Source organism: Phyllopteryx taeniolatus, chromosome 12, assembly GCF_024500385.1.
Source record: "Phyllopteryx taeniolatus isolate TA_2022b chromosome 12, UOR_Ptae_1.2, whole genome shotgun sequence".
Classification (NCBI taxonomy): domain Eukaryota; kingdom Metazoa; phylum Chordata; class Actinopteri; order Syngnathiformes; family Syngnathidae; genus Phyllopteryx; species Phyllopteryx taeniolatus.
Genome location: NC_084513.1, coordinates 13,434,603 through 13,506,691, shown reverse-complemented (window position 1 = coordinate 13,506,691; position 72,089 = coordinate 13,434,603). Strand labels below are relative to the sequence as shown.

At 40.5% G+C, this 72,089-nt stretch overlaps 2 protein-coding genes across 5 annotated transcripts; both read left to right on the top strand.

The window, feature by feature from the left end:
* Nucleotides 1-34,623: 34,623 nt before the first annotated feature.
* atp5mc3a (ATP synthase membrane subunit c locus 3a) lies at nt 34,624-37,448 on the top strand. The gene is made up of 5 exons (XM_061792001.1): nt 34,624-34,688; nt 34,885-34,969; nt 35,577-35,651; nt 36,638-36,828; nt 36,930-37,448. Exons 2-5 carry the CDS (start codon nt 34,931-34,933, stop codon nt 37,042-37,044), a joined length of 420 nt encoding a protein of 139 aa, XP_061647985.1. The 5' UTR covers nt 34,624-34,688; nt 34,885-34,930; the 3' UTR covers nt 37,045-37,448.
* A 112-nt stretch (nt 37,449-37,560) lies between these two features.
* On the top strand, nt 37,561-68,067 carry atf2 (activating transcription factor 2). 4 transcript variants are annotated; one of them, XM_061791997.1, is made up of 13 exons: nt 37,561-37,879; nt 38,460-38,532; nt 39,669-39,765; nt 39,842-39,960; nt 40,048-40,173; nt 42,557-42,735; nt 44,277-44,391; nt 47,535-47,627; nt 50,399-50,620; nt 53,196-53,402; nt 62,822-62,927; nt 65,028-65,054; nt 65,666-68,067. In XM_061791997.1, the coding sequence occupies exons 1-13, from the start codon at nt 37,773-37,775 to the stop codon at nt 65,854-65,856; spliced, it is 1,662 nt and encodes a 553-aa protein (XP_061647981.1). In that variant the 5' UTR covers nt 37,561-37,772; the 3' UTR covers nt 65,857-68,067. The 4 variants fall into 4 exon arrangements, with proteins under 4 accessions (XP_061647981.1, XP_061647983.1, XP_061647982.1 ...); XM_061791999.1 differs by lacking the exon at nt 50,399-50,620; XM_061791998.1 differs by lacking the exon at nt 65,028-65,054.
* Nucleotides 68,068-72,089: the final 4,022 nt, after the last annotated feature.

Here is a 72,089-nt window from a genome sequence, read left to right as displayed (position 1 = left end):
TGTGTCAAGAATGCATCCATCACTGGCGCGCTCCTCGGAGTCAGCAGAATCTTCTTTTTTTTCCTCGCTGTCAGCATATTTGCCAATTTGCAATCTCCATACGGGGGGGGGGGGGTTGACATATTTTTATCACTAGAGATGATGTTCAAATGCAGAGATCATGAGCATGGTGGCTTGTTAGTCTTCTAATGGCTGTAATTAACAGGACCGCATTAGAGCGGCACTTCAGGAGGCGTCTGATTCTTCATTTGCATATGACGTTAATGTGAGAGGATGGCGTGGCGTGGAGCCTCGCTCGGTGTGCAGCAGTGCAGTGCCGGAGCCTTTTCTCCCATTCATTATGTGCCTAAAGCTTGAGTTATCCTCTCCTTGGTGCGGGGATGAATGTTATTAAAGGAATAGCTGTCTGACACAACTCTAATGAAAAATAGGATGTTTCTGAAGGTTATGTTGCCAGCCAGCTCAGAAATGCCTGCTTCATTTTCCCCACCCCAACGCAGGCCAATGTAATTCCCACCTCTTGATAGGTCTTTTTTCTTAAGTTTTTTTTATTTTATTTTTTTCTGTGTGTGGCTTTGTGTGCAGGAGCCTCATAATAAAGGGACCTTTATTATCCGTGTTTCTAGATGCTCAACAAAGGGCGAGAATGGACTTTTTGGCAGATCATACACTTATGAAAAACTGCATCCATGCGTTTTGAAGTGCCGGCTGCTGCCACGTGGGTTTAATTGGTGTGTTTGCGATACCGACATGAGTTCTGCAATATTAGGCTGCGTTTTAAGGTAGATTTTTCTCCCACATCGGTTCGGGTATGACGATTACACCAAAGCATCGTTGCCCACAATGTAGACGGCATGATGGTGACAGCGAGAGACGATTGCTCAGACTGCGGGTCATATTGCACTTTTCAGATCTCTGTCAGAGGTGGCAGGTCACGCTACCCACCCCCCCCCATCCCCAACCCCGCCCTCCCTCCCGCAACGCTGACGGTTTCCAGCTCTGGTCAGCCCAGTGCAAGCATTCCCTCCACCCTCCCTCCCTGCCCGTTTGGCCCCTTCAGTCCCTAACAGCCTGATCAGAGCCACAAGGGAGGTCTATGACAGGCAAGTGAGACAGCAGCTCAACTTTTACACTTGTATTCAAACAGGCACTTCTCTGCAAAGTCACCATGTCAACATCTTTTTATAGGTTCATGACTGTTTCCATCAGCACGGAGGGTGTGGGGGTGGGAACACACACTCTTGATGCTGCAAAATGTAAACTTCACCAAAACACATGCATCATCCCAGTCTTGAGAATTTATCACTACTCGTCTTGGTCCTCTTATATTCATGCAGCCAACACCAACGTAACGCACAACAAAAGAGTGATCATTTCAAATCCTGGCCCCGCCTGTGTGGAGTTTGCATGTTCTCCCCGTGCCTGCGTGGGTTTTCTCCGGGCACTCCTGTTTCCTCCCACATCCCAAAAGCATGCATGGTAGGTTGATTAAAGACTCTAAATTGCCCGTTGGTGTCAATGTATGCGCGAATGGTTGTTTGTTTATATGTGCCCTGCGATTGGCTGGCGACCAGTTCAGGGTGTACCCCGCCTCTCGCCCGGAGATAGCTGGGATAGGCTCCAGCAGGCCGGGACCTTAGTAGGGATAAGCACTATGGAAAATGGATGGCTGGTTTATTTATTTTATTATATACAGGTATATTAGTCTATAATATATGATACGAAATGATTTATATCATCAGTAAATAACAGTATCAATACACAGTAAATAATATATAAATGCACATATCTACCTATGAGGTAGGTGGGATAAGATTGTTTAATCAGAAATTTTAAAACATTGCTGCAACTACATTTTAGAGCCCTTCACTCTCCAGAATTATCTTATGTATATTTTGGTTTCCTATTTGTTTTTCATTAAATGTTTAAACAGCATTTGTCATTAGCCAGCACTGTTGACTGTTTGTTGAAATGATTCCATATCATAAAAGGTGTTAATAATAATAATATAATGAAAGGTAAATCATAATTTATCCTGAATTATTAGATGTCCACAATCCTAATGTGATGCTCAACTGTTTTCATTGTATAATTTTGCAGATGTTTCACTAGATAATGACACGACTTGTCATATTGAATATGCTCCAGAGTTATAGCGTCCTCTCGGCAGCCTGGCCCTCTGTGTGTAATAAGCAGCAGAGCCTAAACACAGATGTTTCCGGGTCAGCCAGCAAGACCTCAGACAATTGGTCACCACCTCTTAATGCGTGTAAATCACAGCCAACATCAGTGCCCCCAGAATCCACGGCAGAGGGTGTTTGGCCCCCCCCCCCCAAATAAAATAACAAAAAGAGTTACAAGCTGACGGTGGGGCCATGACGCTCCAGTGCTTTGGAACCTGAAATTTCAAGGTTATGACTCGTGTCAGCGTCTGACCTCTGGCATGTAACACCGAAGGGGCTGCGTTCATGTAATATACAGTTCTGGTCATAACAGTTCTTTTGATAAACTTATGCTGTCTAATACAAATTTGATAGGTCGATCACTTGCGGTGTGTTGCAAAAAAAAAAAAAAAAAAAATAGAATGCAAAAAAACATAACTATTGTCTCTGTGGCATGGTGGTTTGTTAGGGATGTTTTTGAAGCAGCGAATCTCCGTGTCAGATTATGCCACACCATCTATTTGACTTTCATAAGGTGTTTACGCTTCAGAAATTGTGGCAGTGGCTTCTCTCTTGTGCAAAGGCATTTACATGTGTTGTGTGTTTCAGAATTGCTGCCCCAGTTATAGCTATCATTCTTAAAGGAAAAAAAAAAAAACCAACTCTCCAAGGTAGGACATGGGGCTTGTCATTTAAAGTTTTGTTCTAGTTGTATCTTCTTTGGTCTTTCAATACAGCATAATGAGATACTTTTAATTTTTTTTTTTTTTGCAAAAAGATGAAACAGTGAATATACAGAAACCTATGGCATGCAATTTAAAAGTCTTAGGCCATCACTAGTTTTGTTGTTTTAATCAACGTTGTCCTTGCTTTTTATCACAGGGGAACTAAATAGTAGGAAAAACACACTTTGCAGAAATATGTTTGATAAAAAAAAATACAGAACCAATCTAAACAAACTTTTGAACAGTGGTGTTGCATTGGCAAGGAGGAAGGCAACAAATCGGGGTGAGATTCTCGATAAGGGTGCAGTTGGAGGAGTTTACTTTCACCATTTGAGTCAATGGATCAGTTTACTCCCCACAACCATAGTCCATGAACTATAAGAAGCAGTGTGGCTAATAACAAATAGATGAACAAATATTAAAAATAAATTGGTTAAAAGCTTAGCTTTGTCAGAGAGCTGTACTCTTTTGATTTTTATGGTCTACTTATATATTGGTTAGTTAGGCAAGGTTGAGTAATTGTACCCTGAGGAAATTGTGGCATCCAATGCCAGCAACAGAAACAGAAATCACATCAAATAATGCTGCAAGTGTTATATCAAATATAAGGTAATGATACCTGAAAAATGTAATTTCAATATTGATATACGGTATACATTTTGTGCCTTGGTTGAAGGACATCAAATTGCAGTAACTAGATCAGTGCAGAGAAAATGAAAATGCAATGCAACAGTAACAAATTAAAGTTGTTTACAAATGTTTTTCTCATTATGTGCAATACATTGCTTGAACAACATAAATATGGTGACTTAAGTACTATTCTGGGTGAAAACATTTATAATGAGGCGTTTGGGGTCCATTTTGAACATCCACTTAATGAAACAAATGTAGTACCTTGATGAAGATTTTTCTCCATTTTTCCTAAAGAGCTACTATCTCAGGCAGCACGTTTATGGCTGATGATTTACACAAAGCCCGCTACTGATGTGTTTGATGTGGACAATATTACTTAACACCTGGGCTCTTGTTAGCGAGTAGAAGTCTGCTGTCGGGATCACGGGCAGTATCCTTAAGGGATGGGAAGGATGAAACAAGTGCTTGTGGGAAAGAAAAACACAGTGTGAGTCCTGTTCAAAGGCACAGACAACCCCTGACTGGATTAACACTTATTGACAATTGTTCAAGCTTTCCTTTCTCTGGTTCCCTTTTTTTTTTTTTTGCTCCAGGACAAAGATTCAAACGTAATTGGAATGGCTGTGTTCCACCAAATGATCACCGACATGGCAACAAAAGCCTCCCTAATACGGGGTTCATTAAGAATTAGAAAGTCTCTATTACAAAACAAATTAAGTGTGCTCTGATCTTAACATATAGGTCGAACGGCATTACTGCAAAGTTTAAGCTGTTAGATGGCTGAAAAACTTAGCGCTGAGGTAGCACTTTGCTATTGATTTTACGATAGCTAGGTATGATGATTTATGGAGTGCTTGTGTCAGTATAACAAGCTGAAGGACACACAATATCATCTCCAACATCATTAAAATTCAGAGGTCTCCAGAGCTAGCTCATCAAGTACTGTTCACCACCTTGGAATTTCAAACACACATGCACACACACATACACTACCAGAGTCAGAAATAACCAGATAAGGCGTGTACCGTGAACGCCCCGCTTTATCTAGTCATCATTTGTGGCCCCGCTATATTGAGGATTTTTAAGCGATCCTTTTTATGGGTTTTTACAGCGAGTGACCCGACTTGCGAGGTTTTTGAGACACTAGCTGTCACTTGGCTGATAATTTTTTTATCTTTAGTTGCAAGCAAATATTTTAGTTACAAGTGCTAAATGGTGGTCGCAAACTTTACAACAAGCAACAGATAACAGGCCATGTGTTTACTTTGTTTATTGCCATTCCCAGTTGAAGTTTAAACCTAAAAAAAAGAGAATTACACTTTGTGTATTTAACCAAACCACAACCGACAAACGTCCACTAGCTTGCTCATACACTTTGCAAAACACTGTGACGGCCTAACAAAACTAGCACTGATGTTCCAGTGATTACAACCCTTTAAGGAACCAATATTTGAATACAAACAGTGCAGCAACACATGTAGAGAGACAATATAACACTCACTGGCATATATTTTTTTATCCTCTGCAAAAAACTACGGAGACACACACCTGAATGAGCCAAACAATGAATGCATGAAATCATCATGCACAACTTTTTATTTCTTTACATTCTATTTAATTGTTATTACTGTATGTTTTTTTTTTAAATAAAGTACAATACTGTATAGTGTAATAACTTGTTAAAAACACATTACAAAGTTTTTGGTTGCTTTTTGTGGGACTGGAACAGATTAGTGGCATCTCCATTGATTTCACTGGAGAAATCTGGTTTCAAATATGAGTGTTTTAATTTATGAGAGTGGTCACAGAACAAATGAAACTCGTCAGGCCCCGCTCAGACAAATCTGTATTTAGAGTTGTGTGCTTTTAGTGTAATACCACGTTGTGCCACAATATGCCGAGCAGCACTGAGGTCGCCTGCAAGAGATGCAGCGTTATTAAGAGCAAGAAGAAGATGCCTCTCAGGTGTAATCCAGTGCTACGTTGTGCCGTTTTAATATTCCCAATATGAGTATTGTTGTATGCTCTTTTTGTATGTTGTGTGTTAAAACAGCAGTCGTTAGTTTATAACTAACATAATATCTATGGTAATCCTCGTAAAGCAGTCCACGGCGTTTCTCATTATACAGTCGCATTTAGCTAACAGACTTTCATTAGACAAAATGAAATGGTTTGGTTGAACATTTTGTTGTTGAAATATGCACCGTTTAATTCTCTTTTCTGTTACGTATCAGTTTTACAGTACACTTGAACTGGGAGTGCAAAGTAAACGGCTCGAAGCAAGCACACTTGGGGAGACTAGTCCGAGGGAGCGAGTGAGAACAGGTGCTGTAAGGAATACTTTGAAAATATGTTTTAATACGTGTAAGTGTTTGAAGTGTAAACGCGAAGGGTGTGGGAGGCGTAAAGCGATATTAAAAACGTTTTAATGTGTTCTCTGTATCACTGATTTTCACCTATGACTAGTGGCTATGGAACGGGGATGTATCCCCCGCCATGAACGGGGGTTTACTGTACAGTATACACTGTGCCATCAAGTTTCTTTTTCAGCACTCTGATGCAGCGCTGCAGCATATTGTGATTACCTTTCGCATCCGATTGAACTATTTCCCCCGTGTTTTGCATTTCACTTGTGCTCCTACAGCATGCATATGTTGTGATTTGCGTGGAAGCCTGGTTAATGTGTATCAATGGCACAGCAGCGTAGTTCAAAAGGTCTCCCTTTAACACGACCATTGCCTCACTCCGTGGAGCAGCAACCAACACTCTTCGTAGCAAAAATCTGTGGTACACTAGAGCCCCCTGTGGGCAGGCGTCGGTACTGCTGGCTGCTCGTTAACAAGCCCTAGTTGGATAATTTGGCCAAATGCTTGTCATTATTTGACTGCTCTTGCTATTGTTTTTTAGCAGTGTCAAAATTATGCTAAGATAAGCTTCATTTCATGTGTAACATTTAACTAATAGAGAAGACAGATGGCTGGTTTTCTTTTAGTTTAAATGTTTTGTTGGTTTATAGAAATTGCATGAACTTCGCCCCAGAAATTAATAAGTCTCTAAAGTCTCTGTCTATTTTCGGTACCGCTTATTCTCATTAGGATCACAGGTGAGCCGGAGCCTATGCCAGCTGACCTTGGGCAGGAGGTGGGCCAAACCCTGGACTGGCCACCAGCCATTTGCAGGACACTTACAAACACACACATTAAAACTCAAGGAGAGTTTAGAGTCTTCAATAAACCTAAAATGCATTTTTTTAGAATGTGGGAGGAACCTGGATAATTCTAAAGAGGTGACAATAATAGGTTGAAATTAGATTGTGGACATAAACATGAAGTTAAGACAGTTATGTGCATTTTCCTTCCTCTTAAGAAACTCAACAAGGATGAGCTTACCAAGTTTTGTCCTGTAGGACGCATGTAAATTTCAGGACCTTGTTTTGCAGATTCCTCTGGATCCACCCCTCCTCTTCCTTCTCCTCCTCTTCCTCAAGGATGCCAGATTCTCTCCATCATCTCCGCCAGCCGTGAGGTCTAACTGGCAGGGCAGGGGCGTGTGCGCGGACATGCTGGGCACTGGCACCGTGCTCCGTCTGCTTGTGAGTAATGCAAGTACAGACAATCCCCACCGACCCGGCACACATGCGCGCACACACAGTGGTAGAAAAAGATGGGCTGTAGATGGTGAGACGGGGGCACTCCTGCTGTGACTTGGCGCACCCCACTGGACAGCTGGAGACTTAGGGAGAGGAGTTGCTGCCAAACCGGACTGACAGAGAAGGGGGGTGCTGCAGGTGCAAGGCTGGGCGAGGCCCGAGGTGGCTCCCATACCTGCAGCTGATCACCGGCCCATCATCTGTAATTATCTCTAGCAGCAAGATAGAGGGGTAGCGGCTGGACACGCACTTTTAAAAGCACATTATTATCCTTTGACTCATCACCCTTTGTTTGGGTTGTGGCATACGGTGTGTTATAACTGAGTAGCAGTCATTGAGACATTGTTTACGTAATTCAAATTGCATTGTGAAATTAATCAAATTCAGATATGTGTCAGGTTTCCGGGATCTATCTGCGGAATAGAGCAAACCCCTGTTTATCGTGTCCGAAAGGTTCAAGACCCACCAGCAATAGATTAAAATCTGCAACATAGAGGCATTTTTCAAAACATATTTTTACCCCTCCCACACGATTTAAACACATTTATTAAAACACAAACTTTATAGAACACTGTTTTTACTCTCTCTCGCACAGTTCTCCAAATAAGAGTCACAGTGTGCTTGCGTCACTCTCAGTAGAAGTAAAAATTGCACATTAAAGAAAAGAATGGCTAGAACATTGTATTTTTAAACACTAAAATGTTCGCCATAATTTAATCAAACAAAAGGTCGCTATTTTAATGCTAACATATAATGCGAAACACCATGGATGGGCTAACAGAAATTAGTCAAGATGTTACAGTAGTTGTATACCTTCAATCAACTGCTACTTTAACACACAAGGAGCAGCAACACATACCTGTACAACAATACTCAAAAGCATATATTCTCTCTGCTCTGTAGGAATAACACATAATGTGGTACTAAACTGAAGGCATGCAACTCTAAATTCGAACTTGCCTGTTTACTGTAAAAACTGATAAGAAAGAAAATGCTTAAAAGTCTGATCTTGGATTCATAGTCATACCACTGCGTACCTGCCAGATTTTTTTTTTTTTTATGTGTGTGTGCGCACAGAAAATTTATTTTCTTTGGAACATTCTACAATTGTGTGAAAGTATTTCAGCTCTTAGCACTGGCAAAACATGGTGAAATTGTTTTGTTTTGACATTTTGTACTCAATGAAATGTCTCATGTTTCTTTTGAGCTGACATGACATGAACTTGATTCTTTTGTTGAACAACTCTTACAGCACATACATATACAGTATCATTAACAATTGCAGGATACATCGTAGTAATCTAGAACCATGCATTTATAGCTACTATTACCTCTGCGCAAAAAAATGGGTGTTTTGATTTATTTATTTGTAACTTAGCCAGATAAGACAAAACTACCTATGCGATATCTACAGCAGTAAGCTCAGGAAGATCCCAATAAGGTTCAGTTTTAATTTCATTGTGAGATGTTCTTTTTTCTTCTTCTTCTTTTTAAAGCTGGGATAGCATTCATGTATGCGCAATAAGAATTTCTTTGAAAGTGTGTAATTTGTTGGTGATTCAAATAGCTTTGTCTGACTGGGCTCTACTAAGTCCCATTCTCGTCTTGATGAAAGGTGCAAAGGGGATGGGAAATCTTTTTTTTTTTCTGAATTATTGGTACTTTTAAAATTATGCAAAATGTGATTGTGATTTATTTTATTTATTTATTTATTACAAAAGCATGAATATTGAAAGCAATAAACATATCTCCTATGTACCCCCCACATACCTAGCATGTCAAACAAAAATATACCCCATCACTTTTTTTCCTCATTGAAATTATCAAGTCATCTTCATCATCATCATCTATTGGTTAATTGAGATATCCACAATTAGGCCCCCCCCCCCATAAATGACTGTTCATTCCACCCAAAAAAAAGAAATTCAGAATTTTTCACCTCGAGTCTTGATAAGTTAATTGATAAGATAGTTGATTTAAGAAACACTCAAGCACAAACATTTGAAAGGCAGAATGATCACACAACAGAATGAAATAATACTTAAAATAAAACCTATGAGTACATATCATCTGCTTTAAAAATGTTGATAATGAACATCAAAAACGTTCCAGCGAGCCAACAAATGCTGAACATACCATGAACAGCTTGCAGCTATATATGCAGATTAGAGCAAAGTGTAGCAATTTACCACGAGATTCTTCATCACAACGCTGTCGACCCGAAGCTGTTTTACAACCGCAGCTTTGAGTGCTGGATGCGGCCGTCCCGGTAAGAAATAACACCGCTTTAATGTTATGAATACCAAGCTAGGCCCCCCTCCTGCAATGTTGCCAGCACTCGTCTCCCTCTCCCTCGCTCGCCATCTATTTGCTTAATCTTGATTCATCAGTTACGGAGGCTTATTATGGAGCCCTGACAGCGTGCTCGAGCTCTTGATAAATGACACTGCTCAAGCCAGATTCAAAACGTGAGGCTCAAGTGCCAATTATCTCAGCAGACCTGGTTAATAAGGGGATCTCTTGTTAACTATCTGATCTCAGCACAGGCATCATTTGTCATTGACGGCCTGTGTTTACCTCCGAGACGACTGGTCCCCACACCTCCCCTGCCTAACATATGTAAAACCTGGATCTTTGTTCCTTTAATAACCTTTTATTAACAGCCTGACATCATGATTAAGTTCGGTCCAAACACGCACACAATGAAGTACACAATTACCCTCACACCCACGCGAGACACCGCGGCAAGCCGATCACAGTCAGAAGGGAGAATAATGAATATTGAGCCGGCGTTTGATCCATTCTGCATGGAGAGCCCAATTTGCTCGAGCACCTGGAGCTGCGTCACCGCGTTCAGTTTTTTGAGCCGATGATGGATACTCATGGGAGCTTATTTCCATGAGCGCATCTTCTACTGATTTGTAAAGATGATAAGTGCTTTGACCCTAACTCATCATTACAGCTCATTAGCACTTTTGTTTCCTCCACCTTGGAAGGAGATGAGCTCGTTGCAAACAAAGCTGTTTACCGCCAAGTCAAAAACTATGTGCAGTCGAGGTTGCAGGTTTTTTCTTCTGTAGGTCTCGAGGTCTCAGATTAATCAAGACTTGCTGTGGTCAGAAGTGCGCTGCAGCCGAGGAAGTGCTCTCCCATCGTGGATGTTAGCACTTCTTGAGGGCTGGCTCGCAGGCGGGCTGCTTGGCCTTAATATGTATTTTCTTTCCTGGGAAAGTAGCAAATAAAATATTTTGTAGGTCTGTGTAGCCAAGGGACTTTGTCTTCCATCATGAAACACCTCAAGCTCGTAAGCGCAGAAGTTGCAAAGTACTTCCAGACTGCGGTTGGAACATTCCTTTTAACCTTAGTTGTCCAAAGTGAAATACAGTGGTGCCTTGAGATACGAGTGACCCAACTTAGATGCGAGCCCTCCATTTTTTTTTTGCTTTGACTTGCAAGCAGAAACTTGTGAGTGCTGTATGGCACTTCACAATAAGCGGCAGTTTGGCAAATAGTCAACAATTGTTCGAAAAAGAAGCTTCAAGCTGTTTAATGGCACTCCCAATTGAAGTTTACTGTCAAACTAAACATAAGACAAAAAGAATTACACCTATTTAAAAACAACCATATAGCTTTTGCCTTAGGGCTTTGACATGCTTATAGTAAGCATCGTTAGTCACTGTTTTAAAAGCAAGGGATATGTGAACATCAACGGTGGACTAACACACATAGACGAGTAATGCAACTAGGCATAGGCATATGTTCATTATCCTCTACGAACCTGAAAATGACGTATATTACAGCATCTTACTGAATCACTTACAGAAGTAGTAAAAGGAGAAGTGGTATTGTTTTTTTGTCTGCATGACTGCAGTATACAATCCCCCGGTGGCCAAGCCAGGCACAACAGAAGGTGCAGCACAGCAAATTGGATTGCAGCTTTACCTCATGATGCACAAATTGTTTCTTCAAATTCTATTTCATTATGTTATTACGCCATAGTTTTATAAAGTGCCATATTACAGAGTGCTTGAGTACACAAACACGTTTTTTAGGGTGGTGAAACATTTCAATGGGGAAAGCTGATTTGAGATACAAGTGTTTTGAGCTACAAATGTGTGTCGTATCTCAAGGCACCACTGTACAAAAAAAGAAAGTGATATTTGGAAATAATCAGCTGGTTTTTATTATTGCCTGGATAAGGAGGCCGTAGGGAGCCAGGTGGAGTGATCGGATCTTCACAGCATCCCCACTTCCTGGTGGACCCCCACCCCCACAGAATGCCCGACTGTCGAGGCAGCATCTGCTAAGGAAAATAAAGCCCCTTTTCCCTCACATGTAGTGAGGATGATTTGCATAATATCCCCCTCTGTAAGGTGAAAACAGAATAATAATTGGCTTGCCCTTTTCTCTCTGTGTGTTGTAAAACAGTTAGGAATTAATTTGAGGATAACTGTGCAATTAATTCTAAATGCTAAAGATGGTGTGAGGGCTTTGATATGGAGGGGAAAGGGTACACAGACGGAGGTCACGAAACAAAAGACGAGGTGAACTCTGCTGTATTTAAATCTTTTTTGTTTTATTATGTTTGTTCCTTTGGATTTGGTTGACAAAAAGGGCAACTTGGAAGCTCATTGACTCACCCACACCTATTTCTACTTTATCAATTTAGTACCGACTTAGTGTTTTACTTGTTTGGCTTCTTTTCTCTAAATGAGGAAAAAATAGAGGACTTTATTTTTTTAACCTTGTCACACAACATTTTTTATTCCACCCGGGTTCCTTTTTCTCATTTTATTCCCCTGCTGATGTGATGGAACCTGTGTCGCCTCTCCAGACAGATGCCAATAAGAAAGCCAGCGTGCATGCTCATGAAGGTCAGCATCAGAGAGGCTAGTTTAACATGATAATAGTCTATATGACAAGATTGTGATTTGACACAATGGTGTACATGTTGCGCTCCCGTGTAGGCCGGCAGTGTGACATTAGAATGTTGTGTGAGTAGTGTAGCGGTGGCCTGTAGGCTGTCCTACCTGGAATAGCAGCTTCATTCCACAGAGGAAAGAGGAGCATGCCTCTCGCCTTGAGTCCCAATTACACCTAATGATGGTGAGGGGATGGAGCACATGCTGATTGTGCTGCACTTCCTAAGCCACATCAGGCACAAGGCACCATCATTTATCACTCCAGTCATATCCTGTGCCCCTCTCTGAGAATCGACGATGGCTCCCAGCGCATCATCCGTGCTGTTATTTGTGTTTAACTTCCAGGAAAAGGAGAATAAAAGCCAGAATTGCACGGACATACCTGCATCCTGTAAGCAAACGTAAGATTACTCACCTTCAGGGAGGAAATGTTGCCGTCCTGAAGCTCTCAGAATAGTGTACACAACCGATCCACCGCCTTTGACCTCACTCTTTGATCATTCCGGTTGTGATCAATTTTGGCTTTGATATCCAAATGAACCAAGTGTAAGGGATCTGTGTTACATGTGTCGAGGCGGGGTGGGGAGCTTAGCGTGAGATTTGGGAGCTACCACGCGAGTGTGCGCGCTCCGCGGCCGCCGAGAGGCAGCTCGCTACTCGTCAGTGGATTTCTCCTAATCCTGGCCTTATCTTTGCGTTTGATCCGCTGCATGGTACTGAGACAGCATGAGCAGCCGCTATTGCTGTAATTTAAAGTCAATATTGCACTCATGATCCCTCTCTGTGGGCCAGGCAAACAACCTCTGAACACGATGGAGGAAACCATCACTCCTGCTTGGAGAGGGAACCTTCCCATTTAGTCATTTTCTCTGATTGGCACATAAAACGGGGCTGGACTGGGGTGTTTTGCGGAGGCGTTTTCATAGCATAACAATTTGAGGTGCAATAACAACTAAAATAGTCTAAATCAAGCTTCTCAACTCCATTCAACATAGTTGTTTGCCGCCAAGATTGCAGCAAAGCACTACTTTTGTTTAAATTAAGCTACTCAACTCACTTCAATGTCGTTCTTTGGCACAAAAATGCGAGCAGATGGTGCTTTTGTCTACATGTAGCTCCTCAATTCAATTCAACACAGTTCCTTGGCTCCGAGATGCCACAATATGGCAGCAAAGCACTACTTTAGTCTAAATGAAGCTCCTCAACTCACTTCAACACTATTCCTTGGCACCAAGATACCACCAGATGGTGGCAGAAATTACTTTTGTCTACATGAAGCTCCTCAACTCACTTCAACACAGTTCCTTGGCTCCAAGATGCTGCAGTATGGCAGCAAAGTACTACTTTGGTCTGAATGAAGCTCCTCAACTCACTTCAACACAGTTACTTGGAACCAAGATGGCATCAAAGCACTATTATTGTCTAAATGAAGCTCCTCAACTCAGTACATTTTCTTGGCACCACGATGCCGCAAGATGGCAGCAAAGCACTACTTTTGTCAAATTGAAACTCCTCAACTCACTTCAACATAGTTCCTTGCACCATGTAACACAAGATGGCGGCAAAGCACGACTTTGGTCTAAATGAAGTTCCTCAACTCACTTCAGCATAATACCTTGACACAAAAATGTCACAAGATGGCGCCAAAGTAGTCCTCTGCTAGGCACAATGCTTGGTACATAAACTGTATTTTATACCATACCTTTGTATGTTTGTATTGTACTTTGTACAGTGCTTTACAAATCAATACTAATAGTTTTAGCACTTGTGCTAAAACACTTAAAGCCGTACATCTGGTTTGTCCAATGTTTTTGTGATGTCCATATTAAATAAACATAAGTAAATACTTCTATTACTATATTAAAATCTTAAATCTTAAAATATATTAATTTGTGAATGCCTAATCGCGACTGTGCAGGTTGCTTGTTGTACTACAAGGTACTATTTCTAGTACCTCATCAGACAGGGTTACAAGGATGCAATATAGGTGACATAAACCACTGCTCACTCTTTGAGTGGTCATTTTTGGATACAGTGCTAGAAATGGAAAAAAAAAACAAAAAACCCGAAGTTAGCTTAGACTGTTGCCGCTGCCCGGTGGCCCACAGCCAAGAGGTTCTGAGTTTGAATCTCGACTCGGGTGTTCCTGTGTGGAGTTTGCCACTTCTACCCATGTTTGCATGGTGGGAATTATGAACAGTTCTAAATACTAGTTAGCACATAATCTTCAGGCTTGTGCTAAAAAGATAAAAGTAAGGAAAAGCCTACTACGACAGCTGAACTTTATTTGGGGTTAATCAGACACACTTTAAAAGATGGTGGGTGTGTGCCACTGCTGACTCCCATTCATCTTATAGTTGTATAGGTTATAGACCACATTAATAGTGGTAAGTAGTGGAAAAGGTTTTGAAATAATTTATCTTGGTCACATTTTATTTTACGAAAACCTGGCATCTGAACAGGGGTGTGTAGACTTTTTATATCTACTGTTCATAGCCGACACAGCTATTGCCAGCCCGCTCAGTTGCTGGAAATGCACCGTGATTAGGAGTTACACATGGACAGCACCGCTAGGTAGGGAGAGAGCTAAATTGTCCCTGTGTGTTTGTCTCCAAAAAGCCAGCAAACACAGGGTTGCTGGGGACATTACCTGCCTTTTCCTGGTTTCTTCCTTTACACACGTCACCCAAGCCCTTGAGTAAAAATGCTTGGACCCAATTATTTTATTCATCATAGTTTTAACTCCGGTCTTTACATCCCATAATCTTACAGAAGCATGAATACAACATGAATCTTCCTTTTGCAACACAACTGTTCCAATGTACAATCTAACCAATTGTAGCTTTTTCCTCTACTACAGCCCATCACAAATTGCTATTGACTCTGGGATGCGGCTAACAATTCAGCGCTGACATCAATAGCTCTGATGATTCATTCCGAGGCGCTTTAATAGATCTAAGATTAGAAATGGGGGTCCGGTCCACAAATCTCTACCCGTGTTATTACATTGAGAGCTGAGCTGTTTACCCCACATGAATGACATGAGATATGTATGGGACTCGGGGGCCCATTAAATCCATGCGTGTCATGATCTACAGCGTTTTACACTAAAACTTTCGGCCAAATGTGCTTCTGTCAAACACTTTGATTGAGGCTGTACATAGCGGTACATTTATGGGCCAGGGTCACTGAAGTCTCTATAGATAGAGGTAAGGTGTCAACAATTGATTCTTTTAATGGTTACAATTTGTTTTGAATATAGTGTTGTGCCTTTTCCTTTACTTTTTCAATTCAGTGTTCGAAAGGTTTTGCTTCCAGCTGACCGACTGAATTAAAAAGAGGAAGCAAGTCATGATTTTAAATATTTGTGGTGGTCCATGTTCATGTTTGGAGAGGTCAAAGGGGTGTTGTCCGGAAGGAATACGCGGACTTACAATGTAGCAAGATAAGACGCTTGATGAAAACATTTGTTATCCTTCTGGTGTTGTAGTGGTTGCTATCATGTTCCTCATGTACACAAAGTTGCGTATTATTAGTTATTAGTTGATGTCCTTAGGCTATCAATTGTATTGATTGTTAAATTGTTAAATAAATGTCAGCTGTTCTCGTTGGTTTTTCTTGACATTTTTTCGTCTTTCTAGCTGAAGGCTGAAGGTTTTGTGCTACCACTGACTGCTATTTGTTACTGTTCATAATTCCTTCCACCTTGTCTGAGTCCCCAGTTTCAGCTGAAGAAAAACGGCCCCAAAGCATCTTTAGTCCAACACTGGTTTCATTCGACCATAAAAAAAATCTCCCAAAGATGTGGAAATATGTGATTTAGATCCCCTCTTGAAAAGGTTAGAAAATCATTTCAATTGAGTTGTACAGGTTTTAGGTCACATTAATAGTGGGAAAAGTTGTGAAATAATCTATCTTGGTCACGCAATCACAAAATCTAAGCATTTGAACAGAGGTATGTAGACTTCTTTATATCCACTGTAGTTTGCGTGACTTATCATACACACAGATAAACTATGAGCTTTACGTTCCCCTCAGTTTAATTTAACACATCCTTTTTGCCCTGAGCCAAATCTCTCCCACTTATTTAAATCGACACCGGGCTGAATCTGACTCCAACTCAGTGGGCAAAAAAATAAAATGCAGGTCTATGAACAAGGCTGTACACCGGTGGCCCACTTATAACTTAAATGACTAGTTTAGTTAACCTTCCTGATGAAGCCTAACACACTGTTATGACAGCAGTGGTGCACTGCATAATTTCCACAGCATTAGCATCAGTCACGGCTCCACCTGCTATAAATATACTGTACCTGGCGGCAGCACTCTTTCGGAAGTGTACATTTTTTGCAGGATTATACGCAAGAGTCCATAGGTGAGACACTTTGATAGAACAGCTCGTGAAATATTTGCTGACTTCTATCACCTGTGGGACTGCTGTTCTGATGGAGCCAATGATATGTGCCCCCATTAGTCTCTGTGGAGATTCCTTAGCCCACTTCTCCCCGAGCCGTGGCAATTAAGTAGCAGTATTATGTATATTAGTTGGAGTTACTTCCACTTCCACGCAACGCAACGCATATGGGGAGCGATGACAGAGGGATCCCGTTGAATAATTAGAGTGAATTTTCGGAGCCCAGCGAGCTCAATCATATGCTGCCGTATGCTAACTATTTTTAACCTGTTAGTTCTCCCTTTTCTCTGTTCTACTTCTACTCTTTTCTTAATGTAGTCTTATGTTCCACTGCTGCGACATTGCCCGAGGTAATTGCTAAAAGTCTACATGACATATAAGAGGTGGGTTGCTCCTTACAAAAACGTCTGAAAAGAAGAAAAAAAAAATGCATGGCTTCTTTTCTTTCTGAGCTCAGCTTTAAGCCTGTAATTCTATTTGCAATGAATCCCTGTTTATCACGGTGAATACTTTTCAGATCCACCCACAATCGTGAAAATCTGCGATAAATAAACCATATAATTATTGTATTAGCCCTCCCGCATGCTTCGAATGCAAAAAACAACGTATTAAAACACACTTAACATTATTAAAACACATTTTAACACCTTGCAAGCACAAAATGAATAGAACAAACTATGTATTGAAATGTCTGTGTGCATGCATATGCCTTTAAGAGGCGGGCTCAGGTGGTGTGGTATGTGACGTCAGCAAGTCTGTGTGTGTCTCTCTCTCTCTCTCTCTCTCGCTCTCTCTTTCTCTCTCTCTCTCTCTCTCTCTCTCTCTCTCTCTCTCTGTCTCCCCCTCCCTCCCTCCAGGTGAGTTGTGGCCAAAAGCATCTATAATGCCTGTGTTTGTCCCAGCTCTCAGTGGATGGTTATTACTGTTTGTATACAGTACAATACTGTTAAGTGCAATTTGTCATAAAAATATAAACTTTAAAAATCTCAATTTTTGTGTTTTTTGGAGGGGTGAGGTGGTAGAACGGATTAATTTCAATTCCATTCATTTCAATAGGGGAATATGATTTGAGATGCAAGTGTTATGAGATACAAGTGTGACCACGAAGAAATTAAACTTTAATCACAAGGCACTACTCCACAGTGAACCCACGATATTTGTGGGGGATAAGGCCAAGTCCGGCCATTAGTTGAGAACATCCATGAGTAATTGACGCCCACACGCTGTGTTTGGTCTGTCATCCGCACAACACTCACAAGCCATGACTCCTTCCTTTACGAGCCGGCTGCTGTGCGGAAATATGGAATGTCACGAGTGCAGGCCTCTTCTTCCCACACTCATCAGTATTCTAATGAGTCGCCACTGCCATCCCTGGGTGTTTATTTTTAGAGATCGAGAGATTGATGAGACGCTCATATCATCCTTAACCACCAACTAATTAACTAATTAGGACATTCAAATGAACACTTGCAGCGTAGCGTAGGAATGGGCAAACGGCTCATGACTCTGCTCAGCAGCACGCAAAGTTTGTTTGCATGTGGTGATGAGGGGATGTGTTGATGGCACAAAATGCCAGTGGTGGGACGCATACTGTATTTTGTTACACTACTTAAGTATTTTTTTCACATATCTGTACTTTACTTGAGTATTTATTTTTCTATAAACCTTTTACCTTTAGCCTATATTTGAAAACAAATACAGAGTCTGTAAGCAAGATATTCCCCATCTATGGCCTTATTTAAGAGAACTGTTTGATGTTGTCGATGACAAGAATGATTCATGGCAAATGCGTTGTTTGGTGCCAGCCTAAAAATACTAGCCTCACAAGCTTCCGGCGTTAAAATATCCTCCGTTAAATTTGAAAAAGCAGATACAAGTAAGGTGTATTTTTCAGTTGTCACAATTAGTTAATTAAGCATTTTTTGCTACTCAGTGTTCAAAATTAGCGAGGTTATAAGGAACAAGTTGTTTTGAGCCAGCCAAGTTGAGCCAGCGCTAGCTGGTTCTTCAACAAAATGTAACATGAATTTTATTTTTGTTTTTTTCCACAGTACCAGCTGTATGTTATATAAGTTTATAAAAGAGGGAAAGTATTTTGCAGGCAGAGATTATTTTTAACCTTTAACATGAATATTGCATATACTGTAATTGACAGAAAACAATTTATACTTTTTTATACATATCATTGTCTTTACTTTTTTACTTGTACTGAATTACAGGAGTTGAATTGGTACTTCCACTTTTACCAGATTTTTTTTTTTACCCAACTATCTGTACACTACTTAGTTTGCACCCCCCCCCCCCCCCCCCAAAAAAAAATCACTTTTTGGTCGTATTGGTTAAAACAGTATAAACCTGACAGAGGTACATTAGTAAAATGATCTGTGATAAAATTCCACCCTGTCTGGCCCAATCTTGTACCTCTAATTTTATTTTTAGGTAACCACCACGCTTAAGGAAAAACAACCAATTTGAGTTGAAGATGTGACCTTCTGTACAAGGTGTAAATCATTTGTTGTGTACTTGGGGACACCCGCAGCCTCATAATAACTGGTTTCCTCTGCTTCAGGAAGTCTGCTGAAACTATGAGAGAATAGCCACCTCCGGTTAGCAACAAAATTTAAGAAGGAATTTAAAATATCACAAGACAAAACAAGGTAGAACAGAAGCTGCTTTTCAGAGGTGGAGGTATCTTAATCATGTCAGTGAAGGAGGTGTCTTTGGTCTGCAACTCGAGGGGGGTGAGGTATTAGTGAAGTGAGGCTACATTGAAATCTTGCTAGCAATTTTAAAACTGCAAACTTTCCCTTTACATAGGAGGTGAGTACTTTTGCCACGTGTGCAAAATGCTGCATTACTGTGACACTGATAGCATCAATGAGATTCATGGCTTCCAGTACTAAACCGAGCTTGGACTCGCTCTTAAGCAAGTGTTCATGCAGATCAATGAGGCATCATCATCGTACGTCCAACTTCTTCAGCGCCCCAAATCTCATTGTTATTAGATTCCCAATGATTTTCTATCACGTCTCGCTTTGGTTTACTTTGACCTCTGAACTCCACTGCACTGAAGGTGAAAGACCTTGAAGGCAAAGTCATGGCAAATATTTCATTCTCTGTATTGTAATTAGTTCCTTACCATTGCTACTTTGACCTTTTCACCTTGCTCTCGTCTGTTTTCATTATATTTTAAAAAGTAAAAAAATGAAAGACTAATAAAGTGCTACTCAAATGCAGGGAGAATAGCAGTCAACAAAGTTAAAAATAACAGAGACTAAACGAGGACAGAGTAGCGCAAGAAGGAATACAAAGAAAACACCAGAATTTACAGGGGTAACAAAGCACAGCCGCAGGTGAGGACAAAGAAACGCTCTGGCGTCTTCCTTTTATGGCCAAAAAGCTTGAAACTGGATTTAATATTGCAAACCTCCTTGCTCAAATCCTCCCTGCGCCGCCTTAAGTAAACCATCCATGCATCCATTTTCTGAGCCGCTTCTCCTCACTAGGGTCGCAGGCGTGCTCGACCCTATCCCAGCTATCATTGGGCACGAGGCGGGGTACACCCTGAACTGGTTGCCAGCCAATCGCAAGGCACATACAAACTAACAACCATTCACACTCACATTCACACCTACGGACAATTTAGAGTTGTCAATTAACCTACCATGCATGTTTTTGGAATGTGGGAGGAAACCGGAGTGCCCAGAGAAACCTTGAGTAAACCAAGACAAAAAATCTAATGAATAGCCAACTTACAGAAAAAAAAACTAATTGGGAACTGGTCGGTGCCATGATTGAGTATAAAAGGAGCTTCCCTGAATTGCTCAGTCATTCAAAAGCAAAGATGGGGCGAGGTTCACCTCTTTGTGAACAAGTGCGTGAGAAAATAGTCAAACAGTTTCAGGATAATGTTCCTCAATGTACAATTGCAAGGACTGTAGGGATTTCATCATCTGCGGTCCATAATATCATCAAAAGGTTCAAAGAATCTGGTGAAATCACTGCATGTAAGCGGCAAGGCCGAAAACCAACATTGAAAAAGCGACATGGGCTCTTTTTCAGAACACTTCAGAAAAACAATGTCAGTAAATACAGTTCGGCGCTACATCCGTAAATGCAACTAGAAACTCTTCTATGCAAAGCAAAAGCCATTCATCAACAACACCCAGAAACGCCGCCGGCTTCTCTGGCCCCGAGCTCATCTAAGATGGACTGATGCAAAGTGGAAAAGTGTTCTTTGGTCCAACGAGTCCACATTTCAAATTGTTTTTGGAGATTGTGGACGGGCCGAAGAGGAAAAGAACCATCCGGACTGTTATGGACGCAAAGTTCAAAAGCCAGCATCTGTGATGGTAAGGGGCTGTGTTAGTGCCAATGGCATGGGTAACTTACACATCTGTGAAGGCACCATTAATGCTGAAAGGTACATAAAGGTTTTGGAGAAACATATGCTGCCATCCAAGCAACGCCTTCATGGACGCCTCTGCTTATTTCAGCAAGACAATGCCAAACCACATTCTGCACGTGTTACAACAGCCTGGCTTCGTAGTAAAAGAGTGCGGGTACTAGACTGGCCTGCCTGCAGTCCAGACCTGTCTCCCATTGAAAATGTGTGGCGCATTATGAAACGTAAGATACGACGACAGAGACCCCCGGACTGTTGAACAGCTGAAGCTGTACATCAAGCAAGAAGGGGAAATAATTCCACCTACAAAGCTTCAACAATTAGTGTCCTCAGTTCCCAAACGTTTATTGAACGTTGTTAAAAGAAAAGGTGATGTAACACAGTGGTAAACATGACCCTGTCCCAGTTTTTTTGGAATGTGTTGCAGCCATAAAATTCTAAGTTAATGTTTCTTTGCTGAAAACAATAAAGTTTATCAGTTTGAACATTAAATATCTTGTCTTTGTAGTGTATTGAATTAAATATAGGTTGACCATGATTTGCAAATCATTGTATTCTGTTTTTATTTATGTTTAACAATGTCCCAACTTCATTGGAATTGGGGTTGTACAATGTGTTTAAAAGAATGTGTTTGGAGGGGTTACTATTATTATATATTGCAGATTTTTACCTATTCCCAGTCTGCGTGGAATGTACAACTGCAAAAAAGGGGATTTTCTATCCCGGGTTTTGCATGAAATGTGAGGATTTCTATAATATGCTTTGCTGTATCAGTTAATTATTTTTTCTTTTGAATTTGTGCTTGCCAACAGCCCTGCTCAATAGCCATACACAAGTAAATTGCATTTTCTAGTGTACTTTTGGGAAAAGGTGAACATATAGTTCAACAGCTCTAAGCCATCTGACCAACTGAGAGTCTCTTGAAGGGTGAAAATGTAAACGTTTTTCCTCATCCATAGCTTTTTTGGAAAGGGAATAAAGTACCTTCATCACATGTACTCTCGTGTGGTTATGTTTTAAATGTTAATAATCATTTTAATTAAAGGATAAGCCTGCTATTGAACACAAAATGTAATCACACAAGGACGGAGAGCTATCGAGAGAGAATATAGCCTTTGCAATTAGCCCAGTGATTAAGGTTTTAGTGCTGGACAGAGATGAGGGAGCTTTCGTAATGTGTCATAAAATTCATAGAGATGTCCGGGTGCTGCGATGATGTCGGTTGTAGCTTTACAGCATGCGCGTCTGCATGTGCACGCATGGCATCGGCGAAACACGGGCTCCCAAGCGCAAAGAACCGCAACAGCTGTTCTTGCTTAAGCCCGGTGTTTGGCACAATATGATTGCTCCATCAGTGAGAGATGCATCTGTATTCATTCAAAGCGCTTATCAAGAAACACGCCCATGCGGCAATAAATGATCTCTGAGAGGGAACAAAACGGCAAGCCTGGGAAAAAAGTGTCAGACGTTCACTTTAATCACCAACACTGTTAATCAATAAAAAAAAAATCTTCATATATTTTAATTAAAGTTTTATTTGCTGCAAATGTTGGCCGAATCTATACGCATCGTTTTGGTTTTTCATTAGCGGAGCCAATTTGGACTGGGGAACCGAGGCGGCAGCTGCTGATGACCAGTCACGCTAGGCCACTTGTGTTATTACATTTTTTTACCTACAGAGGGTGTTAAGAATCCTTGTTAAAAAGCGGGTGAAATCTCACAATGGCAATTATTGCTGAGCAAATTACCAGGTAGGCAATATCTAAGCTGTCAGGAAAGGTTAGGAGAAATGAGAGGAAGAAGATGGACTATTCAGACATTCATCATGGCCATAGTTGCCACTTCCAAATTGAAAATTGGAGGGAAAGCATCCTTCATTTTCTCAGAATTTGAATCAGTTAAACTGATTATTGCTGTGAGTGACAGCAAGGCCTGGATAAATAAATAGGATGGTAATTCGTCGCTGTGTTGGATTCATCCCACATTGTTTTTCGCTATGACAGTAAATGACAAATGAGATGTCGCCACGTGCAGCACAATCCAGATATGAACTCAGAGCACATGTGAATGGGCACAATGATGTGCGCACATGAACTTGTATTAAGAGGTAATCTGGCCCTGGAAGGTGTTTGGTGGGCTTCGTCATTGGCCGCACACTGCAGTGTTGCCACATGAGTGGTTCACTCCACCATCTGTCTCCTCTCCTCTCTTGTACATTACATTTATACTGCATGCGTGGAAATGTAGCTTCTGGCTTTTAATTAGATTGTGATAAAACTGTAAAATGAATATTCTCTTCTTCTTCTGGCCTCCAGAACGACGCTGGAGCCAAAACCTTTGTCAATGCTTCCAACTGCATTGTACTTTGATTTCTATTTACAGTGTGCTATAAATTGAAGTATTGTGAAGCGATTTTTTTTTCTTTTTTTTTTTTGCTTGGAATCAGTGGTGTAGTAAAAAGGGTCAAAGAGTTGTAAAAACAATAAGCAAGGGTGTGAAAAAAAATCCACTCTTATTACATTGGTTCAATATTTAGTTCCTTAGCATGTGAGAGAATTGAATATAGTTGATGCAATTTAATGTGTATTCAGAGATTGTTTGGGCTTAATTAATTCCAGGTTTTTAAAAGCTTCAGTGAGACAAAAGTACGCAGGAAGACGGTAGGTGGCACAGGTTTATTATTTAGGGACATGTTCTAGTTCAGCAGAAAAAGTAGGCCTCACTCTGAGTGAAGAAAAAACTGTCCTGTGGGCACAGTGCACTACCTGCTGTATTAGCGTCACAGTTTGAGAATACAATGGTACCTTGAGAACAGGTTTAATTCGTTCCGTGACCACGCACGTAACACAAAACACTCATATCTCAAAGCATCTTTCCCCATTGAAATGAACAGAATTGCCAATAATGTGTTACGCCCCCCCCCCCCCAAAAAGAAAATATTTTTAATAAGAATAGTACTCTATAATATTGTACTTTACAAAACATACAGTAATGATGTAATAAAATGTAAAACATATTTAGCTTCAATTTAATGGACATTGTGCTGCTCCCTCTGGCGTGAGCGCCTTGGCCACCTGGAAGGGTATGTAGTCTCTTTGTTTTATGTTTAGTTTGACAGTAAACGTCAACTAGGAGTGGCAATAAAAAGCCTAAAGTCTCCTTTTTGAAGAATTGTTTGCCATCTGCCAAACTGCTGCTCGTTGTGAAGTGAGTTTTGCTCGCAAGTCAAAGCAAAGAAATCGGCAGAACGACAGCTTGTATGGAAAAACCTATGAATCTGGTGAAACGTATTTAAAGCGTCGCTGTATATATTTTATATCTGGAAGCAGCACATTGTTTGATCTAACCAAATGTACAGTTTCTTACTACCGATATATGACACTTTAATGCTTACCCATTGTGTCTCTGTTTAGCTGTTTTTTTTGGGGGGGGAGGGGGCATTTTGCAGGCTGCAGCCACTGTTGACTCAAGTTGAGACCTGGTATTATCGACGTACAGGCTGCTGTTTTTATTGTTGTTTTCAAGAATGGGCCCATTTTGTCATTTAATCGAGGCTCATGGGCTAGGCTGTGTAACAACACACGGGGGAATAAGACGTCAAGCGGCTGAATTTCCACAGCCATTAACTGTTCCATACTCAATTAGAATGCATAGAATCCTGACATTTCATAACTTATGAGTCTCTGAGCTGATATAACGGCATGCTATAAAAGAAGCCCCATTCTGAGGACATAGACCCAGATCTTCACATCCTCATTTTTTTCACAGTGTGAATGAAATCACAGCTGGATAAAAGGCTGGCATGATGGGATAAAAACCTAACTGTGGTTATTGGCACTATTTGTTGTGTGTGAAGATAACCAGATGACCTTTTAGATATTTTCTATAGCCATCAATTAAGTGCAGTTTAATGGGAGTCTATTCCTGCTTCCATGTTGATTAAATAATGTTGTATAGGAGGATTAACAAGCACGCATGAATGACAGCATCATGATACGTGAAACGTAAATGTGAAACAGCAGCAAATTGAGCCACTTAATAAAAAACGCGGAATTCTAGTCTCAGAAAAGGTGATGCTGACAATTAGAATTATGATGATAGAAATGTACTTTGAGTGCTACTTGCTTTTCTTTGGTGAGCCCTCACCAGCACTTTGAGAAAAGACAGGTCCCATTTACTAGGTAATTAATAGCAGGCAGCCGAGGCAAGATTTAGCTATTATTTCTAATGAGTTGTGTGATTCCATCAAACATCCTTTCCAACAGAACTGAAGCTTTCATTTAGACCTGGTTATTTTGTAAATTCTTTTCCAGAGAAGTAATCTTCTGTAAGGTGAGGGAGGGACATTTCTGCACTCATTTTCAAAAGGAATTTGACACCGTTTATTTTAGCAATTATTCCACATTGATTGCTTGTATAATTTTACATATTACAAAGACGAATTCAGACATTTTGCTTTTAGGAGTTATTTTCCATGATAACGCTTGGTCTTGTATCCCTGCAATCGTTCACGCCTGCTAAGAGGCGATGAGTTATACAAGAGAATCACTTAGATCATAAAGCACCTAACACGGATTAGAAGCACAGCAGCGGAATTGAAGTCGGGAGGCTCTGGTGATTGATCACATTTTCTTTGGCTTCTCCATTGGTGGCAAAGCAATAAACTTAAAATATAAGTGAGGCCCTCTGCCTTGAACAACAAAGCGCTTCAAGGTGGAGCCTCGTATGGGTGACCGCTGCTGTGGCTCCCCACAATATGACAGATTAACGACAACAGGTTGAGCCCTGCACTTTCGGACGCCCACAATCTCAATTATGTCCGTCTTAATGTACACTGAACAGCCACACCGGGCCGGGCCATGGACGGGGTAAACACACTTGCAGGAAGCATACCAGTGACAGGATAATAAAGTGCCATGATTGATTCAGCTAGCTGGGGTGCCAGATCGCTTTATTGTGCGGGAGGAGTGGTACCAGATTGTGTGTGGGCTTCTGTTGTCTTGTTCCAGTGGCAAGATAAGAGCAGTATAAGAATGCTCAGTTTTGACTGAGACTTGCTTATTATTGTGGTTGTAGTTTGCAGAGGTGGAGAAAGGTACTGCATCATACTGACGGCAAAAACTAGTAATTCCTACTTTTTTTTTTTTTTTTTTTTTTTCAGTATAAGAAAAACTGCTTTTTTTTTTCCAGCAGTATAAGAATGCTCAGTTTTGACTGAGACTTGCTTATTATTGTGGTTGTAGTTTGCAGAGGTGGAGAAAGGTACTGCATCATACTGACGGCAAAAACTAGTAATTCCTACTTTTTTTTTTTTTTTTTTTTTTTTTCACGTATCTAATTAAGCCAACCAAAATATTAGATACAGCTCTAATTATGGTGCAGTTCAGCTTCGGATGTTATTTCTTGTGTAAATGCTGAATACTTAATAGCGCCCCTGTGTTGAATATCATTATAATGTACGGTAGAAGTGTTCTTAATGTTGTTGCTGTTTGGCATATTTGTTCCCTTATTTGGCAGCAATCAACATACAGTGTTCCCCTGCTATATCGCAGTTCATCATTAATTTTTTTTTACCGCTCACTGTATAGTAGCAGTGAACTCAACTCACTTTACAACAAGCAGCAATTTGGCACATGGGCAAGACAAGGCATCGTAAACAATTCTTCAAAAAAAGAGGCTTCAATCTGTTTATTGCCACACTCACTTGAAATTTACTGACAAACTAAACATGAAACAAAGAAAATTACACTTTCTGTATTGAAAATAACGTAAAAGCTTTGCTTTAAATGAGTCTGGTGGATATTTGAAGTTTTGAACACAAACGGTGTAGCAACACATGTAGACAGATACAATAACAGTACTCTCAGGCATATATTATTTATCCTCTTCGAAAAACAAGTAATATTAATGCGCCTTACGCAGAACGCTCCGTCTGTAATATAGAGCCCCTAGGTGGCCAAGGCGCACACACCAGAAGGAGCACCATAATGTCCTATGATTTAAAGCAAAAGTATGGCAGCAAAAACTGTTTCATTCTTTACATTCTAAGTAGTCATTGCTGCATGCTTTAATAAAGTACAATATTATAGAGACATACTTTTCTTATTAAAATACAGGTTATACATTTTTTTGGGGCGGGGGAGGCTGGAACAGATAAAGGCATTTACATTTCTTTTCAATGGAGAAAGACGATGTGCGAGTGTTTTGAGTTACGCGCGAGGTCACGGAAAGAATTTAACTCGTAAGTTAAAGCACCACTGTATTCAAATTGTATTGGGAAAAAAGTGTATTATACTGCTATGTCATTATTATAACTATAATGATAACAATACAATAAAGGAATTACTAAAGTGTTTAGAGCTCAATACTTGATGACTTCTGCATTCATGTGTTCATTTTTGTAGTTGGTCAAAACAGAACTTCCCCAAAATGATTTGATCTTTTATTCTCCTTGTTTGATTCTCGAGTATTTTTTTTACGACTGCCAAAAAAAGGTTAGTGTTACCTGCATGATAAGTCACCAGCAGCAAGCCGTTCCTCTGCGACCACCATTGGAACGAGAGTTAATGGATATTAATGGGGCCTATAAAAGCAACTAATTGAGCATTCCAGATCTTGCCGAGTCGGGCATCTGTGAGTGACATTGTGCAGCTCCAGGACCTCCACCAGACTGCCTTTATTAGCTCTCTGAACTAGGATGTAGGTCAGGCTATTAAAAGCAGGAAGGGCTCTCCCACTAAGAATTGTTGGGACAGCCTGATATTTGACACCCCAAATCTATGAGATGTGTGTGAGATGTTCACATGAAACATCTCAAGGTAAATACAGCCAATATAAGAGTGAAAAAAGTTAATCCTCGCTTAAAGTGATTTAATTGAGCACAATAAACTGCAGCCATATGCCTCACATGAAAAATCAACAGCTTTCCATTTGAGCGCTAAGTAAACACGCCTTTCATATCATCTTATGCTTCACATCCTGGGTTGATACTGTATTTGATTTTAAACAACTTGCATTTATATTATTGTAAAAATTGATGGGTTGATTTTCCTACATCCTTGCATTGTTTGGACTGTTACAAAGATGGAAATCACCTTCAAAATGGAGATAAGAGTCATGCACATAATTAAACAACCACTGGGTATCACACTGAAGACAGCACTACTAGCACAATCGAACACTAAATCACCATCAACAGTGGTGAGTAGTTGGACAATAATATTTCAACAGGGGGCAGCATACCAGTATTGCACATTGTTCTTAATATTTAATTGCTCATTTTGTAGGAGTCTCTAAGTGCATTTTGACTGGAGATTGAAGCACAGCGTTCTCCTAATCCACTATCCAGGGTGCATCATATATATATATATATATGTCAATCAAATATGTTCCCCATATGTCGCCTTAACAACCTGCTGTGTGCTCAAACTGGCGTGTATATCTTTCCTCGGTGCACCATAAAAACAGGCAAGTGTACATCCCAGTAATGGTGCACGCTACGAGGTCAAGAAGATTCTCTGAAGGGCCGTGTTGTTTTCTTCTTCTGTCATCAGCTTTTACTGAAGTGTCATAAGCCGTTTGATTGTAAATCTCAGTGACCTTGAAGACACCGGAGAAAGCGCAGCTCCGTAAACCAATCATCGCACAGCTGCCCCTGTCAGCCACGCTTGTGTTCACACAGTCACTGTCTGCATTTCCTGATGTTGAACAGAGGAAGGAAGGAGGAGCTCTGTTCATGTTTAGGAGAAAGGCTACACAGCGTGCGCTTAAAAGCAGCTATACTGTCGTGCCTTTTAATAAAACACAATTTGATTAAAAGTCATACAAATGCATATGGAGTGTTGTATCCAGTAAACCTGTTTTGTGGATCTGAGACGTCATCATCATAATCTCAATTCGGAAAATTGAATGAAAATGTGACTTTAAAGTATTAGCTTTTTATATGATTATCACTCATTTAAAACCATGTGAATAATACTTAGCATCAATAGGACCAAACCATTCCAATTTACATTTCCGGACCAGTTGACAGATTCAAATTGAATAGAATTTTCAAGATCTGTTCAAAATAAAGGACAAGGAAATATATGTAAATTTGCTTGGAAAGTCCTTATTACAGGGACCGACTGAGCCCTGCCGTGAATAGTAATTGACCCCCCCCCCCCCCCCCCCCACCACCACCACCACCTCCCCCGTAAAGATTTTTCCACTATAATCGCCTATAGTGGGCATAACATGGCAGCAAAGCGCACTTATGTCTAAATCAAACTTCTCAACCTACACTACTATACATAATTCCTTGACACCAAGATACTATATGGAGCCAAGTTAATATTGGCCAGAACACAAAAGAAGCAAACAGGTGAGTTTTGTTTAGCCAATACCAAACCACGAATATGTGAGGTTATGGTTCACTGTCTATGTTTCAAATAACTCCAAATGAAAATTCCCAATGATTTCTTGACTGAATAACAGATTTATTATTATTATTACTGTTATTGCTATTATTAATATTAATGTATTAAAGTAGTTTTGTTGTTGTTCTTATTCATCCAGGGAAATTCACTGTTCCAGTTGTCTCCACAATGAAAACAACACAAGGAAAAGTAAGCATGCTGAGTTACTAATAATATTACAAATGTGAAAAATATCAATCATAGTATCTTAAGTTTTTTTTGAGTACAGAAATTAAATAAAAGTCATATAACACAGGTCTTTTTTTTTTTCCTTTAAGACTTTTATTCCAGTGTGAATTGAGGGTCTGGAATAAGGTGCATGGTAATCAGTGGTATGCTTGAATATTCATTAAACGATAAACAGTGATTTAACAGGAAAACTCATTTTAAAAACCAATTAACACCCAAATCCCAATCCCACATATTTAAAGAATTTACTGGAACAACAGAACCCTGAGTAATGAACTCCTGGCAATAACAATAATCATGTGGTGCATCTCTGTACCAAAATGTCACTGAGCAACATGTGTGACTCTTTCAATTGAAGTAATGTTATTTCTTCTTTTTTTACATTTCCTTTTGATATCTACAACAGATGTAGCTTGCTGTTTTCTATCATGCAGACAAGCTGCTGTGGAAAAGGCAGCCATATGCTTTCATCACAGTCGATCTGGTTTGAACTGTTCGAGCTGCATGCAGTTGAACTTGGAAAGTAGAAGAGGCTGTTTTGGTATGTGAGGCATACAGAAGAGGTGGAACACAGATAAAGTGTAGCCTTACAGGCAGTGATACACTGGGTCTCGACTAAAGAAAAGAGCCTGTGTATGTATTTCTATGCAGCATCCAGGAATGGAGATTAGCATTGAGCCATCAGCAAGGATGCAGTCCCTCCCCGACGCCGCTTCCGCTGTCAGGCCGCCGCCTTCCTGCTTGTCAGGAGCTCCGACGAGGAGCTGTAAAAACCTTTTCCCCTCTCCTTAACAACTGCAAAACAACACGCACACACCCCGCCCGAGCAAGGTGCCTGCTTTTTTGAGGCCTCTTGACAGGACGTGCTGCAGGCACAAATTGTAATTCATAAAGGTTAAGGGGGTCAATGCCTTTTATTACCAGTCTGAGTGCATCCAGCTTGATGGGGCGGGCATGCAAATGGAATGTCTCCGAGTGTTCTGTGCAAGAGTCAAGACAGTGGGTGCGTGCTCGCTTCTGAATGGGAGGAAGTAGAAGGTGTCTAAAGGGTGGTTGTGTGTGTGTGTGTGTGTGTGTGTGTGTGTGTGTGTGCGTGCGTGCGCGCGCGCGAGCGAGCTAGCCGCCTCTCTCCACCTTCCACAGCCGTGTAGGTCCACACACCCAGTGCCCGGTTAATTAGACAGTGTGACATTGACCCGGCGTAGTTAATGGCCGCTTTGATATGCGCCGACCTGCAATTAATTCATTGTAAAGTTCATGTTTTATTATATGGTTATTTCTGACCTGTAAGGTGCTGCTTCTGATTGGGACCTACTGGTACAGCCCCACATTGGAGATTTGTATTCACAGGCATAGAAAATTAGCAGCACTGCTTTAAAGATAGCCTTGTGCATAAGATAGATAGATAGATAGATAGATAGATAGATATCAGACTTAAGGGGGGGACATAAAATTCATGGGGGGCACAATTATTATTACCTACAGACAGTACATATTTTTGATAATCCGATAGCCTGCTCTATTCCCGAAGCACTGACGCACATAATCGGCATGTTAAAGGTCCCATATTTTGGCTATTCAGACCTCCATAGAGTGACATGGACTTTGTATAAAAGTGTCCATTTCATTTTTAAAAAACACCTTGGTTCTGTCATACAAGTGTCCAGAAAAGGCCCCCTGACAGCTAATTCTGTTTGACAACAGTTTTGTATCGGCTTTGTCCATATTTGGCTAAGACTGCCCCCTTTCCTCTGATTGGTTGCCTCCATTTAAAAACACAACCCTCACTACTTGTACTGGTAACACACCAGTCCTCACAATTTAATGCAATGGTATCAGTAGCCACAAAACACTTGTGTGTTCGACTTATGAGATGTAACACCAGCAGCATCTCTCAAACTGAAAAAGCACCACGGGGTGTGCAGTTAAAGGGCTCAACAAAGGGACATGCATTGCCAAAACAGAGAGCACACACACACACTTTGAACTTACTATGAGTTGTGTGTCAATAAAGCATGCTGAACTTCCTCATCAACACATTCTTCCAATAAGGTCGACCATTTTGAGAGATCCTTTTGAAAAGCAAGCTGAATCACATGAGCCTTGCATCAGGGCAGCATACTGCACCAATGAAAAAGAGCTTTCACACATTGTCATGGAAGCTTCTAAAGTTAGGGCAAAGTTGCAGGCTCTGACAAGAGTCAGCACAGCTCGCAGTGCACGTTTAAATGTGCTAAGTATGCTAGCCATTGTCTATTTTACATCTTCGGGGTGCTGCCGTTTTCTTTACCAGGAACAAACGACGAGCCACAGTATATTCCAATTCAACCACATCAGTCTCACCTAACAGAACTAGAGATGGTTGAAATTTCAACCACTTGAGTATATTTATAATTATTAATCATCAAATATGCTCACAGATTCACTTCAAAAATTGTGCGGGACTGTGGCGAGCCAACATGACGTACATACATAACGTTATGAAGGCCTACGCAGCCCTGACTTTTTTTTCTTCCAGCCAGGCCATGATAGGCTGTTGCAGATCAGGTTCCCATCAATCAAAAATAATCACACCATTATTTATTTGTATTCTTAATTTCTTTGTGATAAAGAACTCAATATAAGTATTCCTTAACATGAACTAATTAGCTAGTATAATAAAATACAATACAAATTAAAAAAATAAGAATTTTAGAGCTCTGTCTCACGCATCTTGGCGGGTGGGCATGGCTCCCTATGGCCTGCCCAAGGAGGCGGGTGTAGCTAGATAGACAGATAAAAAAATGAGGCATTAGGATGATTATTGAACTGTATATCTTAGTAAATCTTTAAGCAATGTTTTGCCATTGGAGTGTGTCCAATTGCCATTACATTACAGTACATTAAAAGGCACTGCTCATTTGACTCTGTTGCGGCCTCTACTGGGTGTTCGCTAGAATGACCTTATTTTTGCAGGCCATGTTTTCAAGACGTTAGTTAGTGTGTGCTTGGAAAATTGGGAATGAGTACAAAAATAGTGCTTTCTGTGTTCCGCTCGAAAAGTAACTTTTAAGTACAACTGTTAAGCATTTAACTGTTACAGTGTGTTCAATAATCAGTGACGTCATTATGCTAAATTGAGGGAGCTGATTGTTAGCTTTTGATGATTAATCTGCATACATCCATCTATCCATTTTAGCCGAATATGGACAAAGCGGATACAAAACTGGGTCAAACAGAAGTAGCTGTCAGAGGGACCTTTTCTGAACACTTGTATGAAAAAACCAAGGTGTTCTTTTTTTTTAAAATGAAATTGACACTTTTATACCAAGTCAGTGTAAGAGAGTCCCTCTATGGAGGTCTAAATAGCCAAAATATGGGACCTTTAAAGTCAGCATGCGGCAAAGAGCAACTCCCCGCACTCATTACCTTTCCATCACAGAGCAGCTGCTGCCAAGTCATTCGTCATGATTACAAATCTGCCTGGTGTTGTTGGTAGCCTGCAGCTCCACCATCAGCCTGTAAGTAAGATGCAAGCATACGGCCCCGAGAAACCTTTCCCTCAGGGCTGCTGGCTAAATTGACGACACAACAGGTCATCGTAGAGGACTCGAACGAGATGCTTTGTTTTGAAGGAAAAGAATAAAGTTGAACAGGATCCAATATTTGGAGCTCAACTGAAGTGCATTGCCCTTACTGACCAAAACACAAATAGAAGGATGTACAAGTATACTGTGTGATTTAGCATGATAAACCACCCTAATCCAGATTTTTGTTATGTTCTGATTGATAACAATGCCAGTACTGTAATACTCCCCCTCCTCTATGTATGTGTGAGTATATATATACTCAAAACTGTATTGTCTTCATTATATAAAAGTATTTTTAAAATGCCAATGTTCGTCAAACAAAATTCGACTCACTGACAAGCAAGACGTTTAACTATGCTGCCTTTTATCATCTGAAGAACATATTCAGAGTGAAGGCTTGCATGTGTCAAGCAGACCAGGAGAAGCTCATCCATGCTTTTATCTCAAGTAGACTTGACTATTGTAATGATCTTCTGACTGGACTCCCTAAAAAGAGCATTAAACAGCTGCAGCTCATTCAGAATGCTGCAGCTCGGGTTCTGACCAGAACAAAGAGATCAGAGCATATTACTCCATTCTAAAGTCTTTACACTGGCTTCCAGTCAGCTTTAGAATTGATTTTAAAGTTTTGCTACTGGTCTATAAATCACTAAACGGTTTAAGTCCTGAATACATGAATGAAATGCTCATGGAATATAAACCCAGTAGGGCTCTGATATCGACAGACTCAGGTCAAATAGTGGAGCACAGAGTCCAAAGCAAACATGGAGAAGCATCATTTAGCTATTATGCTGCACACAAATTGAATAAGTTGCCAACAGAAGTGACATCAGCCCCAAGTGTGCATGTTTTTAAGTCCAGGTTCTTTTTTCCCATGCTTGTTAGAGCATTTCCAGTTTTAAATGATATTTCTTGCACTGCATGCCGTTTTAATTGTATTTGAATTTTTTTGTCTTTGTTTTAAATGTTTATAAGCTGTTTTTTTCTGTTTTTAAATGCTTTTAATCATGTAAAGCACATTGAGTTACATTGTGTATGAAATGCGCTATATAAATACATTTGCTTTGCTTTGCGATATAATATGTATACATATGTATTTATTTATCCATTTATTTTCAGGTGAATATACCTTTAAGACTGAGTCAATGTGGGGAGGTGTTTTCTCCGTCTCAGACCACATTCTCGTTCTCAACATTATACTATTATTTTTTTATAATTCAAATGTATAAACACACCAATAACAAAACAACTGCACAGGTGCCAACAAAGTCAGTCTGTCAATTAAACTATTAGCCAAAGTGTTTGATTTTATAACCTAAAATTGTAACACTTTTTACAATCCATAAATTATGTTTTGAATTGATACACATTATTTCTCCTCATGCTTATATTCACGAATTATGGTAGACAAAACAGACTGTGAGGTTTAGGAAATGAATAGCATTGTGAATTGTTCTTATAAATAAAGTTGATTCAAATGACCTTCCGCTGTCATCATCCGGGTTTCGCCATATATCGCGTTACGCATGCGCACTTAGTCACTGTGGTTCGACCTCTGCAGTCGGTAAGTGTGTAATGGCTGTCCGTGCTCGAAGCACATCCGATATCGCTTCTCATCCTCTTGTCAAACGTATAATTGCTGCATGCAAAGTGCAATAGCTGTAGAATACATGTCATTGTATATATGAATTGCTTTATTTTCTATGTGGGGCGTTTTAATACCCGTTTGACCTTAGTTCTGTCCGCTCTTCCTTCTTCAGAGAGACCCGGGCTTCAACCAGACTTGAAAACTACCTGAAGTAGAAAATGTACGCCTGTGCAAAGTTCGTTTCCTCGCCGGCACTGGTGAGTGTATCGCCCTCTTTGCATTTTAACCATTTAAATTGAAGTCCCGCGTCTTGAATATCACCGCCAAACCTAGGGGCCTATGAATGAACTTGACTGCAGCTTGAATGGCAAGGGTAACTGCAGCCTTGCTAGATGGCTAATGCTAACACGGACTTTGACATTCAGTTCCATACACTAACTTCATTTTGTTTTATTTTTTAACAATGCACTTTCAGTTCCATTACAATTCACAATTTGTCTCGTAGTCTGCAGCTACCATGAGCAATGGGGGCTACCAGCTAAGGTCATTTAGCCAATGTGTCCATAGAACTTTAAACTACTACCGAATAACTTTTTACATTTGTTCTAGCTCACTTCGATGGCGGATAATGTAGTTAAATAAGTGAGAACTGTTGGCTTGTCATTGGAAAGTTTTACAGAATTTTTTTTCAATTGCTACATGTTGGCTGCAACTAAAGACTTACCCAGTGTGCTTGGTCATACAGCGTGATTATGCTGCACTGATTATCAATCTAAGCACTTCCTACCTGATCCTCCCTCTGTTGTTTCTGTGTTGATACATAAATGTAATAAATATATGGCTTCTCTACCTATGCTGTTACAGGTCCGTGCTGGCTCCCGGGTTCTTTACAGACCCCTGTCTGTCTCTGTGCTGTCCAGGCCTGATGTGAAATCAGAGGTAAGGATATATGTCAGTATGTGTACTTGTGGTCTTGATCAGGAATACATATTCTCAGGTATGATTATATTAGTTTATTTTTTTTAAAGGTATGACAGAATAGCTCTGTAGGTGTATGCATGTTGACAGTCTACTGTCAATTGTTTTGACCATAGACTTGATACCTGGCTTTCACTACTGCACATGTAAAATGTCATTTCATGTAAAGAGCAGTGTTTCTTGACTTTTGAGTCCGGGCACATATGTTATAAGAAAAACAGTATATACAGTTGACTAAGCCTTGTGATCAGTATTTGACACTAACCCAAAAAGGTGTGTAATTGCCTATTGATGCCACAAGATGGTGTCAAAGCACTTTTTTTTTTATTAGACAAGGCTATGGCCTGGTTAAATAAAGCTCCTCATTTCAACATACTTCCTTGGCCCCAAGGTGCCACAAAACTGCACCAAAGCAATATTTGTATTAGACATAATGTTGGCCTGAGTACAAATGAGGTGAATAAATGAGGTTTTCAGCAAATAACAGAGGGTAGGTTTGCCAAAATATCTGCGAATGGGATAATTCACAAATGCTGACCTGTGAATACAGGGGCTTTCGTGGATGCAAATAACTTCTGCCAACTTGCGGAAAAGCATTTAATTGTACCTGTGTCGCTGGCATTGTTCCATTATTTAAAGTACACGGGATAATAGAGACAACTACATGAATAATTGAGTCACCCTTTATAATTGCTGTGGGGAAAAAATCTGGGAGGGGGGGGGGAATTCGAATAAGCGGGGGGATCAGGGGTGGTTTTCAGTTCCACGAATAATGTGGGATGTTTTTTTTAATTCTACTAATCTGAATTTAAGAATGCTGAACCTCGAATATACGGAAGTCCACTGTAAATGCAAAGTAATTTTGGGACAAATTTAGATTAAATTGGATCATTTCCTGCAATATATAGAAGGATTATACAAATTTTTTTGAGCTGGTTTCATTCCAGAGCACTGTTGCCGTGATGCCACATGGCCCCCTGACTCAGGTCACATTGAGGGGCTTCCAGACAAGCGCGGTGAGCCGGGACATCGACACCGCAGCCAAGTTTATCGGCGCCGGAGCCGCCACAGTCGGCGTAGCTGGATCCGGTGCTGGAATCGGGACTGTGTTCGGGAGTCTGATTATTGGCTACGCTAGGTGTGCCTCAGTTTTATGCAAGCTTTTTATTGATCAACACTATATACAATATATCATTTTATTAACTTTATAGATCCCTAATAGTTTTTCCTCTTTTGCAGGAACCCATCCCTGAAGCAGCAGCTGTTTTCCTATGCCATCCTGGGATTTGCTCTGTCTGAAGCCATGGGACTGTTCTGTTTGATGGTTGCTTTCCTGATCCTGTTTGCTATGTAAAACTCTGCTGTCCAACTTTCACTACACTTTGTGGCTTCCCAAATTTGTTCCGTGTTGGTGTCAAAGAAAATGTACATTTTCAAGTCGTTCAGAGACTGTCAAAATGAGCAAAAACATGTATTGTACAAATGTAAGAAATTACGTGATTAAAATACATGTATTTGACTATTTAACAATGTAATGTCTGGAATAGTTTTAAAACCAAAAGCGGCTTTTTTCTAAATGTCATCTATTCTGTGATTAGCTGCAAAAAGTCTTGCTTTCTCATGGAGATCTCATGGAAGCTTTTTGGGTCCACCTCCATAAGTCATTGGTTGAGCTGCAGTTTATTAGTTCTGCTCTTAGGCAGCAGGTGAGTGTGGCTTTTGTAAATGGCACTGAATAAATTAAAACGTTTAAAAGGATCTCAGAAAATAATATTCGCCTTTTATTGAATGGAGACTAGTTGTACTATTTCAATTCACCCACCAAAGGATACAAAGTAAACTGCACGTACTTAAATTACCATATGTTTAAAAAGAAAAAAATCTCACTGTTACATAGATGGTCATTTTAAAAAAAAATAACGGGGGGGGACTACTTTGAAATCAAGAGGCTACATTTTTTTAGCCACGTTTAAAATAGCCCATGCTTGTATAACTGGTTGTTTAGAATGCTAATGCATAATATAAAATAATAGCTCGATAAAAAACAAAAATGTACGAAACGTGTAGCTGTTCTCGGTGTGTATGATGTCATTCTGTGACCAAGACGGAAGCATCTGGACACCTCTCGCGATACTGCTATTCAGACGTGGGATTTTGGAAAAATCCAAGGAGGGTAGTGGCTGGTTGAGGTAAGTAGTGTCCATTTAAACTATGGAAGAATGTTTACAATGCTATCGTATGAAATTGTGCCTGGGTTATTGGTTTAAGCATATAATGTCTGTTATATTGTACTGAAATGAAAGACAACCCCTTTGTTAAAACGGTATTTAAATCTAAATATGGCGACGGTTGCATGTTCACGCAGGGCTAAGGCTATTGCATGGAAGCGACTGGGAAATATGCTCGTTAAATCTGCAGGGCAATACGATGGTTGTGGTACCTTTTTATTAAAAAAAAATAAAATTGTTTAAATTCAAAACGTAAACCGGAGCAAAAGGTGACTGGTGTTTTATTTTGTCGCTCTGTGGAGCAATGATAGTAAGACGGAGGATGTAATGTTATGATGAGCCATAGCTGTCAACAACTAGTAACCGCCCATCTCTGACTTGCTTTGTCCAAATCTCTGACCTTTTTGTTTGCCACAGCGTCCTTTACTCTTGTCTATTACAATTTAAATTCTAGCTACAGATAAAAAAAAAAAAATAAAAATAGTCGAGTTGTTAAAACCACATGACAATTTAAACCACTTGTTTTTCTATCCCATTTCAGACTGACTGAACAGGAAAACCTTAATATGAGTGATGATAAACCTTTCCTATGCACTGCTCCTGGCTGTGGACAGGTAACACTTGCTTTAATGAGACAAGTTTGTGAGTAAAATAGTGGTACGTGGAAGTATGGTTTCAGTGTTTGACAAGGTCTCATACAGCTGCCTACACAAAGATAATGCTCAGTTTTGATTAAAACTGTCGGATGTATTTAACAATGCTAAGTTATTTTTAACTTCCAGTCCATTTGCTGTTTTGTTTTCCAACAGCTCTTGTTGAGCATTTGAAAGTGTCACAAAATGCCAAAGACAAAACAAATAAAAAAAACAAAGTTATACGTTGATGCTGTTGCACTGAGCTGAAGTGAGATATGCTGATGTCATCCATGAAAGCGGGCCATCTTTTTGAATGAGTTCCTATAAAGCTAAATAACTCATGAGCCCAGAACGAATAATTTGCCTGAATATTTTCAGAAAATTCGGAATTGTACAATTTACAGCTACTTGTCAACTTAACAAAATATCATATAGCGTGTTCCCCCGCTATATTGCTATTCATAGTTCGCACCCCGCTATATTGTGGTATTTTTAAACATTATTTTTATCAGTTTATACTTTCTGTAATACCCTCGCCACATTTTCAATGCACGTTTCAGCTGTTTATTGAAAGCTAGGAGAACAATAAAAAAAAAAAAAAAACACTCGCGCAGAAGCTGCTGTTTGGTCACAGCTGGAGCTCAGACACTCAACAGGCAGACTTGCGGATTTCACACGCCATCCCACCAAGCCCTGCCTCTTAAGGCACATGCTTAAACACAGACGCTCCAATATGTCCTGAATTTTCTATACATATTTTGCTTGCTATTTCTTTTGTTCAAATACTTTTGTGTTTGAAATGTGTGTTTTATGTTCGAATGTGTTTAAACTAGTGTCAAATGTTTTTTATATGGTCTCTCTATCAGATTTTCCTCTATTGTGGATGGTTCTGGAATGTATACACTGTGATAAATGGGGGCTCACAGTAATAGCCGTCACAAAGAAAAATGTCTCTACGAAAAGAAAATATCCCCTCTGTACCAGCATGGTTGAAATTGACAAACTTCAAGGAATAGAACATATATTTGTCCAAATGCCTCATCGAAAGCATTATCTTATGGTCCGAAGACTCTGAACCTCATGTTTTTGTCCTGCTGTTTTGTTTGTCCTCCCAGAGATTTACAAATGAAGACCACTTGGCTGTCCACAAGCACAAACATGAGATGACCCTCAAATTTGGTCCAGCCAGGACCGACAGTGTCATTATTGCTGGTAAACCTAACAAAGTTCAGAAATGCATTTGCTTTTTCACCCAGTGTCTGTTCTTACATCTTTACTTCCATTGCAGACCAAACGCCCACACCTACACGCTTTCTAAAGAACTGCGAAGAAGTCGGACTCTTTAATGAACTCACGAGCCCCTTCGATCACGACTTCAAAAAAGGGACTGAAGATGACATCAAAAAGGTTGTAAACCCCGAAGCTTCTCTGATGATGTCTATATTTATGTTACTCGTTCATCCTAACAAGCTCATTTACTTGACTTGTTTGTAGTTACCACTGGATTTGTCACCGCTCGCCACCCCTGTCATACGCAACAAAACTGAAGAACCCGCCGCCCTAGAGGCCCATCGAGGTAGCCCTCTGCCTCACCCGGAATCTACGACGAACGACGACAAGGTGAAACGCTGATTTTGTTTTTTGCTAATCTAAGTCACAGGGTAAATGTGTTTCTGATCTGTCTCTTTAAATCCTCTCCTACTAATATCCATATAATAATTCATTAGGCTACAGTGGAACCTCCAAAGTAAAACTCCCCAAACGTTGTCCTATTCAACCATCCATTTTCGGTAATGCATAGTATGTGTATTATGGTGGCTGTCGATTCCATTGGTGTAGAACTGCACTACATCTTACAGATTCATTATGATAGTACTCACTTATACACTGCAAATTATGACTACAATATAATATGAAACATACTGTTCTATGAAGAGCTTGTCCCTCCAAATTTTGTGAGGTTTTTGTTATTATTCAAAATACAAATAAAAGTTCATCGATCCATCCAATTCCTGCAGCGCTTGGTCACCAGGCAATCGCAGGGCACACATTGGCCACGTAACCCATGTGATGACGTCACAAGAAATACACTGATTAATGCTGACTGGCCCATGTGACCGTAATACTGCGTTGAATGCGGAAGTAATGTCTACAAAATGTGCCCGTTCTAACTGGGTTACCTAACTGGTGTACGTTAATCGCCCAATTTAAAATAAATAAGTAGTGGTGACAGCTTATGTGAATTGCATGACACATTGATCATCGTCACTTCGCCTGTTTGACCATCCCTTCGCAATCCATCAGGCGAGAGGCACAACTCGCACCGGCTTCGGTCCCCCAAAGCGTGACGAAGCCTGGCAGTCCACCTTCCCGACCGGAACGTGGGCTACGCGAAGCGGAGGTCGACCAGCAGACGTTCCCCTCCCTCTGACCTCAAATCAGCATATTTAAGCATATCACTAAGTGGAGAAAAAGAAACGAACAAGCATTCCCAATTTCCCATGATTATTAAAAATTTTAAATACTCATTAAAATTCCTCAAGGGGGTATTTAGTTTACACTCCGCTATATATTTTTTTATTACACACCACACAGGGAAGCAGACCAAAAAAAAGTACCAGAGGGGCTTGTCAATAAATGGCCCACTTTCCCTACGTTTGAATATATAGGTAACCCCCATTTATTGCGCATAGGCAAAAATCTGCGATAATGTGAGACCATATAATTTTTTTGGGTATAGTTTTACGCACTTTAAACCCAAAATATAAACTTAACCCATATAACCTTATTAAAACATGGTTAAACCTATTAAAACACACTTTTTAAAGTATTCTTAGGATCTGTTGTCACTCTGATCACAAAGTTCTTCAAATAAGAGTCAAAGCGTACATGCTTCAAGCTATTTATTTGTCACCCCCAGCTGAAGTTTACAGTAACACTAACACATACAACAAAAAAGAATTAAACGCTATTTAAACACCGTGTTTTTTCTCAACTGTATAATGTTGTGTCATGAAAGTCTGCTAGCTTAATGCTAACATAATGGGAAGCACCATAGTATATACTGTAAGCATAAATATTATGGAATTTATAAACCTTCACTTTCACACACACTTAACAGTGACACATACAGACAGAGAGTACAACAATACTCACAGGCATATATTCGGTCTGCACTCTAGGAACGACGACTATTACTGGAGCTAAGTAGGGGCCCTTCTCAGCCTCTTCTTTTTGCTCTGCACTGCATGTCACCCAGTAGACCGCAGTGCTGTCCAGAATGTTGCAGCCCAACTATAGTTGAAGTATTAAAAAAAAAATGTAAACTAATACAGAACATGTTTGTATGTCCTAGATGTTCATAAGTTGAATGTTAATTAGTAGTATTGAAATTCTTGGATATTGCGGCAGTGCAAATGATGAACTGCGACCGAGGGAACATTGTGAGATGAAGTAAATAATACATTCCATGAATCAACCACAAACCACAATGTGTTCTCAAGCTGCCTGTCAACAGACACTTATTCATTCTAACAACACCGATAGAACACCATTAGGTGACAATATCACTCTGTAAATAAACACCTTCGTGTTCTGTCTTATTTACATGTCCCTCAGGAGCCATTAAAGGGTGAGCACCTATATATTTTATTATACCGCTGTTAGCTTTTTTTGTACTTGCGTGACCGTTCAGAGTTTTTAGATGTTGTTTAAAACATGGCCTATACATTTAATAAAGGATTTATGATGGTGATATGGTTTGTGCCTGCAACAAATGAATCACGGAACGTTGTTTAACTTTGGAGTTTCCACTTTACTGTCATCACAACTTGAGGTTAAAGATAATGTTCACCTTGTTCTGATACAAATAGAAAATTGTTATCGTTAGAATTTTGAGAAAACTAATATTTTGTCTTTTCTTCATCTCTTTCCTTGTAAACATTGAGACAAAAAAAGACACATCTGCTGTTGATGCAGCTGAGATGTTGTGTGATGTTTCCAGGACTTATCTTTGCAGCCAGCCTCACTGCCAACATCCACTATAGTCCATCCTGCATCCCTCCAAGTTCCCAATGTACTCCTAGCAACCTCAGAGGCTAATCTTGTTATACAGCAAGCGCTCCCATCGCCAACATCTAGCTCTGTTATTACCCAGGTCCCATCCACTAGTAGGCCTATAGTGTAAGTAACTCAGAATGTCCATTTTAGAAAAGGAAAAAAAAAAATCATAGTTCCAATTTTGAAATCTTCATTTCATTTTAAGTTTTGTCTTAGTGGGGCATGTGCTTGTTCTGTTTTTAATTTAAGTGCAGTTTGCAGACTCTTCATTTTGGCTGTAGTAATTGTTGTTGTTCCTTTCAAAATGAAAAGTGCGCTATCATTTACTTAAATAATTTAAGCAATACTCGTGTGTAGCAAATGAGTGTACAGTGGTGCCTTGAGATAAGCGTGACCCCGATTTAGGAGTTTTTTCGAGATATGAGCCATCATTCGAATTTTTTGCTTTGACATGCGAGCGCAAACTCGAGATACATGCGCTGCATAGTGTCAGTAAACGCAATGTAACTCTCTTTAAATAAGCAGTTCGGCAAATAGTGAATTTGAATTAATCTAAAAGGAGGCTTCAAGATGTTTAATCTCAGTCTCATTTTACTGTTAAGCTAGTAAATAGAAAACAAAGAATTACAAGTTGTGATTTAAAACAACCAATTGTGCCTTTAGAACACCCTTGGCAAGATTAATGCTAGAATATAATGGAAAATGCCATTGACAGGCTAATGGTGAGCATCGATAGTTGTGGTTTTACAACCCTTTAATCAACAGATATTTTAACACAAATGGTCGAACAAGACATGTAGAGTAGACAGATAATATAGTAATACTCACAGGCACAATGTTTTATCCTCTATGAAAAATGACTAATACTACAGCAATTTAATGAGTACCTTACAGTACTATTAATAGTAATAGAAGTCTATTCTTCATCTGTGTCTGCAGAACTGCGTTATACAGTACTGCTGCTACAAGGCGGGCACATCTGAAAAAGCAGCGCAGTGAGATGAATTGCAGCATTAAATCATGATGCACAAACTGTTTAGTACATTCTATTATTACTCTGTTTTTTTATGAAGTACAATTTTTTTTGTAAAGTACAATATAGAGTGCTATTTTTCCTTATTAAAAACAAAAATGTGTTTTTTGCTGTTTTTGTTTTTTGAGGGGTGCTGGAACAGATGAATGGCATTCCCATTCATTTCAATGGGGAAAGATGATTTGAGATATGAGTGTTTTGAGTTACAAGGATGGTCACAGGATAAATTAAACTCATATCTCAAGGCACCACTGTATTTTTGTTTAGTATACATTCGTAAGTGATCATCAGACACGCATCAAATACAGTCTGTGTAGGAAAAAAACAAAACAGCTGTTAGTGGTGTGCTGTTTGTCCATGTGATTTGTTTGTCAGCTAGTAAGCAAGAGGTGATGTTTTAGTTGCTTAACGGTATCAAGACTTGATGTCATTTAATATCACAGTAGAAACATGAAGTCATATTTCTTGAGCTTGATGGGTGTTTCTTCATTCTCTCATCAGTTGTTACTTGAATGTGACAGAACGTTTTTATCTTGCCATCACTGTCACTTATATGTGTATATTTTCTTTAAATTGTTAACGTCTTGCACTTTTTTGTCCTAACTTTGATGTCTTTTGTTTCCTGCTGTAGGCCAGTGTCTGGCACCTTCCCTGTGCTCTTACAACTGCCTAACGGCCAGACCATGCCAGTCTCCATTCCAGCATCCATTACTAGTTCCAGTGTACATATTCCCACCACGATCCCAGTGAGTGCTGCGCTGATTAGGTTTTCCCAAGTAATGACTCAGTGTTACAGAACTGGAAATGATACTCATATTTCTGCTTGATCATTAATTTCTTAATTTCCCTACCAAAATCTGAAAATAATAATTAACTATTACAAATGTTGATTTTAAAAACTTATATTCTACTGTACTATTTTCTGCATGACAAGTTCAAAATGGCCGCTCTCTCCTTATGAAGCATTAGTGTTCCTCTGCTGTTCCCCCTTTTAAGCAATCTTTTTTTTAATGGCTTTTTTCATACTCATATTTACTTACTTAGTGTAATGCCCTCCTCTGTGGGAAGGAGACCACAGTCGTTGGTGCACGTTCGGCCACTTATTGGAAGCCTGGAGAACAGTAAAACGAAGACAATGAGCAATCACGCAGAAGTTGCTGTCGGCCATAGCTCATACCCAGACACTCGCATGATAACCCACCAGGCACTGCCCCTTAAAGGCACACACATGTACACAGACACTACATTGCAATCAGTATTGTCTATACATTTTATATTTGCAATTTTTTTAATGTGTTCAAATACATTAAAATGTGTTTAAAAAGTAAATTTTAATATATTTAAATGTGTGTAATGCATGTGGGAGGGCTAAAAGTATTGAATATGGTCTCTCCAGATGGCAGATTTTAACCTATTGCGGTTGCGCCTAGAACTTAATCCCCCGCTATAAATGGGGGTTCACTGTACATAAAATTACAAAAGAACATGTCCAGTACTTTATTTACTCTCTGGTTTGATTTCTTCTGTAACTATTTAAGCAGAAACCAATGCTATGTTCTTACTGGAGGTCAATTCCGATTTTTTTTATTTGCCCATATGAATCTGATTTATTTATTTATTTTCATTTCATTGTGAACAGTACAATCCGATTTTGTTTTTCTTTTTTTTCTTTTTCCTTTCCTTCCTCCAAATCCGACCCAGGCCTCGTATGGGGATATAAATCGGACATGTATCCAGTGCAACTGCAGTCTCGACTCTCAGGTCGGCTCATCCGAACTATACTTCATCAAAAGGCGACAATCACGATCACAATAGTTCCACAAAACACACAAGCGCGAAAAGCAATGGCAGACGAAGGAGCAGAAAACAGTCAGTGGCGATAAGAAGGTGCTTTAGAACCGATAAATATAAGAAAATGTTTTCTTCGGTAAAACAAAATCTTTGAAATTGCCACAAATGCAACAGAACTGAGACCAACATGAGAGGCCATATTTACTTCAGTAAACGCCTCGTGACGTTGTGTTCTGTGCACATGCGTGTCATTTCACGGAGACATCTGTTCACATTAGAAGTCACATTTGGTTTTGAAATGTAAACGACTTACATAAAAAGATCGGATTTCACAAAAAATCTGAATTGGGTATCAAAGCCTCCAGTGTGAATGTAGTTGAAGTTGGGCCTGAAGTACTTGGTTGCTGACATGTTGTTAATTCCCCTGCTTGCAGACTTAGTGACCACGTGACTTACTTTATTGTTACAACCGATCTATCAAATTCTTCATGAGTCAAAAATAATTATTTATTCTGCCTATCGAAGTAACAATGTTTCTCTGAATAGCTAGCCGATGGTGACAAAATACTTTCACCTGACCTCCCAACATGCCTCGCTTGCACACTCTTTACGCCTTGAAAATAAAAACATTAGACCTGCCTCTTAATTGTGATGGGTCAGTGAGGTAGATGCCACATACCAAAGGAACACAAGTGCTCCTCAAGTGATGTTCAGACAACACTTAGTGATTGATTAATGCCACATTTTGTCCTTGCTCGTCTTCTGTTCTCTTGGGCAGCAAGGACTATTTACGACTTTGGCACAGCAGATTTGGCAGTCAATTTGGATCTGCGGAGCGAGCGAGGAAAGTAATGGACTTTGTATGGTTGTGACGAATACGCGGGAATTGGCTGAAGCACAACAGGAACTCATCCAGCACACTTTGTCATTTGTCCTTGTTCAAGTCAAATCACCGTTCTTGATTTCTGGCAGAGCACTTGGATTAGCACTAATGTGTTTTGCAATCCCATTATAAGCGCGGCTCGTGCAAGGGTTATGAATCTTGTGCGAGAAGAAAAGCGCTATCTTGATTTATGAGTTTAATATGCTCGCGACCAAGCTTGTAACTCTATTTTACTTATCAAATCAGTTTTCCCCGTAAATATTTATTGAAATGCCATTAATGCGTTCCAGTCGCACCCCGAAAAAAGGTACATTTTGAATAAGGAAAAACTGTACCGTATTGTATTATATAAATATAAAAACATAATATAATGAGATAATGTAAAGAAATATTCTTGTTTGATAAAATGTAAATAAGGCAAAGTCACAGTGTACTACATTTGTGTTTGTGTGCCTTTAAAGGGTGTGTGGCCTGCTGAGAGATGTCAGAAGCCTGGAGTCAGGCTGGCTGGTCGTTTACCACACGGTTAATTTAGTGTAACCATCTCTTCCATGCTCCTTCTGAGTGTTTTCCGCTTGTATTTGTGTTTGACTGTTTTTCCCATTCAATAAACAGGTAAAAGTGCATCGGCGATTGCTGCTCTCCTCTTTTTCACTTCACTCAAGCTGCGGCATATCTGAAGCTTGTGCATACCTAAGGTTTTAGCTTGCAACACAAAGCTAAAAATTGACCAATAGGACAGTCCCAGAACATGTTCTGATGGCAACATGGCAGCAATACACCTCTGTAAGGATTTTGAAGGCCGTTTAAAAAAAAAAAAAAAAAACAGAACAGGCCCCTATTTTAACACGACCTCACCCCCGCCTCCACCACTTGACCTACCAACATCGTATCAGCGGATCTGAGAGAAGTCTTCCTTCTGGACCTTCAACTTGGTTCTCTCATCCCCTCTTCAGCTTCCCTACCCATATGCTCTCACACAGCCAGGCAGAGATTCATTAGTGAGCACACGGCATCTCCATGTGGCACTGCCTCCACAAAATAACGGGCTATCTGACATAATGAGGCTGAGATATGAGGGAACTCTGCTGCGTGTGTGTGTGTGTGTCTGTCTATATGCGTGTGTGTGTGTGTTTTGTGGGGGAGCATGATGCCGCCTTTTACTGGGGAAGACTAATTTTGTGCTGGTGTCTCTCTCTGTGTCTCTGCTGTCAGCTTGTCAGACCTCTCACCATAGTGCCTAACGTCCCAGGCATCCCCGGTCCCCCCTCGCCACAGCCACAGCCTGCCCAGTCAGAGGAAAAACTGGTATTTATCATCATTGTGTTTTTACATCAAATATTTGTGTTACTTACTCGAATATAGCATTCCATATACAGCAGTATCCTCTTAGTGAGATTAAGATATCTCATTACTTTCATGAAGTAGGTAGTGTTATAAATGGTGTTTGTTTATATTGTGAACGATCCTGTTAAATAATTTTTTTGATATTCTTCCAAGGATATTAAATTTTAACAATCCGCACATTGATATCATAAAAACATTGTAAAAATTCCTACTTCTGCTGTCAGTTCTTACAGAGTTAAAAAAAAAAATAGTGTGTGTGTATAGTTAATCCCCAAATTATTCATAACCTGACCAAATTTTTAGTTGAGAGTATATTTTGGAAATGGAAAGGAGACAAGAAATTTTCAAAAGACCTGAGGCATTGTGTTAAAGATATAGTTTTAAAAAAATGCCATTTTACTTCTCGGGGGTCAAATTTTTTGTCCAAAATTATTTTCTCACTAAAGGCATTTCCAATGTTTGAAATGTACAGTACAGTAGATTAGAACGCACTAGTTGCTTGAGCAATTACCAGGATCTTTTTGAATGGCGCAAAAATAAAATGTCCTCAAAATTGTCTGATGTTACAATAAAGAGAATATTTTTACTTTTTAATCGCTGTAATACAACTTTCTTGTGTAATTTACCCACATGAGACAAAAAATAAATAAATAAATTCACTTTTAGTTTGGCTGGGGTCTGCATACTATTAAACTGTATGCAAGGTTTGGATCTGATCCAGAGTGTGCAATTTGAGGCATCTACCGTGTTCAACGCCTCTGGTTTTAATTTTATTTGATTTTGTGTGTCCTTGGATCCAGAAGATCCTCAGACCATATTGATTTTGAAGCCATGGTGATGGTCTATGCTTTCTGTATGCTCTTGTTCTTTGTGGTTTTACCATCAATATATTGATATTTTAATGACGAAAAAATTTATATTTCGATCATCTCAAGTACAAACAAACACTGCAAATATCTTACAGGAAATTCCTCCAGTATGAAAAAAGAACATAAATAAACATAGTCTGTCGTGAGTGAGATGTGTGTCAATGTGATGAAGCACATATCACAGCACCTGTAAGTGTTCTCAGCATGCGTTGCAGCTCGATATTAACAGATAGACTGTGGACACGAGGCATTTTTGTTGGCACGGAGAGATTGATCCTGACTGGGATGGAAAAGGAGAAGGAGGGGGCTATGCGAAGGGGATGTTGTTAGGAATCGTGTTGTGTGGAGACGACAAACACGGAGATGGCGTACACCACTTCACCAGGGAGGGGGGCAACTCGCGAAAGCCAGCTGAGGGCATCCTGGCACATGCTCAGCGAGACACATTAAGTCGGCCTCACCCTGCATGGAACCTTTTTGTTCAGCAGAATCCTGCCTGACCTGCATCCCCCACCTCGTCTCTCTCCTGGTGGCTCCCACTGCACTCAGCTCATCAGCAAACATCTAATGAGCCCACGTCAAGGAAACAGACCCCTGCTCAACCTGAAGGGGGAGGGGGGCGGGTTGGCTGCGCAGAGACGGCGCTTTACAAGGACTGATGATGCTGCAAAGACCACAATAATGATAATTAACTTGCTGAATTTAGAAGATTATACTGTTAATTAGTTGCAAAATAAAGATAAGTAATATAGTAGCAGATGGTTGAATAACACCCATGAGAGAGAGGGTTATTACACTGATGAGCTTTCCATGGCAGAGATGAAATATGAATCTGACTGGCTTCCCCCTCTTTCTCGGGGCCATTCCAAGAGAATAATATCTTGTTTCTGCCAGAAGAGCTTCTGGAAGGGTATTACACCATAAACTCATTTGGTAGATAGATTGGTCTGGCAAAGGTACTTGTTAGAATAATGTGTTCCTCTGTTTTCTCATGTAACTATATTGCCTCTCACTTTGTTAGTGTTTCGAAAGGCTCATTCTCTTTCACCTTGTTGGCTGGTGCTTGATGCCTGTGCTTGTGGATGCTCGACACTAGTGTGTTGAGTTATCTTTGCTAGGAATTGTGTGCATGCTGACGGTTGTGTTCTACCCTTGTCGTGCTTCAGAAAGTAGATTTATGAATGGATTAAGTCAAGGGTGCAGCTATTGAATACTTTTACAATCGAGTATTCTACATGTTGTTCCATCGATGAATTGAGTAATCGGATAAAATATGGTTTAGCATTATTAAATACAATGACATTTGCATGTGAGGTGGTGGTATTATTTTTCATTCATTTGGGGTCGCCATCATCATGGTCTACTGTAGTGTCTGTGACTTTGTGTGGGTATAGCTTTATAGTCCGTGTGGTAAAATTATCCCTGCAAAGCTGAGAGGCAGATATTTTGCTGTGACCTTTTTTGTAATCGAGTTATTCGATTAAACGTTGCAGCACTGGTTTGAGTTGATCATTCCCAATATAGGCTACGAACACAAATGTATTTGGACATGTGGCCATAAGGTCGTGGAAATATGTAATTGTAATTATAAGAGCTTTCACTCTTCTGTGAAGACTTTCTACAAGCATTCAGTGGGAAATTGTGTTCATTCATCCAGAAGAACAAGAACCTAAGAAAGGGCTTAAGCTCACAATTTCTGTTCTTTCATCTCAAAGGTATTTGATATAGTTTAGGTCAGGGGCTTTTGTGCCTTTATGCACCTTGCAAAGAGCCTGCCTTAAACCTTTCACAAACATTTGAAAGCTGTACACAATGTGTTTGTGCAATGAAGATAAGAACTTTAGAAGTAGTCTTTCTTTTCAGAAACCAGCCAGAAGCCAGCAGCTTCCTCCTCTATCCAACGGTGATGGCAATGAAGTCCAGAGCAGCGACATAACGCACACTGCTGCTCCTGCTTCACCAGCCCCAATCCCCACTCCTACCCCATCCACATCCCTCCCTCTGGCCTCTAACGTGCCACCCGCCAGTGAAGAACCCTCTGCACATTCCCTTCAGCAGCCGGCCACCTCCACCACAGAGACACCTGTACGTACTCACATATGCAGGGCTTTGACTACTTGCCCCACAACAATTGTGCAACTGTTTCACTTGTTTTCATGAGCCCGTTGATGTGATTGAATAAGTCCATTCAGTGTCAGTGGCCAAGGTGCACAAGTGTTTTACTAGGTGAACATTTGTTGTAGTTTGTCAAATACAGTACATGACTGCAAAATGGAGCCACTTACGGATCAGATGATAGTACACTGCCCATATGTCTCACAGTGCTTAACTATTGGCCTAGAATGAGCAAAATTGTCCCTTAACTAATATGACAAGCACCCTGAATGAAGTCAGGTTATAGTGGCGGCATGCTGTACTTCTCAACATTGCAATAAACTGGCCACAAATTTGACAGTAGTCATAATTAACAGAAAACCAGCCCTCTTCAGAGCGCTACATAAATTTGACCTTGTCTTAGGTCAGCTGCTGTATTCTGTGTGTTTTCGGTGAAAATGTTGCAATATTGACATGCTTGAGAGACGTGCTGGTCAGTCTGAAATGCTCGCACACTTTCGGCATTCTGTGTTTTTTTTTTCTCGCATTTGTCTTATGTGATGTTGCTGCCATCTTCTTTCGTTGTGTTTAATGGCGGTTTGCGAATTATAATAGAGCATTTCTGCCTGTCGTCGCCATCTTCCCGCTCCTTGACTCAAATAGGTGCGCTTCGCTTCCGCCTTCTTCTGTTGCACTCCTTTGAGCTTCACAATTGACTAACTCCTGCCATTGACAGGCAGCTACTGCATATACCAGAAGCATCAAACTGGAAGGGCTGACATTGAATGAGTTAAATAAACGTATCCCTAAGCCAGAGAAAATTGCGCGATAATTATTTTGCACTCAAAATCTGAGTACTCGTTGCAGCCCGAGTCTGGTACGACGTAAATAACACGTCGGACAGCAAAGCAAAGCAACTTTACTTATATAGCGCATTTCATACACACTGTAACTCAATGTGCTTTACATGATTAAAAGCATTTAAAAACAGAAACAAAACAGCTTATAAACATTTAAAACAATGAGAATTTAAAAAGAAATAATAATACAATTAAAACAGCGTACAGTGCAAGAAATATCATTTAAAAGTGGAAATGCTCTAAAAAGCATTGGGGGGGGGGGGGGGGGGGGGGGAAGAGAGGTTTTAACCTGGACTTAAAAACATGCACACTTGGGGCTGACGTCACTTCTGTTGGCAACTTATTCCATTTGTGTGCAGCATAATAGCTAAATGCTGCTTCACCATGTTTGCTTTGGACTCTGTGCTCCACTATTTGACCTGAGTCTGTCGATCTCAGAGCCCTACTGAGTTTATATTCCATTAGCATTTCATTCATGCATTCAGGACCTAAACCGTTTAGTGATTTAGAGACCTGTAGCAGAACTTTAAAATCTATTCTAAAGCTGACTGGAAGCCAGTGTAAAGACTTTAAAACCGAAGTAATATGCGCTGACCTCTTTCTTCTGGTCAGAACCCAAGCTGCAGCATTCTGAAAGAGCTGCAGCTGTTTAATGCTCTTTTTAGGGAGTCCAGTCAGAAGATCATTACAATAGTCAAGTTTACTTGAGATAAAAGCATGCATGAGCTTTTCCTGTTCTTCTTGACACATGCAAAAGCCTTCACTCTGGATATGTTCTTCAGATGGTAGAAGGCAGTTTTCGTAATTGATTTGATATGACTGTTGAAAGTCAGGTCGGAATCTATCAGAACACCAAGGTTTCGGACTTGGTCTTTGGTTTTTAAAGAGAGTGACTCCAGGTATTTACTAACAGCAATCCTCTTTTCTTTATTGCCAAAAACAATTATCTAAGTTTTGTTGTGGTTTAATTGAAGAACAATTTGGCTCATCCAGATATTTATCTGTTTCAGACAGTGACACAACACCTCAATTGAACTGTAGTCATCTGGAGACACTGCTAGATATAGCCACGCATCATCTGCATAGCTATAGTAGTCAAAATTAAAGTTCTGAAGAATTTGACTCAAGGGTAGCATATACAGGCAACAATTGCTTTCAACACAAATAGAGCTTAAACACAGTCATCGCCCTGCATTTGTTAAAACTTTAAGACCTCAAAATACGTAAAATCTGCTTTTTGGTACATTTCCCACAGCCAAACATGAAAAAGGCAGCTTTGACAGGCAGCGCGAAAGTTTGAAAATTACACTGCTTATTTACCAGCGGTTCAAGAAAATCTATTTATTGTTATTCCGACTAAAATACAGCTCTTATATTGGATCTCATACGACGATGCAGGTGTACTTTAACTAATGTATGCTAAACAAACTTTTTTCTTTCTGAAATGACTGAATGTGTCATAGGTCACTGATGATGTAGTGTTTTACTCATCTGACATTGGTGCAGGCAGAGTGGGTTCAGTTCCCACTGTCTCTATATGTGCCCTGTGATTTACTGGCCAAACTTAGCTAGGATAGGCTCCAACGACACACAACCCCGAACAGGATAAGTCGTAATGAAAATGGATGGATGGACTGATTGTGTCTTTACATGGGTCTCAATTAGAAAGACAGTAGTGGTCCACGTTTTTTATGAATTTCTTGCAGGCTTCCCCGGTACCCCCTGCTCCAAACCCTCCAAGCACAGGGGGTCGGCGACGCAGAACCACAAGTGAAGACCCAGATGAGAAGCGGCGCAAGTTCCTGGAGCGTAACAGGGCGGCAGCCTCGCGTTGCAGACAGAAGAGGAAAGTATGGGTGCAGTCCTTGGAGAAAAAGGCTGACGACCTCAACTCCACGAATGGACAACTTCAGGTATTCAGCAACTGATAATCGTGTGTATGCACTCTACTGTCAACATGCGCAGACTGTCCCTTCTGTCATGATGAAGTCATTAAAGCCCGTTAAGAAGAGATTCCACGTGACAGAAGCGGTGCATTTATGCATGAAGCCTTTACATCGATACGTGGCTGTCAATAAAGATGTTTCCTCCAGATGTCAGCTGCACGCAAGCGTGTCCTCGCTTCTGTCTCAGCAGTTTACCGAATGGCCTCAAAACTCTCAGAGGGAAAGGTGTCTGCTTGAACCTTAATTTTGCTGGAAGCAATTAAGAATGCGATGCTGACAAGTTCGAAGCAGTTCATGTATCTGTTGATATGTTTGAGTCAGGTGTACAGCACATTAGTGTTCCAGACAATTAAATAAGGGGTTATGTTTATGTTGCACAATCTTCTTTTTTTATGTAGAGGCTGGAGGAAGGGAAGGACATCAAGAAGGTTGAGGTAGTTGATATTCAGGTGAATAGCAAGTCAACAGTGGAAATGTGGTTTAAAATGAAGATGATAAGAGGAGACGTGTTTAAAATGCGTGAATAGGGTTATGCCCTAGTACAAATAAGGAAATGACACATGAAAAGAAAACAAAAGAACATTTTGCACAAAGATTTAATCAGCAGCGCACTTGGATACAGACACAGCTTATCAGCAAAACTGCCTCTAATGGGGCACAATTATTTTAACATCATCCATAACTAGCTTTTTAACGAGGTGTCAGACCCATCGGCTCTCAGGACTCCCAGCATCATGCAAAACCCATTTGCCCAAATTCTCTCAACTCAGAATCCGAATTTATGTGCAGTTTTAGTCTCTGTGGTGTGATGCAGTTTTGCATTAAAGTAGAAGCTCGTAAAGGTTATTATGTCATTTGGTGAAAAATGCTCTTTCCCTCTGTAAGTAACCAAACAGGAGTAGGTTTAAAACACTTGGCTGACATCAACATTGCTGTCTTCTCCATCAGTTCCCTTTATTGTTGGAAACCTTTTTGGAGGTGTTTACTAGGGCATGGACCTATTAATTGGATAACTCGATCACAAAAAATGTTAAAGCAAAATATCCGACTTGAAGCTTTGCAGTGATCATTTGTCCACACGAAAATCTTTTACTACAGACTCACGGACCACTCCGTGTAGAAATAAAGTGGCACAATGGCGGTGAGCCAGGAAGAAAGAGTGCGGTAAAGGACAGAGAATGTCCAAAGTTTGGAATCATTTCACTCTTAAAGAAGATAAATTGTCTACTGAAAAGCAGAACTAACTATCATTACATACCACAACAGCACGTCTACGATTACCAACACAAGGTGTCGATGTTAGCTAATTTCAGCGGTGGGTAGAGTAGCCAAATACTGTACTCAAGTAAGAGTACAGTTACTTCAAAATAATATGACTCAAGTAAAAAGTAGTAATCCAAATATTTACTTAAGAAGTAAGTACTTGATGACAAAAACTACTCAAGAGTAATTTGTGAGTACCTTGTTTTTTTTGTTTTTTTTTGTTTGTTTTTTTAAATCAGAGCATGAACATCAAATTAAAAAAAATAATATATGGGAGTCCACACACAGCTTCCACCATTTCAATCTTTAAGTGCCCAGAAACCAACAACACATGCATTGGGTCCTCCAGAAACATTATTTGCTTTATTCGCTTAAATGACTTCATGATTGTGTGTGTGTGTGTGTGTGTGTGTGTTTGGTAATTTTGCCACATCCACTGCCAAAACAACAGCAAAAACATCTGCAACTTTTGCTCAAGTTAGAAGTGGGCTGAAATATCCAAGTTTGGGCAGTCACAATTTAAGAGCTGCATGACAAAGCTGTTGTTTTTTGTTCTGTAAACACACTCGCACGGCTGTTTTTTTTCTCAAAATGAGTGATTTTTATTGGCTCGCGACGGCCACGTGTGCGGTCATGTGACTGCCTTGTGTCGTCTGATTGGTGAATTGGCATCAAACTATATTAATGACATAACTGTTCACGTTTGAATGGCGCAACGGGCGCCCTATGCGGAAGTCGAAGATAGAGTCTAAAAATAGACGCGCACACGCATGAATGGATAAATAAAAGTAGCATGTCGATCATTGTAACGGAGTAAAAGTATTGCTCCTTCTTCAGATACTGTAGTTTCTCGTGTATAATGCGCATTTTTTTCCCCAAAAAATTGTCAAAAGTCAATTGTGCGCATTATACATAGGTATAGGGGCAAATGTGTGCCGCCATCTCGTGGTTATGAAAAAGCTGTACACTATCATTCCAAAAGGCCACCGCCACCTAGTGGTTATGAGAAAGGTGTACACTTTCATTCTAATATGCCACCGCCACGTAGTGGTTATAAAAAAGGTGTAGCCTACACTTTCATTCCAATATGAGAGGGGTACGTATGACTGCAACTAGGTACAGTTGTGCTCATAAGTTCACATACATGCAGAATTTGTAAAATCCATCCATCCATCCATTTTCTGAGCCACTTCTCCTCACTAGGGTCGCCGGCGTGCTGGAGCCTATCCCAGCTGTCATCGGGCAGGAGGCGGGGTACACCCTGAACTGGTTGCCAGCCAATCGCAGGGCACATAGAAACAAACAACCATTCGCACTCACAGTCATGCCTCCGGGCAATTTAGAGTCTCCAATTAATGCATGTTTTTGGGATGTGGGAGGAAACTGGAGTGCCCGGAGAAAACCCACACAGGCACGGGGAGAACATGCAAACTCCACACAGGCGGGGCCAGGGATTGAACCCGGGTCCTCACAACTGTGAGGCTGACGCTCTAACCAGTCGGTTATGAGAAAGTTTTTTTTTTTTTTAAATATGACTGAACAACATTAATTTCTTTATGGTTATGTTTTGTTTAATGATAATTCTTTTCTGAAATGCTTGACCGTATAATTTGAATCCCATTAAAATAAAATGTGTTTCACCTGGTCCTTCATGTTTTCTTAAATCTAATTAACCCATCTTACAAATTCTGCCTGGGTAATCACATATATGAGCATAACTGTGTTTTCTAATTTACTAAATAAAAGTAGGGCTGTGAATTTCAAAATAAGAGCAAGTAAATTAAAAAAAGTATTACGTGTTCAAATAAAGTGGTAAACTTCAGAATAATTATTTGAAAAAACACTAACAAAATACAGATAATACTTAATGTTTCGATCATATGGGTAGAAGCAAAATCATGCATTGTAAAAATGCATTATACATAGAAGGGTTTTCCAGAATTTTGAGGTCAACTTTGGGGGTGCGTATTATACATTGGTGCGCATTATACACGAGACATTAAGGTAAATACTCAAAAGTAAAAAGTACAGTGCATTTAAAGTACCCTGACAAGTACAGTTTATTGAAAATGTTACGTGAGTAAATGTAACGGAGTAAATGTAGCGCGTTACTACCCACACTCTGGCTAATTTGAGTGAGTGTATACTATTAATCAGGCTAGCGAAGCGGTGAAAATGCAATATATGTGGTCCCTCCAGCTGTGTTTAAATCTGTCTTACAATACATTGATCCTGCCAACCCCAGCTCAGCTAAACCGATGGAATCAAATATATTGGTTCCTTTTACACTAATAGATTGAGCCACTTTCCGCCTCTTAAAGGCGAAAAGAAGGAGCTTAAATCTGCCACCGGTTGTTCCACGTGCCCCGGTCGCTCTAAATCCAGTTAAAGTCACCTTCAGCCTAATGTGGTTCTTTTTTTTTTTTTTTTTTATATATATATAAACAACATGCAGATAACCTTGGCTGAACCTCCGCTGGGAACTCTAACGACGGACGGATGTAAATCTCGGTAGCATCTACGAAGTTGTGATGACAGTCACACAGCTCACCTTTTAGTGCACACGCAGGGTTCTACTGCACTTGTGGAAATGTGTGTTGGACCTAGAAATTGCAGACTTGGATTATTGAATTATTAGCTTGTTGTACACTTAATGATTAAAGACAACAACAGCTAACATAATAAACTAACAATAATGGAATTGCAGCGGTACCTCATGAATTTAATTCATTTGTGAGTATGCTCATAACTCAAATGACTCTTATCTCAAATCAGCTTTCCCCATTGAAGTTAATGGAAATGCCATTGATCCCTTCCAGCCACTCCTAAAGCACCAACAAAAGTATCACTCTGTAGTATTCTTTGTTAAAAATAAAATAATAAATAAATACAGTAATAACATAATTAAATAGAATGTAAAGACAGTTTTGCTGTAATGCAATGGACATTGTGCTGCTCCTTCGGGTGTGTGTGCCTTGGCCACTAGGGGGAGTATTACACGTCCTAACATATATGGAATGTAAACGTTTTTAAAAAATGCAATGGATTTGCTGTAATTCAAGTGTGGCAAGACAACAGGATAGGATGGTGGTGTGTAAGATGACTCTGGTGGTGGGAGGAAGATTAGGTAGACAAAGGCAGAGCAGAGAACCATGTGGTGGAAGCTGAGACAGGACGAGTGTTGTGCAGCTTTTTTCGGGAAGAGGTGAGACAGGCTCTCGGTGGACAGGAGGAGCTTCCACAAGACTTGGACCACTGCAGCCAAGGTGATCAGAGAGGCAGGCAGGAGAGTACTTTGTGTATCTTCTGGCAGGAAAGGAGAGGAGGAGACTTGGTGGTGGAACCTCACAGTACAGGAAATCATACAAGGAAAAAGGTTAGCTAAGAAGAAGTGGGACACTGAGAGGACCGAGGAGAGGCGAAAGGAATACATTGAGATCAGAATCAGAATCAGAATCATCTTTATTTTCCAAGTATGTCCAAAACACGCAAGGAATTTGTCTCCGGTAGTTGGAGCCGCTCTAGTACAACAGACAGTCAATTTACAGAACACTTTGGAGACAGAGACATTGACAAAAAACAATTGTGCAAAAAGATGCAGAGTCCTCTAGCACTTAGAGCAGTTCGAATAACTAATATTGCAATAGACCGGTGCAATGACCATTGTGCAAGGGGCGCTGAGACTTCAAGGAGTGTATGCGGTTTAAAGTGACGAGTAGTGCGATAATCTGGGACAATGTTGGTTGTGCAAATGTTACAGATACTCCTCAATCAGTGTGCAAATGGAGCAGATGCTACTCTGGCATGAGTGGCCAGTATATGCAAATAGTGCAGCATGGCGAGACAACGACAGTGAGTGCACGAGTAGTACATAATTGGCCCCACAGAAATGTGACAACGAACTCAAGTCTAAAAAAAATTGCCAGCTTGTTGTAATGGAATTATAGGTTAGTTGTTTAAGAAGTTGATCGCAAGAGGGAAGAAGCTGTTGGAATGTCTACTTGTTCTAGTTTGCATTGATCGCTAGCGCCTACCTGAGGGAAGGAGCTGGAAGAGCTGGTGACCGGGGTGCGGAGGGTCCGAGAGGATTTTGCACGCCCTTGTCTTAGTTCTGGCAGCGTGCAAGTCCTCAATGGTGGGTAGGGGGGTACCGACAATCCTTTCAGCAGTTTTGATTGTCCGTTGCAGTCGGAGTTTGTCCTTTTTTGTAGCAGCACCAAACCAGACTGTGATGGAAGAACACAGGACTGATTCGACTACCGCTGTGTAGAACTGTCTCAGCAGCTCAGGTGGCAGGCCGTGCTTTCTCAGAAGCCGCAGGAAGTACATCCTCTGCTGGGCCTTTTTGAGGACGGAGTTGATGTTAGTCGCCCACTTCAGGTCCTGAGAGATTGTAATTCCCAGGAACTTGAAGGTCTCGACGGTTGACACAAGGCGGCTGGATAACGTGAGGGGCAGCTGTGGCGAAGGATGCCTCCTGAAGTCCACGATCATCTCTACAGTCTTGAGCGTGTTCAGCTCCAGGTTGTGTCGGCCGCACCACAGCTCCAGCCGCTCCACTTCCTGTCAATATGCAGACTCGTCACCGTCCTTGATGAGGCCGATGACATTGGTGTCATCTGCAAACTTCAGGAGTTTGACAGTCGGGTTCGCTGAGGTGCAGTCGTTCGTGTAGAGAGAGAAGAGCAGCGGAGAGCGGACACAACCTTGGGGCGCCCCGGTGCTGATGCTGCGTGTGGATGAGGTGGCCTCCCCCAGCCTGACCTGCTGTGTCCTGCCCGTCAGAAAGCTGTAAATCCACTGGCAGATGGCAGGTGAGACGCTGAGCTGGAGAAGCTTGGATGAAAGGAGTTCAGGGATGATGGTGTTGAACGCTGAGCTGAAGTCCACGAACAGGATCCTCGCGTAGGTCCCTGCACTGTCGAGGTGTTCTAGGATGAAGTGCAGTCCCATGTTGACTGCATCATCCGCAGACCTGTTTGCTTGGTAGGCAAACTGCAGGGGGTCCAGCAGGGGACCTGTGACACTCTTGAGGTGGTCCAGCACGAGACGTTCAAAGGACTTCATGACCACAGATGTCAAAGCGACAGGCCTGTAGTCATTCAGACCCGAGATTGCAGGTTTCTTGGGGACTGGAATGATGGTGGAGCGTTTGAAACAGGATGGAACTTCGCACAGTTCCAGAGAGCTATTGAAGATCTGAGTGAAGATTGGCGCGAGCTGGTCCGCGCAGACTTTGAGGCAGGATGGGGACACATGGTCCGGGCCTGCCGCTTTGTTAATCTTTTGTTGTTTGAAGATGCGTCTCACATCCTGTTCATGGATGGTTAACGCAGAAGTCAGAGGTGTGATTGTGGTCGCGGGTGCGGCCGGGTGGGTGTGTGGTGTGAAAGTGTCCTTTTCAAATCTGCAGTAGAAGGTATTCAAGTCGTTGGCTAGTGTGCTATTGTTCTCAGCTTGGGGGGATCGTCGCTTGTAATTAGTCAGCGATTGGAATGCATGCCAGACTGATTTAGAGTCGTTTGCGCTAAACTGTTTTTCCAACTTTGCTGCATAGTTTCTTTTTGCAATGTTAATTTCTTTAGTCAGCTGGTTTCTAGCTCGATTATACAGGGCCCCTGTCCCCGCTCTGATATGCGTTGTCCTTAGCTTGCCAAAGCTGCTTAGGGCATAGGGCAAAGGTAGAGGTGGCGACATAGGGCAAAGGTAGAGGTGGCAAAGGCCAAACAAGAGGCATATGATGACATGTATGCCAGGTTGGACACTAAAGAAGGAGAAAAGGATCTATACGGGTTGGCCAGACAACGGGATAGAGATGGGAAGTATGTGCAGCAGGTTAGGGTGATTAAGGATAGAGATGGAAATATGTTGACTGGTGCCAGTAGTGTGCTAGATAGATGGAAAGAATACTTCAAGGAGTTGATGAATGAAGAAAATTAGAGTAGAAGAGGCAAGTGTGGTGGACCAGGAAGTGGCAATGATTAGTAAGGGGGAAGTTAGAAAGGCATCAAAGAGGATGAAAAATGGAAAGGCAGTTGGTCCTGATGACATTCCCGTGGAGGTATGGAAGCATCTAGGAGAGGTGGCTGTGGAGTTTTTGAGCAGCTTGTTCAATAGAATTTTAGTGCGTGAGAAGATTATGCCAGAGGAAAAGTGTGCTGGTGCCCATTTTTAAGAACAAGGGTGATGTGCAGAGCTGTGGGAACTATAGATGAATAAAGTTGATGAGCCACACAATGAAGTTATGGGAAAGAGTAGTGGAGGCTAGACTCAGGACAGAAGTGAGTATTCGCGAGCAACAGTATGGTTTCATGCCTAGAAAGAGTACCACAGATGCATTATTTGCCCTGTGAGGAACTGTGGTACTGCATGCAGAAGTCTGGAGTGGCAGAGAAGTATGTTAGAATAATACAGGACATGTACGGGTGCGCGGCACGGTGGCCAACTGGTTAGAGCGTCAGCCTCACAGTTCTGAGGACCCGGGTTCAATCCCCGGCCCCGCCTGTGTGGAGTTTGCATGTTCTCCCCGTGGGTTTTCTCCGGGCACTCCGGTTTCCTCCCACATCCCAAAAACATGTATTAATTGGAGACTCTAAATTGCCCGTAGGCATGACTGTGAGTGCGGATGGTTGTTTGTTTCGATGTGCCCTGCGAATGGCTGGCAACCAGTTCAGGATGCACCCCGCCTCCTGCCCGATGACAGCTAGGATAGGCTCCAGCACGCCCGCGACCCTCGTGAGGAGAAGCGGCTCAGAAAATGGATGGATGGATGTACGGGTGCAGCAGAACAGTGGTGAGGTGTGCTGTAGGTGTGACAGATGAATTTAAGGTGAGACTGCATCAGGGATCAGCCCTGAGCCCCTTCCTGTTTGCAGTGGTGATGGATAGGCTGACAGATGAGGTTAGACTGGAATCCCCGTGGACCATGATGTTTGCGGATGACATTGTGATCTGGAGTGAAAGCAGGGAGCAGGTGGAGGAACAGTTAGAAAGATGGAGGCATGCACTGGAAAGCAGAGGAATGAAGATTGGCCGAAGTAAGACAGAATATATGTGCATGAACGAGAAGAGTGAGGCTACAGGGAGGAGATATCAAGGGCGGAGGACTTTAAATACTTGGGGTCAACAGTCCAGAGCAATGGTGAGTGTGGTCAGGAAGAGAAGAAACGGGTCCAAGCAGCATGGAACGGGTGGAGGAAGGTGTCAGGTGTGTTATGTGACAGAAGAGTCTCTGCTCGGATGAAGGGCAAAGTTTATAAAACAGTGGTGAGGCCAGCCATGATGTACGGATTAGAGACAGTGGCACTGAAGAGACAACAGGAAGCAGAGCTGGAGGTGGCGGAAATGAAGATGTTGAGGTTCGCTCTCGGAGTGACCAGGTTGGATAAAATTAGAAATGAGCTCATGAGAGGGACAGCCAAGGTTAGATTTTTTTTTTGGAGACAAAGTTAGAGAGAGCAGACTTCGATGGTTTGGACACGTCCAGAGGAGAAATAGTGAGTATATTGGTAGAAGGATGATGAGGATGGAGCTGCCAGGCAAGAGAGCTAGAGGAAGACCAAAGAGAAGGTTGATGGATGTCGTGAGGGAAGACATGAGGGCAGTTACATGGAAAAGGGCAGCTTACATGGAAAAGGATGACTCGCTGTGGCGAGCCCTAAAGGGACAAGCCGAAAGGAAAAGAAGAAGAAGCAGCCGCTAGCCGACTTACATAAGACAAAGTTTGTGGTTTGGTTAACGACACAACGTATGATTCTGTTTTATATATTTTTGACTGTAAACTTCAACTGGTAGTCCCAATAAGGAGCTTGAAGCAAGCACAAGCTTTTTTGAAGAACTGATCGCTGTCTGCCAAACTGCACAGGGCACGTTCATGGAGGGCAGAGTAGACATCATGGTTAGGAAAAAAGCTCACTTGAGTAAAATTTCTGCTCTCAACAAAAAGAAATAAAACCAACCAAGCAGCAGCTCATAACTTGAGTAACTCGTAAGTCAGGGCACATGTAAGTCAAGGCACCACTGTACTGTTTTTTTCCCCATCTTGACATGAGGATATTGTGTCAGTGTCCAAACACTGGTGCCATTTAAAAGTTTCACCGTGTTTCTCCTGTCTCCTGAATAAGAGTGAAGTCACCCTGCTGAGAAGTGAAGTGGCTCAGCTGAAGCAGCTCCTCCTGGCTCATAAAGATTGTCCTGTAACCGCCATGCAGAAGAAGTCTGGCTATCACCGTGAGTAATGCACTATTATTCTCCGTTCCAGGCCCCTCGCCACCAACTCTTCGAAAATGAGCACCATCTAACCAAAACCATCAACAGTAAGAGCCATTGATACATGAGGACACCCCCCTATTTTCTCTAAACTTTGCAAAAGTTGCCGCACTAATAGACAGCTGTACTTTAAGACAAATCCTTGCTACAATAGCTGAATCCATCTCAGGGAACAAGAAGAAGAATAGTTTTCTATTTTTGAACACAAGTTCTTAGGTCTGGATGAACCAGTGATTGTAGACACTAGTAAATATTGTGTAAAATTGCATAAATATGCTTTTTAATATCTCAGATTTCTTCATAGCTATGACCAAATCTAACCTGTATCATTCCAAACTTCCTATACTTTTAGACATTTATTGCTATGAATGAAAATTGGTGCCTCATATACTAAAATTATATTAATATAAAAGTTGAAATATTAAGTTATTAAAATAGCTGTAATCTGAGAGAAAAATGTTTTAAGAACTTAAAGATTTAACTTCATGAGAATGTTTTCATTGTCTTCTTTCTATTTAAGAGAATAAGTTGTAATATGGGGGGGTTGAATTTTACAAGTTTTAATTTCTGAGGGTGGAAAAAAAGAATAAAAAAAAGGGTGGAAAAAAAGAATTTCACAAGAATAAAAAGAAAAAAGAATTTCACAAGAATAAAGTTGTAATATTAAGAGTACAAAGGAGGATTGATTAAGTTAGACTAGTATAAGTTTCACAAACAAATGTTGACAGGACTTACTACTTCTTCATGACATTGAGTTTTTCATTCTTTTAACTTTATTCTTGTAATATGTTTTTATTCTTGAAACATGACTTTCTCATATAACTTTTCCATATTTTACTTTTTTCTTCCTCCTCCTCCTTTGTGTATGTGTTAATATGAATAGATATGATTTATTTAGCCTTGTTACCCTTATATTTAATTATCAAAATTAATCATAAATATGATATATAATTTCATTATAACATTAGGTCCAGCACCTACTTAAATTCCAAATATCCAATAAATGTTTCAAAAGAGTTTGAGATTTGATGGCTTTGTTAATAAGAACTGTTATTAGATGAGGAGCAATCACTTTTTATTATACAGCTTAGTGAAGCTAACTGGGCTTGCTCTCCAGGGTTGAAATCTCAGTTGGAGTCCAGTCAAACCCTGACAAGACTGATTCAGTAAAGTGCATCATTTCATTCTGCCTGATCCGTGGCTGTTTTAGTCTGACCCACAAGCCTCATCTGCTCTCCCGACCCGAACAAGCCTCCTCCTTCACAGTGCTGCCTGGGCATAGCTGTGGCAAATTGGGGCAAATTACTCAAAACTATCCCTCCAAGTTAGCTGACTTGAGTTTGGCACATTGAGCCGGCCATCTGCTTGCTGCAAAGTTGCCCTTTCAAAGTATAGAGAAAGCAGAGAGAAGCTTATTTGAGTGACATCACAAGTCTTTTTGAGAAGATTATGGTCACATATTGAGAGGCTGACGCTCTATATGGTGAAACAACTGAATGAATGGGTTAAAGTCAGAACATATTTGCACCTTGATTTCCCATTTGCATGCGCTCAAGCTTGGTGCAAAAACAGGCTGCTACATTTCATGAGCAACATTAGCTTCCATTGTGCTCCATTAAGTCGGGTACACACATACTGTCCTGGCAATCGGGCTAAATTCATTAATTTGCCTCCCTTGTGATCCAAGTCAGCAAAAACCTGATTCTGGGATGTTGATAAAAGATTATCATGAGCGATTATCCTTTGGTGTGAGGTTTGTTGAGTAAATTTTGCAGCCCAATCTGCTTGGAAAGGTTTGGGACGACAATATTTAACGGCCCTGACCCGTTTCGGATCCTACAATTGGGACAAAGCCACTCTTAACAGACCTCAGACCTTAGGATAATCTTATAGGATAATCTTATAAGACATAAGATTGTCTGACATTTGACGTCCTTGGTCGGGAAGGGGCCACATTTGGACAACAGCTCGATTGTCTTTATCTGTGTACCGGGCCTAAGATGTCAGCCTAGCTTCTTGTACTTCTACTACGACATTATTCTTCTTTGTATTTTCCCGCAGCCTGGCTGCCCAGTGGCACTCTCACAGGTCAGTTTTGGTATTATGACAAGATATGGTTATGTGCAGTGTGCTGTGTTAATCCTCTTGAGTACATCACACAGTAAAAGCGCTGTTAGCAGACAAATGCCCCCCCCCCCCCCCCCCCCCCCCCCCCCCCCCAACACACACGCACACAATCTATGGCGTCTCTCTTTAAAAATTGGTTAAGATGTTAAAAATAGTTCTGTGTGTAGCCCGCGTTATTCCGGCACAAAATGGAGAGCAGAGGCTTCTTTCTCCCCCCTTCCCATCAGGATCCAATTAATTCAAGGCAAGTGCCTAACAGCTGGTGGCATTTTGACTCCAAGTCTTGCATACGCTCTAGTGTGAGCATCATTAAAATCAGGTGCTGTAATCATCTGTCGCTGCAGTCGTTGGCAAGGTAACCAAAAACAAATGGGATGGAGGTCCGGGGCTGGGGCTCATGATGTACATTAAATTGAAATTGGAAGCTTTAATTAAAGGAACGGGTGTGGAGACGCATCATAACAGGGATTAACGAAAAGACTTGAACACTCGGCGCCTTCAACTAGCACTTTTAACGTCCTGGTCCGCGCTTTTTGAAGCTCCTCCAAGACACTTCTCCCCCCTCACTGCAGTCACCGACAAAGACGAGAGCTCCGAGGAGATGTCGGTCCCCAGCAGCCCCCAGAGCGAGGCCATCCAGCACAGCTCCATCAGCACCTCCAATGGGGTCTGCTCATCCTCAGCGCCCGCCACATCCAACCAGAGCACAGATGAGAGCCAGCCACTGAGCGGCGCCACCCAGTCTCTGCCTTCAGGGAGCTGATCATCCCGTCCTGAGCTGGATTTGGTCACGGGAGCACTGTTCAATGCCTCAGTGTCTCTCTCTCTCTCTCTCTCTCTCTCTCTCTCTCTCTCTTGCACTCTCTCTCTCTCTCGCTCACTCACACACACACACACACAAACACGCAAAACCACACAGTAAAGGGATTGTCCTCCTGCCTCATTTTGGAACATACTCCTATTATTTATTATTCTCTCTTTATGTTGGGTCCATTTTATCTTCTTTAGGCAATAGTGATGTTATGAGACTCAAGGAGAAGGCACTTTAGGTGTAACGTAATGCTGTTATAACGTATTTATTCATCTTAATGAGTTTTTTTTTCATTTAACAGTTAATTCAGAAGTAGGGATGGGCGTACTCCAATAATTTATTAGGAATTGTGTCAATTGTGTGCAACTGATCATTGATTAATCGTGTTAACTCAGGTAAGTTGAAGTACCCTTCCAGCAGAGGCACGGGTGATTGTTGGTGCACTAAAGAAATACAGTATGGTGAACTGCCATAATTTGAGGGGGATACGACCAAACTCTGCCGTGAATGGCGAAAATCTGCGAGCAATTGACAAACCCTGAAAAATGTTTATAACTGCCTGTAGATGCCACAAAATGCCAGCAAAGCACTACTTTTGTCGGAATGAAGCTCCTCAACTCACTCAAATGTTCCTTGGCAGCAAGATGTCATAAGAACAGCAAATAAATGATTTTTGTAAGTAAATAATGGTTTAAAAAAAGAGCAAATGCCGTAGCGCGAATATGCTGGGGTTCGCTGTACGTGACTGCAGCTATGAGACAAAATTTTGTCGGGCCAGACCATTTGTAGATGGGGCAAAAGAATTTTTTTTTTATTAAATACTAATACTGTTTGCAATTAATTTTATGAATACATAATAAAGAGAGCAATGCATTTGATGAACCAATTTTTGTGCAAAAAAAAAAAAAAAAACGGGAAAATGAATGAAACAAGTATTACAGGATTCTTAAATGCTCAGCGGGCCGCACATTGCCTACCTGAGCTACCCCAATTGCAATGGCACAACTCCGCCATTTTGTTCACTCTGACACTGGCATGGAAAAGGGAGTTCAGAACATTCAGAGTAATGTCATTTGGTTAATTTCCTACATTGTAGAAAATGGAGTCCAATGCCCATCCCTTCTCAGTAGGTTGGAATACCAAAGTGTGTTGGCACATTAATTTATTGTATTTGTTTTATTGACATAAAGCAGCACTATTTAAGTAGTCACCCATATTTTTATTATTTACATGATTTGCTTCCTGTATTTTGCACATTTAGAGAAACTACGGGTTTAGCTTCTTTTTTTTTTTTTCAAGCAGTGGCAGCTTTTGTCACATGACACAATTAATTGTCAGTGGCTGAATCCGATGTTCCCATTGGACTCCTTTTTATTCTTTTGTTTGTGGTGGTGGGATCCGCTGTAGTCGCATCGTGCAGTTTGACTGTTCACACGTAGCCTCTGCCTGCTCAAATGGAAAAGAAAAAAAAAAGTGTAAGAAGGTGTCCCGGTTAAAAGCGTGCGTTGTTTTTACAACATTCCGCCCGTAGTTGATTGTTACTGAATCGGTGATTGTAGGCCTGCAGGACATTGCGTTGTCATGGTGGCGGCCTTTTCGTTCAATAGCATTCATGTTTTTGTATCAATGTTTAGCTGGCACTGTGGCTTGCTTTTGCTCTTTAAATATGTGTAAATAGCTTCATGCGGCAAACTTGATGCTTTTCAGGTTGCTCATTTTTAACAAAATCACGTGAGCAACATCACTGATACATTTGTATGTTATAGGTATTGAACGTCTTAATAGGAGTTCTTGCTGAGCTGTTTTGAACGTCGTTAAAATTGCTTTTAGGGATTTTCATTCAGATAAGCAGAAATAAAGTAAGTCCCACCGTGATGTTAATATTTATACTCTACTGGCTTACTACTGTGTAGTCATCCGAGATGATTATTTGGTTATTATGAATGTATTTATTTTTTACATTTTGTGCTCTGCATGACATAATGATTCTCTGCGAGAATTCACCAATGTTTCAGTCGGATAAATATCAGTCAACAAGGAGCTTTGTTTAGTTGATCCGCTAAACCAGGGTGTGATATTGTGTTCCATGTGTACTCGTGACTTGTGAACGTTCTCAATGAAATTCCAATTGATAACTCATTGTAATAAACCTTTTAATATTTAGCTTTCAAATCTGCTTCTTTTAATTGTTCAGAAGTAGTATTGTCACAGCCGTTTTTTTTTTCATTAATTATTTTGATCATAACTAGATATGAGCATAACAGAAAATGGATGGATGGCGGTTTGTTTTTACACTTTCAAGTCATGAATTATTTTCTTGTGGTGTGTACTGCCACCTAGTGGTACCATAAAGTCGATCATTAGACCAAAACTTGTCGATGATGATTAAGACTAAAAAAATGAAACGTATATTGGAATGAGAGCCTCTTAAGTTAAAAAAATATGTACCATTTAGTGGAGTTTGTTAACTGCTAATAATTTTTTCCTGATTTGTGGCTCCATAGATTGGAGTCCACATTATCCGGATCCAATTATCCCTAATAATTTTTTTTTCTTTTCAATAGAAGAGAAGTCAGAAGAAAAAAAAATGCAGGGTAGCACGGTTAGTGGTCTAGTGGTTAGTCTGTCTGCCTCACATTTGAGAGGTTATTTGTTTGAATCTCAACTTCAGCCTTTACGTGTGTTTGCAGTTTTTTTTTTTTTTTTAGGTACTCTGGCTTCTGCCTACATTCCAGTAAACATGCATGCCAGGTTCATTGAAGACTAAATTGTCTACATATTTGCGAATGCTTGTTTGTCTGTACAGCATGTGTGATTGACAGTGTTTTGCGGGGTGTATGTATCAAGCACTATAGAAAATAGATGGATAGGCGCGGGGGGGGGGGGGGGACTGCTGTTTTAACAGGTGTTCACCTTCTAGATCCACTATACAGCATTTTACCTGCCAATCATCATCACAATGACCTTTGGAACATTATATCAGAGTGAACACTGATTTGCATACTAAGAAAGCACTATACTGTAGGTTCACCTTGTTAGTGCCATACTCCCTGACGGACGACCATTTGCCCTCAAAAGTGACGTCATTTTTTGTAGCAAATATTTCACAAGATATCGGAAGCAGAACATTCGTGCAAGTTTTTGCTCCATGTTGACATCGAGGTGCATCTTGATAATAAAATGTCAGTACTGTAGTTCATTTCAAAAAGTGAAATGTATCCATGTGTATGCCTTTTTATATAGTGTATGTAAATATATGATTTCAACTGTAGGAAACTACCTTTCAGAAGGCCAGTTCCTAAATTTAAAATTACAAATAACTGATTGTTTCATATGTAATGTTCTAATTTCTTGCAATGATGAATTATAGGTTATTGTCAACTGTAAGCAATAATATATATATATTTTTTTCCCAGAATCATGAAATATTTCACTGTGTTTTGTGAGTCGAGACATGTTTCACTTATTGAGTTGAACTGCTGTACTGGTTCCAGGATATTGAAATTTCTTGAGAGGCACCTCTATCTTATTTGGCTCCTTTCTTTTTAACGCCATGATGGTTGCATGTATTAAATTTCCAAGTCTAGGAAACCTTAAGTTTGTTATGCTTGATTTGACGATTGAAACAAGTCCTTATTTTATTATTTTTTAATTTATTTTTAAGTACTATCTTGAAATGTCCAACCGGTGGCGCTGCATCCAAGCATATTGGAGTGGCATCCTTGTCAGCGCACTGTTCCTGGCAACATGGTATGGAGCGTTGAAGGAAGGGGATTCAATATGTTTACAGCAGTCAATGTCTTTTCACAGCAGGAAAACCTTGAGTGGAATGACGTGTAAATACACTTATTGACCACTTCATTAGAGTCACATGGGCTATCAAATGCGACTCCCCCGCCCCCATACTTTAAATAGACTAAATATTTAAAATAGTTCTCAGTGACAAAGCACCATTCTTTACCACTGGAAACGACAACCATTGTTACATTAATGCACGTTTTGCATGAAATTAACATAATAAAATTAGGTAATGTGTTATGATATTAATTTCCAAATTTTACTGAAGTCTCCCTAGCAACATGGCGCTTCTTGACAGTGCATAAGTAGGCCATGCTTGATTAGCTGCTGATCACACAGGGGAGAGTTGTAAACATTACTATGTAGGTCACGGCGTTCACAAATAACATGTTTGCTTGGGCAGGTCGGGGGCTTTTTATATACAAGCCACAAGCCAATGGTGCCACTGTGCAGCAACATGCATCTTTAAGGGATGACTAGCACAAAGCATCACCGTGTAACAGTGAGGCCAATTCCTTTATTTTTCCTGTAGACCAAAAACATCTGGATTTGACATCGAAAGATGGAGACAAGCTGTTCAGCTTTTAATTACAGATATTTACAGTTCATGCGTAATCTATTTGAAGCGAAACCCACATTTTCAGCTGAGCAGAAGTATTGGAACTGATGAAAACAAATTACTAAAATGGATACGACTTAATATTTGATTGCAAACCCTTTGTTTGCAGTAACGGCATCAAGCTTGTGACCCATTGATATCACAAAGATTTTTGAGGTTACACCCATAACTCGTTCACTCGTAGGCATTTTCAAAGCAGAGCTCCCCATATGCCATCTTTCAACAACCACATTTTGTTCTGTGACAATAGAAGCAATGGACCCACTAAAAGTAAGAGTAGATTCTCCTCTACCAGAAAGGTTTGTTTCTAACCTTTTCTGGTCTTTAGTAATCAGCAATGGAACATGGGTTAGTTTCACCAGAAACACCGGTTTGTGACAAGTGGAGAAAGAGCTCTCTGTGAAAAGAAACGTCAAGCGGAACAGCGACTATGATGCTAATATTTTTTGCTTTTGCGACACCCCAAACTATAAAACAAAAACAAGACGGAGAAAGGGCTTTTGATTGTAAAATAATCCATTTACAGATATACAACTAAGGCTACGTTCCCACTGCAGGTCAGGCCAGATTTTTTTGCCCAATGTGACGTATCTGATGGTCAATGTGAACAGCACAATTCCGATTTTTCTCTTTCGTATGTGGATATAAATTGGATATGTATCTGATCCGATTGCAGTATGAATGCGCAGGTTGTGCTCATCTGACGGATTGATGTCGAGTGTTCTGTGTTCTTGTCTACCTAATGTAAAGAGGACTTGGATTCCTTGGAAGGTGCTATATAAATCTAAGCTCTTCTTTTTATTCTTCTTCTCCTTATTTTCTATTGGTAATCAAAAGGCAAAACCTGTCACAATTGTTTAATGAAACAGACTTTTTTTTTTTTTTTTTTTTAAATATTGATGAATGAAGAAAAAAATGGAGTGCAGCAAAATAGGGCACCTTTTTCATCTAGGGCAAAAGGACAGGTGCTTGAGCACCACTTAGTGGCTATGTGCACATGCCTGATCTACACACATATTTGTGATAAAGAATGATATTTCTATGTAAAAACAGCCAGATGATGTACTGACAGGCATATTGATTCCATAATGTGGCGAACATTTGACCCTTAGCAGTATGAATGTGTGGAGCAGCACTTTTAATTAAGTGAGGATTAAGGCCAAACAGCCTCATTGACAGGCGGATTGTATCATAAATACAAAAGGAGCGACACCGTTTTTTCTGCATGGGGCATCAGGAGTAGATTTAAAAAACGCAGAGGCTGCTGAATAAAAGATGCCACGGCTAACAATGAAGAGCTGCTGAGTGCAGATTTTTTTTTTTTTTACAAATATATATAAGAAAGGGCTTTAACCCCTTAAATCCAGGGAGACAGAGATGAAACAACTTGATTTACATTTAATTCAGATTATGTAAATATTCTGCTTGTGTCCCAAACCAAACAGGAACAAGCTGCCTGCAGCAGCCACTCAAGATGGCCTCTATTATGATGCAAATGTTGTGCATGAGAAGATTTCATTCACACATAATGTGGCGGTTCATTTATTCATTCGTGAAGCGTAGATGAAGGATGATAACAACATATTACCAGGAGAGACCAGCCATCTACTTTAACTCTTTTATTTCTGGATAGGGCTCTGGTTGCAAAGGGGTAGACAATGTCTGGAAAGTTGAATATGGGGAACTTTGGAAATAATCACAAATTTCAAAACTTTCTATAGAAATAACTGGGAATTGAGGACCTTTCACGCATGAATATAAACATTTT

Coding starts and splice junctions, on each gene's coding strand:
- atf2 (XM_061791997.1), top strand. CDS start 37,773: ATGATGTCATTCTGTGACCAAGACGGAAGCATCTGGACACCTCTCGCG. Junction 39,961..40,047: donor CTGAAGATGACATCAAAAAG/GTTGTAAACCCC, acceptor ACTTGTTTGTAG/TTACCACTGGATTTGTCACC. Junction 62,928..65,027: donor GAAGAAGTCTGGCTATCACC/GTGAGTAATGCA, acceptor ATTTTCCCGCAG/CCTGGCTGCCCAGTGGCACT.
- atp5mc3a (XM_061792001.1), top strand. CDS start 34,931: ATGTACGCCTGTGCAAAGTTCGTTTCCTCGCCGGCACTG. Junction 34,970..35,576: donor TCGTTTCCTCGCCGGCACTG/GTGAGTGTATCG, acceptor ATGCTGTTACAG/GTCCGTGCTGGCTCCCGGGT. Junction 35,652..36,637: donor GGCCTGATGTGAAATCAGAG/GTAAGGATATAT, acceptor GTTTCATTCCAG/AGCACTGTTGCCGTGATGCC.